The 70070-nt window shown below is 52.0% G+C and overlaps 2 protein-coding genes across 4 annotated transcripts; one reads left to right on the top strand and one right to left on the bottom strand.

Annotated features, from left to right (window-relative positions):
* The first annotated feature begins 17784 nt into the window (after positions 1–17784).
* Positions 17785–39173, top strand: TNS4 (tensin 4). Of its 3 annotated transcripts, none has more exons than XM_070483227.1 (14): positions 17839–17909; positions 18845–19071; positions 21690–22222; positions 27972–28395; positions 29555–29979; positions 32109–32195; positions 32514–32639; positions 33830–33922; positions 34034–34111; positions 34988–35059; positions 35926–36094; positions 36759–36827; positions 37083–37109; positions 37527–39173. In XM_070483227.1, the coding sequence occupies exons 3-14, from the start codon at positions 21784–21786 to the stop codon at positions 37666–37668; spliced, it is 2151 nt and encodes a 716-aa protein (XP_070339328.1). In that variant the 5' UTR covers positions 17839–17909; positions 18845–19071; positions 21690–21783; the 3' UTR covers positions 37669–39173. The 3 variants fall into 3 exon arrangements, with proteins under 3 accessions (XP_070339326.1, XP_070339328.1, XP_070339327.1); XM_070483226.1 differs by having other exon boundaries at positions 17849–17909; positions 19022–19071; XM_070483225.1 differs by lacking the exon at positions 18845–19071 and having other exon boundaries at positions 17785–17909.
* Positions 39174–49991: 10818 nt separating this feature from the next.
* On the bottom strand, positions 49992–62171 carry IGFBP4 (insulin like growth factor binding protein 4). The gene is made up of 4 exons (XM_014833768.3): positions 61152–62171; positions 54138–54295; positions 53231–53365; positions 49992–51301 (listed from the first exon to the last, which is right to left on the bottom strand). The coding sequence occupies exons 1-4, from the start codon at positions 61498–61500 to the stop codon at positions 51167–51169; spliced, it is 777 nt and encodes a 258-aa protein (XP_014689254.1). The 5' UTR covers positions 61501–62171; the 3' UTR covers positions 49992–51166.
* Positions 62172–70070: the final 7899 nt, after the last annotated feature.

The following is a 70070-nucleotide window of genomic DNA, read 5'->3' as shown; positions in this document are numbered from 1 at the left end:
ATATCGTTGTGTCTGTCTGTGTCTGAGGGGTAGCCAAGGCGACCACAAGGAGTTCCCCACAGCCATGGTCCACTTCCTAGAGCTTACAGTGTGGGAGGACATTCCACGAGGAGCCACTCATCCTGAGGAGGCTCAGGGAGAACTGTGAGGGTGCCCCCAACACTGAGGAAGCTGCCCAGAGACTCTCGCTGAGGGTCAAAGTGGGCCAGGGAACTCCTGGAGGCCAGGCTGAGAGCATAATTCATTCAGGGGATCTTGTTACAGAATATGCAGGTTCTGTCTTCAACAACGCAAGGAGTAGACAGTGCTACATCCCACTCCCACGTTCCCCTCCCCACCCAAAATGGTGCCTCACACAGGGCTTTGACGCTTCTCTTTTTTCTTTCTGGGGCCACTAAGTGACTCTGACATGGGCTCCTCGGGGCCAACCCAGGGGAACTTGTCCTGTTGGGTTTTCCTCAGGGTCTGGTAAGAGAAGGCTCTCAGTGAATGGAGGGACACAAGTGACGACAGGCAGATTGGCGTCAGGGAAGGAGCGCTGGGCAGGAGTCCATCAGGGACCACTTCCTGCTCTGACACCCAGGGCAGCCTTCCTTCACTGCCGGGGAGGGGGTGGGACTATAAGTATAGTAGAGTACAGAACTGTATATACGTCTAGAACCCTTGTGGGGGCAGAGTGCAGGAGGACAAGGCAGCTGAACATTTGGGGTGCTTACTCCTTTCCTCAGTGCCCAGCACCCTTCAAGCGGATTAGCTCTGACTTACCTGTTTTATTTGTCTACACTTACTAGCAAGCTTCTGTTTGAAGAAAGGGTCTGGCATCCTACCTTCTTTCTTAGGAACATCTTTGTACGGGGTTTGTTTGCAATCCTTCTCTGTTGTGTGTGTTTAAGTGGGATTTCCCTGTCCATTTAGGGGATGTTCTTATGTAGGGGTTAGGGATGAGCCAGGGGAGTTTTCGTACCTTCTTCTCTGCTCCTGGGTTCCTTGCTATTGATCCCAGAAGTATTGAAAATATGGCTTCTCTTTGAGGCCACCGCCACTGGACACCTCCCCTCTCAGCATCTGAACCTTCTGAACCTCCTCTTTGTTTCCCCCCCAGTGGTTCTGCCCTGCTCAATTTGCGTGCTACTCCCAAGAGTTTTTTTCTTCAGTTCTTCTAGAAAGGAGTTTGTGTGGGATATTTCTGAGGCCCTCGAAGACACAGAGCCAGCCCGGTGGTCTAGCGATAAAGAGTCAGCGCTCTCATCACCGCAGCCTGGGTTCATTTCCTGGTCAGGGAACCACACCACCTGTCTGTCAGCTGTCACACTGTGGTGACTGCATGTTGCTGCGATGCTGAAAGCAATGCCACTGCTCACCAGCAGGGTCACCCATGGTGGACGGATTTCAGTGGCGCTTCTAGTCTAAGACATATGGGAAGAAGGACCTGGTCACCTACTTCCGAAAAAATTGGCCACAAAATCCCTATGAATAGCAGTGGAATACTGTCTGATACAACGCCAGAAGGTGAGAGGAAGGCACAAAAAGGCCTGCCATTCACAGGACAACCAGGAGTTGGAATCAACTCAATGGCACTAACAATAACAAAGACATAGGCTGCCCTTGTGCCCTCTGATCTTCCCACAGCCCCTGGTGCATCCCTGGGTCACACGTGACCTTTTCGCTTTACCTGCACACGGGAGTCTGTGGAGCTGTCTCCCAGTTCCACCAGTTGTAGAAGATTCCACTTAGAATGCTTGTTGGCAATTAACTGCCTTTTCTCTTCTTTGTCACCACTGCACAGCTGTTAAACCCCACCGTCTTCTTTAAAGCCCTACGGCTCCATGATACCCCATCCAAAGACTAAGAATGCTAGGATAAAGTGGGGTGGGGGGAAACTGGTGTCCTATTCTCCCGAGCCCCCCTCTATGTGGTCTCAGGGGGTGTGGGTAGACACTCAAAGGTAGTAAGACCAGGGGCCAGCCAGGTGGCACAGCAGTTAAGTTTGCACATTCTGCTTCGGCTGCTTCGGCCGCCCAGGGTTCGCCAGTTCAGATCCCTGGTGCAGACCTATGTACTGCTTGTCAAGCCATGCTGTGGTAGGCGTACCACATAAAGTAGAGGAAGATGGGCATGCATGTTAGCTGAGGGACAGTTTTCTTCAGCAAAAACAGGAGGATTGGCAGCGGACATTAGCTCAGGGCTAATCTCCACCCCACCCCACCCTGAAAAAAAGGTAGTAAGACCGAAGCAAAAATTGGAGGCTGCTTCAGTTCACAGCTCAGGTTGGAGAGAATCCTTTCCTGGCAGGAAGGTAGGGAGCTGGATTGGGTGACCTTGAGCTCTCAGTCCTGGGGCCCAATGGTGGGGCTGGTGCTGGTCAGCAGGGTCTCTTCTCCCTCTGACCTTCCAGAAGGCAGCTCTTACCCTCCCTGTGCAGGTCTGTTACCTGATCTATGAAGCAGAAACACGAGGCCAGGCGGGAGCCAGATGCCAGGGAGGGAGCACATGCTGTCAGCGCCCCAGGGCAGATGGGAAAACCAGCCCTAAGATCAGGAGCCTGAAGTCCACACATACCCAGCAGCCCCATAAATCCCAACCCCCTTCCCAGCCACAGCAGGGAGCAGGCCTGGGGCTTTATGGACGAAATGGGCAGAGTGGGGAAGCCCCTGTTCGGCAGCCCAGGCCCCAAGCCCTGCTAGAACCACTGACAGTCAGTCAGTCAGTCGTTGGCATCAAGAGGACAGATGGGGAGGCAGCAGCTGCAGCCCCACAAACCCACCCCACCAGTCACCATCCCACACATCAAGAGGGTCTCTCAGAGCCTTTTTAGGGGCATGGGGGTCTTGGGGAGGTTACTGGCAACCAGGCCTCCGGGAGGGAAATTCCTCAAGGCCTTGCAGGAGCCCCACTTTCAAGGCAAAGAAACATCCTTGCCCTCAGCAAGCTCCCACTCCAAGGGGGAAGACCAATGCCTTCCTGGGTGGGAGTCTGGGGGAGGCTTGCTCACAGAGACACCTCAGGGCTCCTCCACAACTTCCTCCCCCAGGGAAGGGCGGCCACGAGGAGGGTGGAGACTCTGTGAGTAAGCAGGGTTACAAAAGACTGCGCTTCCAAGTAACGTGACTCAGAGGCAGGAAGAAATTGGGACCCAGCTGGACACCGCCCTCACCTGGCCTAGTGGGCTCAGCTGCCCGGGCACGTGGGGAGACCCCTGTGCCCTCTCAGACCTTCAGGCTCCACTACTCCCAGGAAAAGGGCCTTTGCGGGGCAGGCAGACCCCAGGAGGCACAGGGAAGATTCCTGGGGCCACATCCTGTAAACCAGTGGGGTGGAGGAGAAGACCTTAATGAATTCCTGCCCCAGAGCCCTGACTTCTCTGTGCCTGGAGCTCAGTGTTTGCAGTGGAGCCCCCTGCGACAGGTGCCTGCTCTCCCTCTGGGCGTGTGCCTTGGGGCACATGCCAGCTGAACCTCCCAGAGCACTTTGCCCTTGCAGCCTGGCTGATCTGCCTCCAGTTTGTCCTCCTAGAGAGACTGCGAGGCGCCCAAAGGCAGAGCCCAGCCCAGCTCTGGCTCCCCAGGGCACTTAGTGCAGAGCAGACTCTAGTGTTTAAAAGTGTTGGGTGAACAAATGACCTGCTAAGTACAGTATTTCTTCAGGCTGGTCGCGTGCCTGCATCTCCGTAACCACCCTAGAGCTGCTTCCTCTCGGAACTGCCACAGTCTCAGAACTTGTCTCCCGGCCTCCTCACCTGACCGCCACCTGCACCCTTCAGCCGCACTATAGCCAAAGATCTTTCAAAACACGCTGTCATAACGCTTCTTCAAACACTGTTGCTCCGCACTGCTCTTGGGATAAATTTAAGATCTCTAATCTGGCACATGAGGGCTGGCCGCTGGCTGGCTCTCCAGCCTCGTCACTGTAAGCCCCTTGTTCTTTGTGCACCAGCTCTGAGTTTCTTTAGCTTCAAGTGGACCACTATCCCTTCTACCTCAGGGTCTCTCCACTTGCAGTTCCCTCCACTTACCATCTCTTTCTCTCTCCTTCACCCTCTCCACCTGCCTAATTCCTCCTGTCTTCAGGTCTTGGATTAATTGTCTCCTTCTTGGGGAAGCCCTCCCTGATCCTCCAGAGGTAGGTTCCCCATTCTGTACTCTAAAGGCAACCTCAACTTTCCCTTCATAGCATCTTTCACAGTTTGTAATTATACATTGCTTGGTTCTCTCATCAATGTCTATCCCCCAGACCCATCCCCTTCTGCCTTGAAGATCATCATCAAGATATGGACCAATGAACGCTCAGCACAAGTCAAGGGATGTACCTGATCCAGAAATGCCCTGCCCCCAGGAAGCTGAGATTTGGGAAGTACTTGACCCAAGAGGTCAACCCCACCCTGTACCAAAGGTGTGGGAAGGAGGGCAGGCATACTCATCCAGAAAGGGAAAACTGAGGAATATTTGAAGAGAGAGATAAGGCGGCCAAAAAGCAGGAAATGAGCTGTGGAAGCTGTTGGCTGAGGCAGGGCAGTTTAGAATGAAGGCTGCAGATCAAAGCCACAGGAAGTGGGCTGGTTTTTTTCAGTAACGGAAGAATCTGATCAAAGCCACACTTTCCTGTCTGGGTGGGGTAGGCAGTTCATTCACTTATTCATACATATTCGTACGTTATCACACGGGTCATTCAACAAATATTGATGGAGCACATTTCTGTGCCAGGCACTGTGCTATGCCCTGCAGATACGGTGGTGAGCAAAGGTGGATACGGCCCCGACTCTCCTGAGTTTACAGGCATCTTACTGAGTGTCCAGACCAGTTTTCAAACTGGGAGGCTGCAGGCCATTTAGTGAGTCACAGCCAGCATTTTAAAAAACGAAATACAGAATGGAATGGGATGGGATGGGATGGGATGGGAGGAGATGGAATGGAAAATATCAGTGTATCCCATATAGTAAGGATAAGCACTGATTCAGTTATACTTGTATTATGTGAACTAGGTCCCAGCATAAAATGTATTTCTTACTGTGGGTCACAATCAAAAAAGTTTGAGAAATAGCAGTCTAAACATTATCTAATAATTCCATAAGCCCATAACTAAAGTCTATGCTGGGAGCATGCAAAGATACACAGAGTGCTATGGGAGAATAGAAGAGCAGGACCCCTTCTGACCTGGGCTGGAGAGGGCTGGTCAGGGAAGTCTTCCCTGGGGAGAAGCTTGATCGAGGAGGAGGGGGAGAAGAAGAGAGGATTCCTCAAGGAGAACAGGGAGAAGGAGTTAAATAGGCCTGTGTTGAGAGACCCCGGATGGGGCGAAGGAGCAGATGAGGCAGAGAGAACCACATGTGCCATCCGAGAGGAAGGAGCATGGAAAATTTAAGGGAAGGAGAGAAGAGGCCTGTAGTTCAGGGAGCAGAGGGGAGGGTGGCATGACGTGAGGATGGAAAGGTAGGAAGGAGCCTTGTGGGGATGGTTGAAGAGTTTGGTCTTGATCCTAAAAGCAGTGAGAAGCCGCTGATGTGTTTATTCATTCACATATTCAACAACAGCTTGCTGAGTAATCGCTTGACCTGGTTGACCTAGTGCTGGTGACACAGAAGTGAAAGCACCTGAAGCCACCTCCAGGCCAGCTAGGAGTCAAGACATGCAGGAAGCGGTCAGTGCAGACTCTCATCCTAATTAAGTAAACTGATGTCTTGGGTTGGGCTCCCCCAGAAGCCAGCTCTAAGACAAGAATGAGCACACGAATCGTTTACGTGGGAGGTGATCCCAGGAAACCAGCTAGGAACATGGAAAAGTGACACAGAGAAGACGAAGGCGCCAATAGGGGCAGATTGCACCTCTGGGCAACCCAGCTCCATCCTACTGCCTCTGGGAGACCCTGAGGAACACGCTCCCCTAAGGGAGAGGAGTTGTGGTTTTCATCTGTCACTGGCTGAATCTGTCCCTAGGGACACTCCTGGCGTGTCCCACTCACGGGCCAGGCCCACTCCCCCTGCAGAGAAAGTCCTCTAATGGACTTACAGGCTTGCAGTGCCGAGGGGATATGGACAGGGCATTGACCGTTTCTGCCAAAAACATCCTGCACTGCACTGCTTCCAGAGCATTCTGTGGTCACCTAACTCATGTGCATTTGATTTTCAGTGATGATCCTGAAATCTCTAACTCCAGTCCTAACTTTTCTGGACTCCAAACCCTTATATCAACCAACCTTATATCATCACCCGAACGTCTCCCTTTGGATGTCCCACAAGCACCTCAAATCATCGGTTCCTAAACTTCATTCATCTGAATCCTCATCCCCACCATCAAACCTACACCTCCAGTTTTCCTGTTGGGACGAACGGCATCCCAATCACCCAGTCACCTAAGCCAGAAACCAACTCCCTCTCCCACTGCCCACCGCCAGCTGATCACAGCCCCTCGATCCCATCACTCCTCGGGCCTCTCCATCACTCCCCAGCCTGAGGTGTCCCCTCCCCTTTCACCCAGATCACCACATTGGCTCCCTGGCTCATCGGGCCGTCCCTGATGCAGCCCAGGTGAACCTTCCAAAACACAGATCTGTTTGTGTCCGTCCCCTGATCAAAATCCTTCATTCTTCCCCACTTCATACCCTGAGGATGAAGTCCAAACATCTCTGTATGGCATAAAGCTTGCATGTCTGGCATCACTCCATAGCTAACCTAATGTCCCCACGCTGTCATTACCCCACCATCCCAACTCATACACTCCAACTGTTCTAAATTACCCCTAATTCCCTTTACATACATCCATTCCCTTGCACTTGCTGAACTCACTTTCTAAACACAAAAACCTCTGCTTTGTCTACTTGGCCAAGGACCCTGCCAGTCTCAGGTCAGCCCCCGCCTCCTCTGGAAAGCCCACTCTGATTTCCCCCACACTCCCACTGTATCTTACACATCCTCCTTCAGTGCAAAGATGTCATGAAATAGTGAAGTAGTCATTGTTTAACTGCAGATTTGCCTCCCCCACTAGCCCATGAGCTCCTTGAAGGCAGGGACATTATTTCTTCTTTGTTTTCTCAGTACCTAGCACATAGACTGCTCCCAGAAAACCCTCCATAAATATTGGCTAACCACTGAAGTGACCAGGCTCAGGAGACACTGCTGGACAGTGGTTGAGCTGAGATGGGAAGCTGAACTCTTTCCCACCCTCGTGTCAACATAGGTGACACATACTTGTTAAGACGAGACAGCATAAAGCGGTTCTTTATCTACCAGCCCAGTGCTGAACCCAGTCAACAGGACTCCATGATAGTGGGGACAGGGTGCACCGAGCCATCCACACTCTCTCAAGACCAGGCATGGGGGCCGGCCCGGTGGTGCAGCAGTTAAGTGCCCACGTTCCGCCTCAGGGGCCCAGGGTTCGCCAGTTCAGATCCCGGGTGCAGACATGGCACTGCTTGGGAAGCCACGCTGTGGTGGGTGTCCCACATATAAAGTAGAGGAAGATGGGCACAGATGTTAGCTCAGGGCCAGTCTTCCTCAGCAAAAAGAAGAGGATTGGCAGCAGATGTTAGCTCAGGGCTAATCTTCCTCAAAAAAAACAAAGACTAGGCAGGATCAGACCAACAGACAGGCTTTGAACCAGGGCAGAGCAAGGAGTTTCTGTCCCACTGGGCACTACAGACAGCCTCAGCTTCAGGGGTGCTGGGCTCTACTCATGTGGGCCAAATGACCAGTGAGCATCGGAGGATAGATCTGCTATCTGCTGGGTGACTCTGGACAAGTCGCTTCCCTTCTCTGGGCCTCAGTTTCCCCATCTTTAAAACAGCAACTTGAACCAGGTCTATTCCAGCTCAAAAATACGATGATTTCAACTGTAATCCCACCAAGAAACAAATCTGAGAGCCAAATCAGAGACCAGTGACATGGTGGAAAGAACACAGCATTTGGGAACAGCTCCCCTCTGCCAAGCCTCTGCCCTTGGTACCTGTTACTCTAGGTGAGTCTCTTCAGCTTCCTCAGTTTCCTGTAAAAGAGAATAATAGCAGCCACACCATAAGATTACCACAAGGAGAAATGCAGTGAATTATGTAAAGTGCTTGGAGCCGCGCTTGACCCATAATTAATGCCATAATGGATGTGGTTCCCTTCCCCTGAGACTAGAAGGTGCCTAGGAATGCTGGGTGCCTCTCCAGCTCAACCTGCAGAGCCCAAGACTAGAAAATTCTTCCCTCATTCACCTCCTCCCCTCCCTGACTCCCATATGTGGCTTCCATCACCGCCAAGCTCAGCTCCTCACCTGAGTCTGGCGGAGGGCCAGAGTGGCTGGGTGAGCATGGTTAGCCACAGATGTGACCACCCAAGATCCCAGACCAGAGTGGCAGAGCCTGGGTCCACACTGAGGTTGAGGGCTCCAAGTCCAGAGCTCCTGTCACAAAACAACTGCCCCCCGTGTGACAAGGCTCATGGGCTCACTGTCCAGCTACCCTCCCTCTGTCCCCAGGTGACTCCACTGCATGCCTGTGGTTTGGGGTTTGCTGGTGTGGTGGCAACCGAAGTCTTGGCACCTTCCCATCAGCAAGTGGGGAGGGGGCTCCAGGGGCCAAATTCTTTTTCAAATGAGATTCTGTGGTTTCCTTAGCTGAGGCGTCTGCGGAGCAGAGAACAAACAATGTGGAATTAAATTTCTCTGGAAAATAGGCTCCACAAGTGAAGATCTAAGCATCTCTTAGGGTGTGGAGCCGACTTTGCCCAGTTCCAGGCTGGATTCCCACTGCCCTCCAGGCTCAGCGGTTGAGCAATCCCAGCTCTTGAGGCCATGGCACCCCTTCTCCCCCCAGCAGCCTCCCCCACGCTGTGTGACCTCAGAACTGTCATCAGAGAAGGGCTCCAGCTTTTACCGGACTTGGCTGGGGCACCCTGACCGGAGATAGCTGGGAACCCCAAAACAGGGGCATCCTCCTGGGATGGGGCTACGCCAGTTGCATCTGATGCTGCCACCACCGCTGGGCGAGATTTTAGGATCAGATTGCAAAGACTAGGGTACGTGGTGAGACTGGCTGTCTCCCTGGGCCCCCAGGCCCCAGCAGCATCTTCTAGAGTGACAGACCCCAAGAAGCACAGAGGAGAAAAGACAAACAGGCAGAGCTACCAGCTGAATTTCCCAATCCCCAGCCCAACACCATCTTAGATCCTGTCAAAAAAGACCCCTCTACATGTGATGTATCCATACGATGGAATATTATTTGGCCATAAAAAGGCATGAAGTACCGATTTATGCTACAACATGGATGAACCTTGAAATCATTATGTTAAGTGAAAGAAGCCAGTCACAAAAGACCACATATTGTACGATTCCATTTATATGACATATCCAGAAGAGGTGAATCCATAGAGACAGAACACAGATTAGTGGTGTCCAGGGCCTGGGGGAGAGAGAAATGAGGAGCAACTGCTTCATGGGTATGGAGTTTCCTTTTTTCTTTTTTTTAAAAGATTTTATTTTTTCCTTTTTCTCCCCAAAGCCCCCTGGTACATAGTTGTATATTCTTCGTTGTGGGTCCTTCTAGTTGTGGTATGTGGGACACTGCCTCAGCGTGGTTTGATGAGCAGTGCCATGTCCGCGCCCAGGATTCGAACCACCGAAACACTGGGCCGCCTGCAGCGGAGCGCGCGAACTTTAACCACTCGACCACGGGGCCAGCCCCTGGAGTTTCCTTTTGAGGTGATGAAAATGTTCTGGAACTAGATAGAAGAGGTGGTTTCACAACATTGTGAATGTACCAAATGTCGCTAATGGTAAGTTTTATGGTATACGTATCTTACTACATTAAAAGGAGGAAGAAAAGGCCCTTGCCCTGGGTCCCCAGCTCTAGAAGGATCCTGTTCTGGCCACCCCCATGGGAATGCGGAATCTGAAGGACAGAGTGGATGCACCCACCAGAGCCACAGCCTCCCTTCAAGACCACACTTGGCACACAGAGGACTATTGTCTGCCCTCCCTAAAGAGCCCTGAGACTTCTCCAGTTTCCTTTCCTGAAGGTAAACCACATCCTGGGTGCAAAGAGCAGGCAAGGGACAGCTCTTTGCAAGGGAGTGAATGGAATTTAGCTTATTCAGCCTGTGCTGTCCACTCCTTCTGGTGCAGGATGGAGCCAGGAATGAGAAGAGAAGAGAGGTCAAGACTACAGACCAGGGACTGGGACCCAAGGACCAGCCATCCCTGGGCAGCTACCTGCTAGCACAGAATTCTAAGTCATCAAAGAATTATGAATTTGACCCTGGCCTTCAAGCTCATTATGAAGGTATATATGTCAAGACAGACGGATAGGATGTATTTGATCAACAGTTTGTAAGCTTGACGCACGGCTTTTGAATATTTAGACTTGTGGCATTCATCTGTATTCATCTTCTGTTGCTGTATAACAAATGACCACAGACTTAGTGGCATAAAACAGCACCTTATTAACTCATAGCTCCATGCGTCAGAAGTTCAGATAGGCTCAACTGGGTCCTCTGCTCACACAATGCCAAAATCAAGGTGTCAGACAGACTGGGCTCTTATCTAGAGATTCTGGGGAAGAATCCACTTCCAGACTCATTCAGATTGTTGGCAGAATCCAGTTCCATGTGGTTGTAGGACTGAGGTCCCCATTTCCTTACTGGCTGTCAGTCGGGAGTCACCCTTGAGTCAAATTCTTCTCATGCTTTGACTCTCTCTAACTTCCTATTCTGCGATCTGATGGGAGAAAACTCTCTCCTTATAAAGGGCTCATCTGATCAGGGCAGGCCCGTCTAATTAATCTCCATATATTAAGGCCAACTGACTCTGGACTTTAACTATATCTGCAAAATCCCTCCGTAGAGTACCAAGGTTAGTATTTGACTGAGTAGCCAGGGGATGGGATCTTGGGGTGGGGACGTCTTCAGAATTCTGCTGACCACTGCCTCCAGTTGTAATCTTTGCCTAGGCCTTGGAAATATTACGGAGCACCTGCTGCAGACAGGCATGTCCAGCTCTTCCCACCTGAGGACTTAACTCGTGGGAACTCAGCTTAACCTAGTACAACCATGACCCATCTCTGTGGTCCAAATGCTACACTTTCTCCTTCAAGGACCTGCTGAAATGCCACTTCCTCCATGAAGCCTTCAACCTGAGCCCCAGCCAGAATTCATCTCCCCCAGACAGCACTTTGCTTGCACCCCTCCTCTATGGCATCTCCCAGTCTGCCTTGGGTTACAGCTGAGAGCTCTGAGTCGGCTCCACCCACCAGACCAGGAGCAATCTGGGCAGGGGCCACTGATCATGGGACACAGTGCCAGGTGCAGAAGGGATCCAGAGAGATGAATCAAATGTCATCCCTGCCTTGGAGGACCCCGCACAGTCCAGCAGGACCAATAATTATGATAATTACCACTTAGGACTGCCTGGTGTGTGCCCATCTTCGCTCATGCCTTCCAGACACCCTGTGACATGCATACAATTACATGTGAGGAAATTGAGGTTCAGAGGCATTAATCAATTTCCCCAGGGTCACGTGGCCCATCTATGAGGGAAATTGGGAGCCCAACTCCAGGGACTAAACTTTTAACTCCTACACTATGTTGCCTCACAAAATCTTAAAGAATTCAAGCCCCCAGACTTCTCATCTGGGGTCAGACACTGTGTTAATCAGGCCTCCACTGCTGTACCCACTCCGACATTTTGGTGGCTTCACACATAGATTTCTTTCACACACAGGTGCAATGGGCATGGGCTCCGGCCTCTTCCACCCCACTGTAACGAGGGCTCCTCCATTTCCATTGGATGGTCATCGGACAGGGAAGAGAGTGGGCTTTACAGGGGCTAGACCAGGACGTGGCTTGGTTTACATCTCTTCAACCACATTCCACTGGCCAGAACTCAGTCCATGGTGCTGTCTAACTGCAGGGAAAGCTGGAAAGTGTAGTCTCACTATGTGGCCAGGAGGAAAAGAAATTTGAATCTGGGGAACAGACAGCATGAGTGCTGCCACAGATGCCACACCCTTTGGCCACACAAGGCTCCAGGGGTGCTGTGAACAAAGGGCTGCCCAACGCAGTAAGTGACAACAGAACTGAGCTCAAGACGTGAAGACAAGGGTAGGCATGCCAGCAGGGGGCCAGGGAGGTGTGAGAGAGTTCTCTTACTCACCTGCTAGGCTCAGCAGGAGGCCTTGCTCATCCAGTGAGTCACTGTGGGCCTAGGACTATGCAGGATCACACAGCACCCTCCTCCTCCCCTGAGCTGCCCAGAGACCCCCTTCCCCAGGCCAGGCCCAGGGCAGATGGTCCAGCAGCTTGGGTCATTGCTGCTCCTGGTCAGCGGGAGGGCATAGACACTGATGTCCCTAGGAGTGTCCCTACATCTCCCCTCCCCTAGTGAGAGTGAGAGGCCCAAGCAGGACAGGCCTGAACGTGGCGTTCTGAGCCCCCAGCCTGTCTGGTTTTGGATACAGGTGGTTGATTTTCTTTTCAAATTTAACTCTGAGGTGTGAGAATCAGCAAATTATGTTCCAAAGCCAAATACGTACGAATTATTTAGTCCAGAGAGGGCACACAACTTACCCCTGGTCAGAATGATCCAGGCGCTGTCATGATGGAGGAAGCAGGTGGGAAAGGAAAAAGGCATTCTAATAAGATGCTGGTCCATACCTGCTCTCAAGGCCCACCCAGTGCTGCTCCCCAGAGAGCACAGCGTAGAGGAGGTGCCGAGACCCTGTGCAGTGGGGAGGGGGGCTGCACTGAACACTCTGCATTGCCTCCGTGTGCTTCCATCAGGGTTGGGGGAGGGAACCCGGAAGGCAAGGACATAAGTTTCAGTCTGGCTCTGTCACTACTAGCCATGGGACCTTAAGGAAGGCCCCTAACCCTGTCCCTCTCTGAGCCTCAGCTGACCCATCCATCCAGTGAGATCTGACTTCCCAAGTACAGTGCACATATCCCAAGGGCGACACAGAATGATCCATTGGCACGTGGGAAGAAAACTTTAGAATTCAATGTATATGTATTTGCATATATTTCTATTTAAAAGAAAGGAATTCAGCTTTACTAATATTTAACACACAGATTGACCCTGGTCCCCCTACTCGGTCTGTTTTTGGCAAGTCGTGTCCCCCACGTTAGCCAATGTCTGGAGGGGGGTGCAGATGCTCCATCAGGCAGAGAACTTAAGGGTAGCATCCTGCTCTATTGCTTGATTTTTGACATATCGTGACATACTGCTTTTTACATATGCCCAGTGCAGTGGAATTTGCTGATTGTAATGTCTGATTCAAACTAAATTAACTCGCCTCAAGAAAAGGACAAGCAGCCTAAAAAGATGTCTGCGAAGAAACAGAAAGAAAACAGCGGCACTTCCCCCTAATCCTAGGACATGATTTCATCTGTCATTTCATAAAAGAAAAGCAAGAGTTGTCTGTTGAGTGCCCCAGTAGAGATTTCCGAAAGCGAAATCTCTTTTCTTCAGGGTAAAGGTAAAATTTAAACAGTTGTGGAAGAAGTGAGTTTTGGGAAAGAAAATAGTATGATAGAGCATTTAGAAATGAAGTTTGAAAGTGTTCCCATTGTGATATGATTTTGTTGCTGAAAATCTTATGTGTTCCCAAGATCTTTCTTATCCACCCTTAAAAAAAAAAAACAAAAAGGAATTTTTAACTTGCTCAAAAATCTTCCAAGTAAAGAATTTGAGTGGGTTTAAAATCCATTTGCTAAAAGTATTAAAATGCAACATATTCCAATTTCTTTGCAAGAACAACTGATTGACATGAGAGAAGATGGAAATTTGAAAGTCAATTTTGAACAAAACCTTTGCATAATTGGTGGATGGCATTGAAAATCAAAAAATGAATGTCATGATTTAATGAGCTGAGCCCACAATGCACCTCGTCCATCTGGATCTAGGTATCTTCATGAGGCCTCCTTTTCAACTGTGACAGCTTTTAAAACTGAATGTTGAATAAACTGAATTTAGTCCCAGACTCTTAAGTCACTGTTCCACAAAGTGTTAAACCAGGATTTTCAAAAATAAAGAAGCATATTCAAGGGCGTTGCTCTCATTGTGAGAGAAAAACAGCATTTTATATCATTATTAAATGAAATGCCATAAAAATTACTTAAAAACATTGTTTTTATTTATCACAGTTTTGTTTCTATTTATATAGTTTTATAATATATGTAACAACATATAATTTATAATATATAATGCACATAATATATTTTGTAATATACATATATTTTTGTAATGTGCATACTAATATATATTCATGTCGTTTATATACATAATTCAAAAAGTTCTATGTATATAATTTACAAATAAATAGATATTGGCGGTGCCTGCTTAACATTTTTTACCGATGAGACCTATGAACAATAAAGCTTGAATTTGAGAATGTCAGCAGTGCCCACCATCCCGCTCTGGCCTTAGAGACTGCCTGGGACCCCCCCTGTCCTGGGCAGGGGCATTCATAATAAAGATCTTCCTGGATTGGCCTCACTGGGCCTGCAGGTACCTTCAGGGATGCATACTTTGTAGCTTAAGGGGTCAGAGGTACAGAAGACTAAGACCTGAGACCTGTTCCACCCAGGGCAGCCGCATCATAAAGACCAGAATCCCCTCTGCTGGATAAGAACATCACTCCCCTCCTCCACCCCTCCCACTGCAACAAGAGAAGGAAAACAAATTCCCTCCTGCTCAGAGGGAATCCAGAGGCCCTGAGAGGGTAACTATCTTTCCTGGAACATCACAGCAAATTAGCAATGGAGACTACGTGTAAATTCAGGCATCCAGAGTGCCAGGTCTGGCCTTTTACCTGCTCTGCTCTCTCAGAACCTTGATGCAGAGCCTGGTTTTTTCGTTTTTTTGTTTTTTGGGGGAATATCAACCCTGAGCTAACATCTGCTGCCAATCCTCCTCTTTTTGCTGAGGAAGGCTGGCCCTGAGCTAACATCCGTGCCCATCTTCCCCACTTTATATGTGGGACGCCTACCACAGCATGGCTTGCCAAGCAGTGCCATGTCCGCACCCAGGATCCGAACCAGCGAACCCTGGGCCGCCGAAGCAGAACATTCGCACTTAACCGCTGCACCACCAGGCTGGCCTCAAGCCTGGTTTTTAGTAACCAAAATTCTCACCTATCGTCTTTGTTAGGAAGCTCTTCCTGCTATTAATTTCAGTTTTACATGCTGCAAATAAAGCCCAGAATGTTCAGGAGGCTAAGCACCCAGGTCAGTTCTCTGCCCCACTGTAGCCAAGAACATCCCTCTCCAATCCTTTGCATCTGTCTTAACCTCAGAGAAGAGAGAGTCTCAGGAAAAGTAAGGCCTGCACCTCTGCTGCTCTCTCAGGGGCTCAGCACCTCCCTGAATATGTTCGTCTCATTCTCTCCCTGCTCCTGCTCTGCTTAAAAGCATCCCCGGTATCTCTACTGCCCACAACAGAAAAGCCAGGCTACTTATGCCAACCCACATGCCCTTCTCCTCCGGCCCGGTCCACCCGCATCAGTCACCAGCAGGAAACAGGAACCACACTAGCTAATTTAAGCAGAAAGGAATTTCATGCAGGTAATTCCATACTCACAAAATCATGAGAAGGGACTAGAGTCACAGGCTGCAGCTGTAGAAATGGCTCCCAGAAAAACAGGGGACCCACCTTGGACCTGCCCCCCAGCACCGGCAGAAAGGTAAAGAATCAGGAGCTGCCCAGGGTCTGCTGACTTTGAGAACCATCGCCTAACGGATTCAGGGGTCAGGAAGTCATTTCAGCAACAACTTCACACCACAAAGCTAGACACTGGCTGCTAGAAGGCAGCTGCCCAAAAAAAGCCAGTGTCTCCACAACTGTGCTGACCAGCAGCAACAAGCCACGTCCCCAAGTCCATTTGATTGACAGCACCTGTTGCCTAACCAGAACTCCAGCGGCAAGGGAGTGTGAGAAACGAAGTGTTCAGCGTCCATTTCTCCAGCTCAGAAGGCTCACTAGAAGATGGGGTGGAGGCTGATGCTATACACACTGTCTCTCCAGATTCTTCTCCCAGCACTCTTCCCACACTCACCCTGGGTTCCCGCCACAGAGTCCACGCCAAGGGCCCTGGGGACACCCCAGGCTCTTCTTGCCTCTCTGCCCTTGCCCATGCTGGTCCCTGACTCTCTCCACTTTGAACATCTTTCATGAATGGGAGATGCTTGCTCGAGCTCCCTCAGGCAGGGGTTACTGTAGCCCAAAGCTGTCCAATAGAAATACAACGCAAGCAATGTATGTAATTCTAAATTTTCTAGTAGACACGTATAGTAGGTTGAATAATAGCCACCCAAAAATATCAAGTCCTAGCCTCTGGAACTTTTAAATGTTACCTTATTTGGAAAAAAAGATCTTTGCAGATGTAGTTAAGTTAAGGATGTTGAGATGAGATTACCCTGGATTATCCTGGTGGACCCTAAACGCCATCACAAGTGTCCTTATAAGAGAGAGGCAAGGAGAGAGGACACAGACAGAGGAGAAGGCAAAGGAAAGACGAGGCAGAGATTGGAGTGATGCAGCTACAAGCCCAGAAGTTCCAGCGCAGCCACCAGAAGGTGGGAGAGGCAAGGACCAGATTCTCCTCTGCAACCCAATTTCAGGCTCCTCTTAGACTGTGAAAGAATACATTTTTGTCGTTTTAAGCCACCAGCTTTGTTGTAATTTGTTACAGCAGCCTCAGGAAACTAATAAAACACTTTTCAAAAAAGTGAAAAAAACGAAGGTGAAATTAGTTTTGATAATATATTTTATTTAACCAAATATCCACAAAATAGTATCACTTCAACATGTAATCAATACAAAAATTAATGAGATATTTTATGTTATTTTTCTCATACTAAGGCTCTGAAATCTGAATAGTATTTTACACCTATAACACATTTGAATTCAGACCAGCCAATGGCTACCATATAGGACGGTGCAATGACAGCCCTTTGTAGGCCTCAAGGCTAGCCCCAGCTTGTGAGTTTGGAGGCTATGAGTCATTCTTTCCCACAGACAGTGTCCTCCTTGGGGGCAGGAACGTTGTCCCATTCATCTCGGTATCTCAGTGCCCCTTCCCCCACAGTGGCTGCATGCCCCCTCACAACACTCTGGGAGCCCTGGCTCAGAGCAGGGGGGAAGTTGGAGCCAGGAAGAGGGAATGCACGGACTTCTGGACTTCCTGCCATCACTCCCACATGGAACTTCCACCCTGGGGCACAGACCAGACCACGTAGGACAGCCTGTGAGTGAATGAATGAAATGAAGTGAGGCTATGAGCCCCTTCTCAAAGCCCTCCAGACTCTCAGAGCCTCTTCTGCTTGAGTTAGACGCCCCATTCCCAGGCTAAGAAGAAAAGACAAGATCTGCACCCAGTCTGAGTTCCACTGGGCCCCTACCCTGTACCTGCCGCAGCTTGACCCAGTTCAGACAGGACAGGAGGGGGCTCTAGGAAGTGTCTTCTGCCTACTGGCATCCTGCTTTCCTAAGGCCAAGGCCCTCACCTCTGCTGGCTCTTCCAACCCACTGTCCTCCCCTTGACTGGCACATGATGAGAGGAATGCCCACAGCACACCTTGGTCCTAACAAGCCCCTGTCCGAGTAGGGCTCCCCTGACCATGTGGTGCACAAGGTGGGGGTGGGAGGAAGGAAGTTTGGGAGCCCCACACACACCCAGCCCCAGTGCCCACCAGGCCAGGCGCCACTCAATGCTTCTCTTCCTGGCGCCTGTGCCAGCCCCATCTGAGCTGTCCAGACACGGGAGGGGTGGGGCCTGCAGGCTGTCAGGCCACGTGTAGGGCCCAGAGTGGAGGAGGGGGGGCAGGCGGGCGGGTTGCTCTTAAGGCGGGTCTGAAGGTGAGCTGTGCCTCCCCTTACTTCTCACCTAGACTCTGAGCTGTTTGGTCCCAGGAGCCAGGAGGGAACACAGCAGCCCGTGGACACCAGGTAGGTGCCTTTTTTTAAGGAGAAGAGAGGGAGACTCAGCACCTTCGCACCTGACTCCTTTAACCCGTTGTCCTCAGCTTCTCCACCTCTCCTGGGGGCTCCCAGTGAAGGTGGGGAGAAATGGGGAAGAGGCTGTGCATGAGAGGGAGGTGGTCTTGGGACTACAGACCCTGGCGTTCAGCAGAACTAAATCTGTACCCCTCAGTGTACAGATGAGAGAACAGAGATCCAGGGGTGGGAAGAGGCTAGCCCTGAGCCCCTTCCGAGGCTGCCAGGAATCCAGGGGTGGGGGCACACGGCCTTCACCAGTCCTGCAGGTCCCTGCCTGCTGTCCCAGGTGCTGCTTCACTGGGTCTGGGTGGAGGGGATAGGACAATCAGAAGCCACTCTTGAGGCTGGGGGTGGGGTAGAGGCTGGGCTATTGAGGCAAGATACTATTGGGAGACTCAGCCTTCCCCCAATCTACCCTCTCCCTTCCGTGACTCGGGTTTGTAGGAGGGAGAGAACAAGTCAGGAGAAGAGGCTGGCCATGAAGCGAAAGAGGGGATTTGCCTAGGAATCAAGATTCCCCTTGCCTCTGGAGCCCTTGGGAACGAAGAAAGAGATTTGAGTCTGAGTCTGAAGGGGAGTAGGTGGGAGGGACCTATAAATTCAGCAGAGCTGGATGGAGCCCACCCTATCCATAATACACCCCCAACACACACACACACACACACACACAGTCCTGAGCCCCAGGGACCCTCCCCTCCCCCTTAGAGCAGGAAAGAAAGAGCTAGAGAAGTGTGCTGATGAGGGCAGGAAAGAAAGGGCATCCTGGAATAAAGGAGTGAGCCTGGCCCTGTCTTGGGAGGTCCAGTGGTGATTCAGGGGGTGTTAAAAGTGCAAAGAGTTTGCAAGAGAGCCTGAGGGGCTGTCTGCCCTATGCTCCATCCCAGGCCTGTCCCACTGGCTTCCAGAATCCCAGAAGGGGCAGAGGTGGAAGGCGCCTTAAATCTATGAAGCAATGGCATAGAGCGTGGGACTGTAGAGCAGACCACCTGGACTCAGACCCCAGTTCCACCACTGGGTCCCGCAGGTTGTGTGACCTTGAGCAAATCCCTTCATCCCTCCAGCTCCACAGTGACAGTGCCTTCTCCAAAGAGCCACTGAGAAAATGAAATAAGTAAGTTTTAAGTATCTATTATTATCGTATCCCCATTATACAGATGGGAACAGTAAGACCCAGGGAGGAAAGACACTTGCCCAGGATGGCACAAAAGCAGTTTTCAAGGGGCGGGCCCGGTGGCTCAGTGGTTAAGTGTGCACGTTCCACTTCGGCAGCCCGGGGTTCGCTAGTTTGAATCCCAGGTGTGGGCATGGCACTGTTTGGCAAGCCATGCTGTGGTGGGCATCCCACATAGTAAGTAGAGGAAGATGGGCACGGATGTGAGCTCGGGGCCAGTCTTCCTCAGCAAAAAGAGGAGGATTGGAGGCAGATGTTAGCTCAGGGCTAATCTTCCTCAAAAAAAAGCAGTTTTCAAATCAGTAGTCAGGCATCCCGGGTCCTGGTCCTGGGAGAGACCCAGGCCCCCAGTGTGCCCTACAAAGTCAGTAGCCTCATCCTTCTCTTTGGGGCCCAGTGGAAAACCCTGCAGAGTGCACCAAGATCCTGCCCTGAGAAACCCAGCGTGAGGAGTGTGAGGAAAAGCTGCAGCTCCTCGTCCTTGGCTGCCCCCAGGATGAGGCTCAGAGGCCTATTCTCTTCCACTGCCATTTATAGACACACTTCCTGAGCCTGGGGTGTGCCCGCCCCCTCCAGGACCCGGCCAAGGAAGAGGCTGGCAGCAGGGCATACGGGAGCCATGGGGGAGAAGAGGGGCCTGGCTTTTCTCATTCACTTGCTGTGCGACCTTGGGCAAATCACGCTGGCTCCCTGGACCTCAGGTGTCCCTCTGCATTTGAACTCCACGTGGTAAAAGGAGTTAAGAGTCCAAAGTTCCACAGCCTGGGTTTGAACCCAAGCTCTACCCCTTTTCTGGATGTATGGCCCATGCAGATTTCTTAAACTGTATCGCGGTGTCCCCATCTGTAAAATGGGCTGGGAGTAAGGGCACCGTTCTTCCTAAGGTTGTGAGAGGATTAGAAGATTTACCACACATAAAACCAGTGCCTGGCATGTGGCGAGTGCTCAGTAAATGGCAGCTCTTATTATTTATTATCCTGAAGGTGTGATACTCTCCCTACACCCTTATTTCTAAGTAATGCTTAGAACCATCCAATTGCTCCCATAAGCAGCACCTGATTGGTTCCACATCACTCTCTGGGAAGGTGCACGGCAGGAATTCTTGTTCCCATCTCACAGGTGAGGAAACTGAGGGTCCGAGTCACACCTTCAGGAAGTGTTTGAGCTAGGATTCAAATCTGAATCTTCAGACTCCAGAGTCTGCATTCATTTCATTTGCCCCAGGCTGGTCTCAACGCCTTTTCTAGCCCTGGGTGTCCGACTCTAAAGCAGGACGCGGTGGAGGCATCTTGGAAAAAGGGTGAAGCAGAGTTGGGGAGTGCTGGGGTGCGAGCGATGAGGCACAGCACAGGCTGTGGTAGTACAAGCAGCGTGTCCTAGCTCCTTACGGTTTTCTTGGCAGCCTCAGTCCTAGAACATCTAACCTCCCACCCAGCCCCACCTATACGAAACTAGCATATAGCAATAAGGTTAGACAACAGGAAGAACTTTCCACACTAAGGAAAGTTCATCTTTCCTGGATGAGACCGCAGGGAGTGAATATCATCTGATGATGTCACTCCCCAGCTCAAAACTGTTCTGTGGCTCCCCATTGCCCTCTGGGTTGAGTTGGCACTACTGAGCCCACATGTAAGGTTCTGCAGGGTCCGGCCAGCCTACCTCCCCGAACCCCATCTTTCCCTCCAACCACCCCAGATGCTCTCTGTTTCCCAGATTCTCAATAATGCCTTATGATCTCCCTTGTCCACCAGGCTTTTGAACCTACTTGCCTCCTCACCCCTACCAGCCTTGCCCAGCTAGCTCCTGTTTTCCCTTCTTATGTCCCTTTACATGCCCCTTCCTCCTGGAAGCCCTCCCTGATCTCCTCCCATCAGTGCCTACAGAGTCCCCTCTGCTTCCCCTCCTTCCTGGTGACACTGTTTATGATTGCTTACCTGCTTCCTTGTCTGTTTCACCAACTGGCCCACAGGGAGTAGTAGCTAAGTGCAGGAGCTCTGACATCAGGCAGCCTGGAGTCTGGTCTGACACCTGTTGGCTGTACAACCCTTGGGCAAGTAGCTTACCTCTCTGTGTTCTCACACTCTAAAATGGAATAATAATAGTATCTACCTCATAGGCTGGCTATGAGGAGTTAAAAAGGCTTTACATATAACTACCAATGCCTACATGCATAGTAATTACTCAATAAATATTTGCTAGTATTTATTTAATAAATATGCCTGGGACATAGTAGCTAGTCAATAAACTTCTACTGACGTTGTTTTATTTAATGATCACTTGCATAATGCTTACTACGTGCCAGGCACAGTTCTAAGCATGTTACAAATATTAACTCATTTTACAGATAAGGAAATTGAGGCACAGAGAAGTTAATTAGCTAGCCCAACATTATACAGCTAGTAGATGGTGGAGCCAGCGTGCAAACCAGGGTGCAAACAAGTCTGCCTCCAGCATCCATGCTTTTAACTGAATGAATAAATATGCCTTTGTTTGGGGCAAGGGGAGGCAGGGTTTTCATCTACAAAAGTTACTCAGTTCCCACCCTCGGCCTCTTTCAGGTCCTGGGAGCTCCTGGTTGGCAAGTGACATCACTGGGATGTAAGTGAGGCTGGTCGGAAGCCAGAGGTAAACCGCCAGGTGACTGCCCCCACCATGTCGCAGGTGATGTCCAGCCCCCTGCTGGCAGGAGGCCATGCTGTCGGCTTGACTCCCTGTGAAGAACCCAGGAGGGCCCTGCACCCAGCACCCAGCCCCAGCCTGCCACCCCAGTGTCCTTACTACACCACAGAAGGCTGGGGAGCCCAGGCCTTAATGGACCCCATGCCCTGCAAGGGGCCCCCCAGCAGGCTCCAGCAGGCCCCACAGGCTGGAGCCAAAGCCAGCTGCCTCCTGCATTCCCCTGATGAGCAGGCTTCAGGGTCTCTGGAGGACCTTGACTCCTACGTTGACTTCTCACTGGAGAGCCTTAACCAGATGATTCTGGAACTGGACCCCACCTTCCAGTTGCTTCCCCCAGGGGCTGGTAGCACCTGGGCTGAGCCCACTCAGAGCACTACCTCAAGGAGAAAGAAGGAAGAGCCTGAAGCTGTGGGTAAGGAACTGGGGCACAGTGCAAGAAGGGGGGCTTGGGGACCAGACCTCATGAGGAAGAAGGACTTTTCTATCAAATCAGATGAACAGGGGACAATGTCCTGTTGGGAGGTGCTGTGCAGCCCTAAACAAATTACTTAACCTGTCTGTTTTCTCTGCTACATAAAAGGGATAAATACAAGTTTCCCTCACTATCCAATTCTACTTGGTTCTTGAGTTTGGAAAATGATGGATACCTATTTTATGTGACTTTTAAGAGAATTTAAATAAGTGCTTATATATGTAATAATTTTGTACAATGCCATTCACATAAATAAGAGCTCCATAATTGTGAGGTCCCTCAACCTTGCTGTTTAATGATGTCTCTCTTTAAGTCCCAACCTAGGTTCCCTGAAATGTTTGTAGGATTGCTTTCTGGGCCCCTGTCCCTGTGCAGGGGAGTATCTGTCTGGGGGGGCCCAAGGTGGAAATAGCAGAGTTGAAAAGACACAGAATTCAGTTTATTTAGGGCAAGAACCCTGCTGTGTTTAAGCAGTGGTATGCTGGTAAAAGTTTAACAACTGGCTGCCTGGGGGAGTGGGGGAGAGCCCTGATTTGAAGCATCTGCCAGTTTCCATGGTGTGAATTCTCCCTCCCTGGCCAATTTCAAGCCACCAACATGATGTCACTGAATGTGGCATTGGAAAGAGATACATAGTAGCAGGCCACTACATAGTATTTCCACCTTACCAATACAGCAGATGTAAATAACCTCCAGAGTATAGATACTAGTCAAATGTAGTAAAATAATTGGGATGTGATTAATTTTGAGTATTTATTACTTTTGTTTTTAACGTGTTATTTACTGGTAAGTTTATATAATTTAAATTTTAATAATAGCTGCTTTTAGCAACCAGCTGGACAAAATCCTGAACATTTAACAATCAGCCCTCGCCATCTGGTACAAGCCAACTCCAATATACCACCACATCCAATAGAATCAAGAAATCCCTACCTCTGGCTTCAGATTCCAGACAAAGAGTTTTAAGTATATGCCAAGAATGAGGGTCAAGGAGCAGCAGCTCCATTAGACAGGCTGGAAGACTGAGGCCTCCAGGAGCTTAAACAATCACCATGGGTCAGAGTGCAGTTAGGATTGGAGAGAGGATCATAAGAATTTCTACTTACTGAGGACTTATTACACCCAGGCACTGTGCTGAGCACTTCATAGCAGAACCTTTAATCTTCCCAATCCACCCCCATGAGATGAGTATTTTATCCCCATATTATAGATGAAAAAACGGAGGCTGATGGAGTTGAGTAAGGAGCAGTCTAGCCTAATCCCCAGAGTGGGGCACACCTCACACAAGCTGTTTACTTCACTTCGCTGTGTCTCAGATTCCTCGTTGTAAAATAGAGATGTGAGTTCTTACCTGAAAGGGTGCTGCGGGGTTAAAAGAAACAACAGTTGCTGGGTGTTTATCACAAACCCTGGCACACTGTAAGCCATTATAAATGCGGCTGTTTTTATTAAACTTTGGGGTTGCATTTAGGATCAGCCCCAGGGTAGGTTCAGGCTCTAGGGTGGAGGCAAGCCCAGAACCCAGGTCCTCTGGCACCTGGGCTCCTGCCTTCTGCTCCTCCTCCTGAGCATTGCCTTCCAGGCCTGTTAAAAAAATCACCTCCCTCCCTGAGTCTTCCTGCTTCTTGAGGCCAGTCATGGGCGCGTCTCTGCAGGAAGGTGACTTGGCCTAATTACCTAATTACCCTTGGCAGGAGCAAGCCCAGAGCTTTAATGTTATGCCCCAAGGCAGGAGTTCCACACACTCGAGGCCAGCTGGGGCGAGGCCAGTCTCTGTGAAATGACCACATGAATGGGGTGGGGGTGTTGACAACTGGGCCCTTCCTCTAAGAGGCCAATGGTCTGTGCTGTCAGATGGCCTGGGCACAGCCTGCCATCATGAGAATGTGTCCATCCAACTCTGGGCAGCAGGAGGCGCCAAGGGGGCAGCATGATCATAGGGTCCTGATGAAGCTGCCTAGCTCAGCCCTAGCCCCTTCTGATGGAATATAAAAAAAGTCCTCTCCTCTAACCTCTGCCTGGACAACTGTGATGCCTGGGAGCTCACAACCTCTGAGACAGCCAGCCAGGTCAGCTCCCCATTAGAAAGTTCTCTTCTGCCATGGCTGAGAATAGCGAGCACCTGCGTGTCACTGTCACTTTCTCGTGCATCCCAGCCTCCCAAAACACTCCTTTCAGACCACCGCTACTGGCAGCAGGGCTGTCACTGGCCCATGGCAGTGTAGCTAATTCTGGGCACCATGGTGAGTTTTCATCCAACCAAATGTATGCCATGTGGAGGACCCCCCTCTGTTTGCATCCTCATCCTTCCTACTTTGAGGGTGTTGAAGGGAAGACACGCTATCACAGCGGTGCTAGCAGCTGTTCACTGTTTCTCTTTACCCAAACTTGGCAACATTAAGCATTAAACATTGGCTATCGTATGTTGATCCCTCGCCTAAATATATGTAGAATTTTGTAGATTATGCACGATCCCAGCATCTACCCCGTGAAGGAATTAGTGGTAACCTCGTTTTACAGATGAGAAAACTGAGGTTCAGGGAGGGCAAGTGATGGCCCATGGTCACACAGCTAGAGGGAGGTAGGTCAGGTCTCGAAGCCCAGGTTTCTGGGCTCCAAAGTCCATGTTTTTGCCTTTCTCTCTTCCTCGGAGCTAGTTTCTTGTCCTCCCAGGCTTCGCAGAAGAAATGTGTTTGGAGGCAGCCTGTGTTGCGGGCTCCTCTTCTGAGGCTCCACCTCCCCAGTGCTCACAAACCTTCTCCTAGCCCCCTGGCCACTGCCTCTTGCTTACCTTCCTTCAGACTTACCCTGTGGGGGGCCCCACCCCACAGGGAACATGGCTCTTAGAAGCAAGCACCATATCCCTTTCTTTATCCTCTCTGTCACCTCTCCACATCTTTGCAGCAGGCCCCATGTTTCATTTTCCAGCAGTTTCTGCCAGGCAAGGCCATTTGCCAATCCCAAGTGAAGAGTGTTTAATAACTGTCTCTCCGCCCCCCCACCCACGGGCTCCCCCTCCACCCACCCTGCCTGGGGCTGGCGCCTGCATCCACCCAGCGCTGCTCAGACTTGCCCCACGGGCCTGTAAACAGTGGCTGCATCCAGGTGATGGCGGGACCTCTAGCTCCCCCAGCCACTTCCACCTCAGGGCAGCATCAGGAGGTGACTCACAGCTCCGGGACTTCTTCCTCACTTCCCGCCCTTCCTGCTCGCTCAGCCTCCAAGCAAGGCCTCTGGTGGTGAGTAGGAAGCCCAGAGCTTCAGCAGACCAAGAGACCCTCCTTGAAGCAGCCAAGCACCTTCTCGCAGGGCAAGGCCTTGGAAAAGTGTCCTGAGAAACCCCTCCTCTTGGAAGAGGCCCCCCAGAGAGAGCACAGGAACAGGAGTCAAGTTCCTCTGCTCCCTGGCTGTGTGGCATTAGACAGTTCACTTAACCTTTCTGAGGCTTGATTTCTCATCTGTTATATGGAATTAATAATATTTCCTACTTCAATAGAGCTGTCATGGGGGTTAAATGAGCTAATATAGGTAACATGTTTGTAACAGTGCTGGCACACAGCACTCAATAAATACCAGCCTTTATTAAAAACTATGCAATAGATGTCAGCTCCACTCTCACATTTCTCTGAGCCTCAGTTTCCTCCTCCACAAAAGCAGTGCCTACTGGCATTGGACACAAGGGCTGTTGTAAGGCTTGAGAGGATTACAAACACTATAAAGTCCTATAAAAATAGAAGTTGTGCTTGCCAAACTTCCAGAAGAATCTACCCCTTTCCAAGACCTCCTGTCTTTCAGAGCCTGCAATACATTGTGCCAAATTTTCTCCTCTTGCCCTTAGCGGTGGTTCCCCCACCTTAACCAGAGAATATTAGCCATCTGGCCAATACTGGCCCCCCAAAGCCAGCAGGTAGGAGATGCCCTTCAAAGCCCACCACGGGCCAGGCTCCAGGCTCTATTCATCAGCGTGTTTCACCCTCACCACAACCTTGGGAGGTCAGATTTAGGTCCCCACTTTGCAGATGAAGAAACTGAGGCTCAGAGCAGTTAGGAAGGTTACCTGATGCCTCTTGGCAGGAAAGTGGCAAAGCCAGGACTCACACTCAGGTTTGTCTGATGACAAAGCCAGGCCTGTCCCTCCACCTCCTGGGACAGCATGCGCAGGTCAGCCTGCCAGCCCCCTCATCTGATGTAATCCTCCACCCCCACCCCAGCCCAAGCAGGCTCAGACAGAGGCAGTAACCATGAGCAAGGCCAGAAGGTCCTACCCGGGAGCGGGCTGGGGCACGCAGGGACTCCACAGTTACCGTGGGCGGGGGGATGGTGCATGTGCCAGAGCCCAAGGGGGTGGGAGGCGGGCAGACAGGAGCTGAGTGTGCGGTTTCCTGCTGACTCTGCCCCAGTTTTCATCCTGGGAAGCCAGAGGCCAGACACACAGCCCTCCAGGAGGGAGCAGCTGGGTAACCCCCAGCTTCTGCCACCTTTGCTGGAAGAGCACCAAAGACAGCTCCCCTCCCCCAGGTCAGGAGGAGGGGTGTCCCTCCTCACTGTGGGGAGAACCACAGGGCACCCCACTCCAGGGAGGAACAAGGTCTCAGAGCGAGAGTCCTGGGTGCCCCCACTGGGGCATGGAAAGAGCAAGGGAGTGAGCAGCCCTGGGTGTGTTTAGTAACCAATCCCTGTGCACCAGCTCACAGTGCAGCCTGAGAGGACCACACTCAACAGTGTGACAAGCCCTGCCCTCAGAAGCTCCCACTCTAAAGCAGAACCTCAAACTCTAAAGTGCACCAGGTCCCCAAGAGCTCGCTAGAATGCAGGTTCTGATTCCGCAGGCCTGTAGTGGAGCCTGAGATGCTGCACATCTGACCAGCTCCCAACTGAAGGGGTGCTGCTGGGCCAGGGACCACAGTGGTGCAGCTCGATGCACAGGGCAATCACCTGGGGAACTAAACAAACTGACAGCCTGAGGCCTAGGTCCACATCAGAGATTCTGATCTAATTGGCACCAGACGTAGCCTCGACATTAGGACTTTTAAAAGCTTGTCAGGTGATTCTAATGTGCAACCAAGCTGGAGAACCCCTGCCTTCCCTGTAGGCGCAGACATAGAAACAGCCCTTACTTGCCCTGAGTAGTAGATGAGTAGCAGATAGGTGAGTAACAGATCGGAAGATGTGATTGGCGCAGTGTTAAGCAGTCATTCCAATCTGGGGAGGGAGGGCATACATGAAGGAGGGATCTCCCAGTGTAAAGGACTTACTATGTGCAGGGTATGGTGCTGTGCCACCTACTTCATTTCACCCCCACAGGGACACCAAGAGGCTGGGCAGAGTCACCACCATTTACAGGTGTGGAAGCTGAGGCTCCAGAGTGAAATCGTTTGGCCCTGCTCTCTCAGAGAGTAAGTGGCAGTGCCAGATCAGAAACCCAGGTCTGCCTGATTCCAAAGCCTGTGTTCATTCCACCAGATCTCCCCACCCAAAGGAAGATGTCATAGAGAGGGTGACTTTGGAACTGGGCCCAGAAGGTAGAACTGGGTACTAATCCTAACTTAATGAGCTTCTCCTCTCTGAGCCTCAGTTTCCTTATTTGTATAAAAGAAGCGACCACATGGTCTTGTGGACCCTTCCAGCATTCCTGTTCTGTAAGTCCAGGCTCCTGGGTCTCACTGATGCTCTGCTTCTCTCCCCAAAGATATAAAGTACATCGAGGTGACCTCTACCAGATCAAGTTGCCACGATGGCCCCCAGCACTACTCCAGCTCATCTGTCACCCCACCCTTTGGCTCCCCACGCAGTGGCGGCCTCCTACTTTCCAGAGATGTCCCCCGAGAGACTCGAAGCAGCAACGAGAGCCTCATCTTCTCTGGGAGCCAAGGCAGGGGGCACCAGCGCCCCCCTCCCCCATCTGGGGCTCCCTCCTTTCATCCCCCACCCTCTCCCAGCATCTCCATCCCTTGCATAGGGAGCAAGGCCTCAGGACCCCATAGCCTGGGCTCCCCACTGGTGGCTTCTCCGAGCTTGGAGAAGGGGCTGGGGACTCTGGCCCCTCAGCGGAGCAGCAGGGTCTCCTTGCTGTCGGCCAGCCCAGTGTCTGATGTCAGCTATGTGTTCGGAAGGTAGGTCACTCTCACTATAGCTTCTGACATTGCCTCCACAACACACACACACACACACACACACACACACACACACACACAGATCCTAAAATCATAGGGGGCACCCTGCTCAGTCTGAGCAAAATCCGGGCATGCACCAAAAATTAAAAAGTGAATGTTCTCTTTCATGCCATCACATCTATTTGGATCTCAAGCTTTCCTCAAGCATTTAGAATATGATCCAATATATAGAAATTTTGATCTATGCCTACCTCTTGGGAAAAGAATTGTTGCATTAATGAGGCTCACTCGTATCCTTTCCAGCCCTCGTACAACTTATCTCAAGGAAGGATTTTTTGAAAACCTCAAAACACAGGGATGTAAATAGAACTTGGGGGCCTGAGATGAACCATTTAAGAAAGAAAAGCCTGCTTCCTCTTTGTTGCTGGCAAAACCCAGCAGGAGGGAGGCAGACCTGCCTGGGCATTATTTACAATTGCCCCAGTCTGGTTCTCTGCAGGCCTCACAGGAGAGCTGCACACGCACATATCTTGCCAGGAAGACCAAACCACAGGACCTCGGTCCCCCATACCAACTCCAAAGCCACTGGGCCAGGGCAGTCCTGGCAAGGAGTCTGGCATTCCATAGCCATGCTCGCTGGCATGGGCCTCTGAGCTCAGGGAGAAGTCTGGCTGGATGCAGATCTGGCTTCCTCCCCTTCCTCCAGCTGAGGAATTCCCTCTGCATCAGCCATGGACATGGTCCAGCCCAGGTCCAGCTTGTGTGCTGGGCCCTTGGCAGTAAAGGTCAGGGGTGTGGGGGGCGGTGCCTGCTGTAACAGCTCAGTCAGACCTGCCTGGCTGGGAAGGCAGAGTGAATCCCGTCCAGCCTAAGTCCCTATGACCTTTGGAGAGTCAGCTCATTGGCTACTTTAAGTGACCAAAGACTATAGTGCAGGGACACTTCTGTACCCTTCAGCATCCATTAAGGACCAGGTGGGCATGCCCTTTGCTCTGGGCTATGGGGTATGGAGTATACAGTACTCTATTCAACCAAAGCTAACTGTGTTTGCCCAAAGATGGGCAACCAGATCAGTAGATTCCAGAGCCTGGCTCTGGCCCCTGAGTGTCCACCTCAATACCTTAATACCCCGTCTGTCTGATGCTCTCTCCCCCTGCAGCAGCCAGTCCCTCCTCCACTCCAGCATCTCCAGCCATCAGTCATCTTCTAGATCCTTGGAAAGTCCAGCTAGCTCTTCCTCCAGCCTCCACAGCCTTGGCCCTGTGTCCCTGTGTACAAGGGCCAGTGACTTCCAGGTCCCCAGCAACGCTACCCCAAGCATGGGCCAGCCCAGAGCAACTCACTCCCCACCACTGGCCAAGGAGCATGCCAGCAGCTGCCCCCCATCCATCACCAACTCCATGGTGGACATACCCATCGTGCTGATCAACGGCTGCCCAGAACCAGTGTCTCCCCCACCGCAGCGGATTGCAGGACACCAGGACTTTGTCCGACCTGGGGCTACTTCTTCCAGCAACCCCTGTCCAGCCACCAGGAGCCACAGCCAGACGGTACCAGATACCCCTCTCACTACATCTGCAGAGGGTACGTTGTAAACCAATACCTCAAGCATTGTAAGGTCTGGCTAAGTGGAAGAGACAAAGCACCAGAGGGTTTCTGGAACAGCCAGTCAACACATTGATTGAGTACCTATTATGTGCAAAGCACTGTGTGCCAGGTAGTGGGGACATAGAGATGGACACAGTCTAGAAAGGGAGACAAAAGCCAAGGATCACTATGGAGCAGGATAAACACAGAGATAAAGAGATGTTCTAAGTCTCACAGGGCCACAGAGGAAGAAGTGGTCCTTTTAGTCTGGAGAACTGGGAAGGCTCCTCAGAGGAGGTGACATCCTAGCTGGAGCTGGAAAGTGGATCAGAAGTTCATGGCCAGAGCAGGAGAGACAGAGGGAACAGTGTTCTCAGCAGAGGGAACAGTGAGTCCATAGTCATGAAGGTGTGGAAGCACACAGCATGTTTAGGAAATGACTAGATGTAGGGCAAGGTTATTGAGAGTAATTTAGGGCCATATTGCCAAAGGCCTTGAACACCAAGTTAAAGAGTAGATTTTACCCTTTAGGCGACAGGGGTCCATCAGAGAGTCTCAAACAGGAGAGTGGTGGTGTCAGAGACACATGCTCAATAGATCACTCTGGCAGCTGTGTGGCAGATGAATTGCAGGGTCTGACCTAGGCAGAGTGAGCAGTTTTATCTGCTTTTGTTTGGGTTTTTATCATGAAGTGGTCCTGACAAGCTGTAACAGGGCCCGAACCAGGGTGGGGCAGGGGGGCGGAGGAGAGAAGACAGAGCGAGGAGACCCTCAGGATATGGAAGCAGCAGGCTTGATGACTAACTCAAGAGAGGGAGGGGGAGTGGGAAAGTCAGTCGTAACTCTGACGTTTGTAGATGACAAGCTCGGAGAGGGGGAAGAGGGTAACAAAGACAATGCATTCCAATTCAGACAGCTAAAAACCACAAAACAGCAAACACCCTCCTTCCCGTAGTCTATGACTACAGGCGTCCAAAAAGAACAAAACCAACCAGAACCCAAAGCAGGAAACACAGAGGCGAAGATTTAGCACCCCCAGGGTGCACATCTCCCATGAGCAGAGCCCCCGCTGAGCTCCAGGCTTACTGTCCCTGCTCCCTCATCACTCAGCCAGCTCCTTTCTGGGGTTTCTCAGCCCTCACTCCGCCACAGGCATCAGGGAGACTCTGGGGGGCAGGGGGGGACCACATGCTCACGCTAACCCTTGCTCTCTCCCACTCACAAAGCCATGTCAATGCAACAAGAAAAAGTGACATGACAGGTATGCCTTTGAATCTGCTCTAATCATTTTCCTAGGACAAATCATTTGCAGATTTTGGTACATTTTTTTGTAATGAGTTACTCTCAACCGGCCACAACACACTTTTTCAAGATGCTGAAATTGGGAACCACTGCTCTCTGTCTTAGGGACCCACGAAAATGGGCATTTTGGCATCTCAGAGAGCACATTTACTTAGCCTGGTGATGGTCCCATCCTGGTTCGGTGATACCCTAGGATATCACTAATTATACCCTGGGATCTTATCAAATTCTGCAAAATATTCTTAAAACAAAATTCATTTTAATTTCCTATGCTATTAGAGTCTTAAAGAGCCTCAGAGGTTTTTTAGTTCACTCAGTCCCTCCTGGGCTTCAGGCGCTAAATAGTTGTCCCAAATCAGAGTCAAGAATCCCGTCTCCTAACTTCCAAGCACATCTTCCTCTGCCCAGATCTGATTTCCTTTTCTTTTCCAGGCTGAATATACCCCTAAGGAACTCATAGCGTTATTAAAGGGGAGGAGAGTGTGAAATCAAACAAATAATGCATCTTGGAGTCCCTTATTTATCTGTTATTTCAGTCCCCAGAAGGCAACACTAGATTTGAGAAACTGTTTCTCATTAAACTGAGATTTTATCTATTTGTTTGTGATTCATTACCAAGGATACAAAGGGAAACTCCTAAGTCTTAGATACGCCAAGCCCTGGAATCCTTCCGCTGGATTTTGCCTCCTTAGGCAGTTGGAGATACCGTGGGGTCAGGGGAGGGGAGGGTGGGTTGAATGGGACCACTGGGCCGAGGAAGGGGGAGGGGCTGTCAGCTCCGCTCTGTCCAGCCTACAAGGTTCCCCTTCTCTGTCTGTCTCCAGGTCCCACCAGGGACATGCAGCCCAACATGAAGTTTGTGATGGACACATCTAAATACTGGTTTAAGCCAAGCATCACCCGAGAGCAAGGTAAGAGGAATCAGTGTGTTTCAGGGGACAAGAGACTCAGGAATCAGGTCTGGGTCCTGCACTCTGCATCAGGTAGATGGGGCCCTGGGTCATGGTAGAGGAGGGAATGGCAAATGGCAGGTCCAGGGGAGGGGGTGTCTTGTGGACCTCATGACCCAAGGAAATAAGAACTGCAGCAGAAATGGTGGAGATTAGACAATAGAAAAGACTTCCTGGGAACTAAGTGTGATTCTGTAACATCTGCTTTATGAAGACCCAACGGGGACACAGGGTGTCCAGGTGGGGTGGTAACTGTCTCTGACTCAAGGACTGTTCCAGCAATCGAGCTGCTGAGGAAGGAGGAGCCAGGGGCTTTCATCGTGAGGGACAGTTCCTCATACCGAGGCTCCTTCGGCCTTGCCTTGAAGGTGCAAGAGGCCCCCGTACCTGCCCAGAACCAATCAGGTATGCATCTGTCTCTGTACTCACCCAAGGCCTCTTGGAAGCAACAGGGTGTGGTGGGCTTTAGTCCCAGCTCCACTGCTAGCTTACAGGGTGACCTTAGGCCAGTCCCATAATGACTCCTGGGACAAGGGTCAACCGCAGTGCTCTCCCAGCTGCCCTCCAGCACCAAGGCTCTGCCAGCTCCTTTCACAGCAAGCCTGAGCTGCCTCTGCCTCCCCAAATCCCCAAATTCCCTGCTCCACTCTCATGGTGGGAAGAGAAAGAGGAAGGTCCCAGCCTCTCTCCAGGGTGCTGTCTTCCGGGTGCCCACCTCTGTCCAGACCAGAATTATCTTGGGGGAAGCTAAAGTAGTAATCACCCATGTGTGCTAACTCATCACGTGTGTGCTGGATTATCACATGCTTTCCCATGGTCTTGCACACCCAACACACATCTATGGAGCATCCCCCCTGCATAAGGCACTGTGTAAGGCACCAGGGATACCTGTTTGGGGAGACAGATAAAAACAGATCATTATAGTACCAGCTACCTGGATCACAGCCTCTCACTAAACCCCAGGATTGTAGTGCTCAGGTAACAAATGGATGAGCTTACAGGGGCTCCAAGTGTTCCTAAGTGAGCCCCCAGAGCAAGTAAGCGAAAGAGCAAGGATGAAAACCCCAACTTCAAATGCTCTACACTATGCCTCTCTGTCTAAATAAGAAAGTGACCTCTAGGGCAGTGTTGGTTATCAAGGAAGCCTTGCCAGAGGCCACAAGCCCGAGGCTATGGGCTGGTGGTGGAGAAGAGGCAGACGGCATTGTTCACCCTTCCGGGGCCAGCCAGGCTCCAGTAGGGACCATCTGGTGGAGAATGATAGCGCCTGGGAGAGGGTGGGTAGGACAGAGAGAAACCAGGCTGAAGAGTTGCAATTTGATCTAAAAAGTCGTGGAGAACCATCCCTGACAGCTCTTGAGACCAAGAGAAAGTTCTCCTGGAGAGAGAATTAGCAGACGCAGAAGCCTTTGAGCAAGGGTATTGGCACCTCCTTTGTGGGTAGGAAGATAGGATTCCTATTTTCAGTGCCACCCAGAAGCAGGACGATGCACAAGTTAACCTCTGGATGGACCGGGAGGAGGCGGGTCAGGGAGTAAGTTGGTCAGTGTTTGGCTAACGCTCCCATCCACATGCACTCGCTCTCCTTTGTCCAGGCGAGGACAGCAGTGACCTTATCCGCCACTTCCTCATCGAGTCTTCCGCCAAAGGGGTGCATCTCAAAGGTGCAGATGAGGAGCCCTACTTTGGTGAGCCTCTCCAGCCTGCAGGCCCCTGGGTGGGTGAGTGGGCTGAGACTTCTGGACGGAGAGGGTGGTTTGGGGAAGGCTTCTCACACAGGGCTGCCTGATTCTTTGCAGGGAGCCTCTCTGCCTTTGTGTGCCAGCATTCCATCATGGCCTTGGCCCTGCCTTGCAAACTCACCATCCCGCAGAGAGGTGGGTTGGGGCACCAGATCCGTTTGTTCTTACTTAAAAGGCTCCTAATGGTCACATCTCACCTTACTTATGGATTATTTTAGTGTCACAGTTAAGAGTGCATGCTCTAGAGTCCGTCAACATCTCCGCTTCCTGTTGGCATGTACCTATTGGTACGGTGGTGTGGGGATTTAATGGGATAGCTCAGGCAAGGCTCTTAGCACAATGCCTGGCACAGAGGAGATGTTTGATAAATAGTAGCCATCTTTAAGAGGGTGAAGGGAGCATAAATCTGCCAGTTTGGCAAGGTTTGAAGTGCTGCTAGGATCCCCACTTCACAGATAAGAAAAGAAGGGTTTGAGGTGTTAAGTACCTCCCCCAAAGGCACACAGTCAGACCTCAAACTCAGATCAGGAAGCCCCATCCAGAGCTTACAGCCCAGCCACACCCCTAGATGGAGGAGGTCATCTCAGGGTGCACAGGAGGAGTAGCAAGGGGGATTCTGGGAGAGGAGTCAAGAGCAGGGGGAGCCCCTGGTGGAGAGATGGCAACAGCCTCCCTATTCTGCAAAGAAAGGCCTGGGTGTGGGGTGGGGTCTGAAAGAAGTGAGGAGGTCAGGGGCCTCTGAGGACCAGGTCACTGCAGCAGTCCAGGGGCTGGAAGAGCAAGGAGGGGAAGGAGGGATAAAAAGGCTTGCAAGCTAGGCGTTCAGGAAGCCCAAAGTGGCCCCCTTTGCCTAATTACGGTAATGACCTGGTTTCTTAGCCAAGTCACTTCCTGGAGGTGGAGGCGGAGGTGGGAGATGTTCAAAAGGATTAATGAGGCCTGTTCCTATGAGAGGGGTCCATTCACTCCACCCTCGCCCCCTCGGGGGCCTGTTCCTTTGCTTTGGCTCAGAATTAGGAGGTGGAGCCGGGGCCTCAGACCCCTCTACAGACAGCCAGGCCTCCTGTCTGAAGAAATCTGCGGGTGAGTGGTACGGGAGAGGCTCCAGGGTTGGCTGTGCCTCCCAAGGGCACCTCCCATTTCTGGGTGCGCACATGCACACACAGGTCCACACGTGTTTCCCATCACAGCTTTATTTCTTCATCTTTAACAAGGTGCCACATTCCTCCCCCCCTCGTAAACCAGAAGATGAGAGGCTGCAAGCAGTGGGCCAAGGGGAAGAGGGGCAGAAAAGGAGGGGTTTGGTGAGGCTTACACCCTTTCTGTACACACATGGGCACACATGGACATGCTAGAGTCTCTCTGGATCTGAAGTACCTGCCCTTGAGGTGGTCTCTGGGTCTGGGATCCTCTGTGGGGTATCAAGTCCGAGTCCTGGGGGTTTCTATAGGGGAATAGTCTCTCCTCCCATCCGGAGGCCAAGCACAGATCAGCACTTGTCTGAGTGACAGCTCCTACTCTGTGTCCCTGAGCACAATGACCCCCTCCCCATTCTTGTCTTCTCTCCCTTCTCTCAACAATGAGCCAGGGCCCCAGGGCAGGTGGGGGTGGAGGAGGCACCAACCAGGGGTCTGGAAAGAAGGAAGGTTTGCCTGGACACCCCTATACACAGGGCAACATCCTCTCCCTTGCCCCAGCCTTGAGGACCAGGGGCCAGGGCAAGGCAAAGCAACAGATGCTCCAAAAGTCCTCTGGGGTTGGCCCCAAATTGCAGTTACCCATACAATCCCTGCCTGCCTAGTGGCTCAAAGAGAAGCCCTACTGGATTCCTGAAGAAGGAAGGTGCCCCCGTCCCTTGGCTCTAGGCAGAAGGAGGGCTAGGGCCTAGGTGACCTCCACCCACCCTGAGGATCCTGGCAGGGCCCCAGCACAGTATCTGTATCCCACAGGCTGCCAGGCCCTGTACCTGAGCTCGGTGAGCGTGGAGACCCTGACTGGAGCCCTGGCTGTGCAGAAGGCCATCTCAACCACCTTGGAGAGGGAGGTTCTCCCCACGCCCACCGTGGTCCACTTCAAAGTCACTGAGCAGGGTATCACCCTAACTGACATCCAGAGAAAGTAAGGGGCTTCCCTTGCCCTGGGGCTATTGGGCTGGGCAGGGTGAGCTGAAGGAGATGGCAGAGACAGCTGTGGATCAGTGATGAGGGTAAAGTTCAGGATCCTGGACCCCATGGAGTCAGTGACATGCTGAGTGACTCCAGGCAAATTCTCTGCTTTCTCTGGGCTTCATTCCAATGATCTCCTGCCAAAGTTCCCCTTCACTGTGACTGATGGAGATGGAATCAACCAGTATTCACCAGACACTGATTAAATCTGCACCCATTGATAGAACATCTTCTGTAGGCTAGTCTCTGGCTGACCACTGGAACACAGTGGGCTGAGATTGGGCTTGGGGATTCACAGTCTAGCAGGAACCTGGTCCCGGGCTGGAGGAACAAGAGATGACCAAGATGTAATTTCTATCCTCAAACAGTTAAATGATGTGGTGGACAGGGAGCAGGGAAGAGCTAGGAAACCCCAATAGATAGGACACATGGCAGATGCACTCCCCTAAAGGAGGGAAGTGCAAACATGTGCCCCAGGGCCGCGTGGTGGGAAGGGTCTCTGCGGGCTGTAAGGGCTCTAACTGGGAGGTTCTTAGAGGGAACTGGAGATGATGGAGGTGGGGCATAATACTGGACGGGCTCTCACCAGTTCTCCTTCTCTCTCTGTCTCCTCCTAGGGTGTTTTTCCGGCGCCATTACCCCCTCACCACCCTCCGCTTCTGTGGGATGGACCCTGAGCAACGGAAGTAAGTTCAAGGCTGGGCCAAACTAAGAAGGCTATCCAGGGCCCAGCTGCCCACTGAAGGTCCCTGCTGACTCTGGGATTGGGATGACAGACAGAGCCTGTGAACCTCAAGGGGCCAGGAGCAGCAGAATGAGGGGAGAATGGGGCATGGCAGGGGTGGGGACACAGCTGGATGTCCTCCCCACTGCTCAGCCAGAATCCTGCAGAATGGAGCAAAGCCTCACTACTCACTACTGTCCGTGTTCCTTTCCCACAGGTGGCAGAAGTATTGCAAGCCCTCTAGGTAAGAGGCCTGATGATGGTCTTGAGGGGGGCGGCACAGGCCCTGGCCCCAGAATGGTGGGAGGAAACATGAGCCCGGGAACCCTCAATCTTATGTCGAGCCATGGGCCCTGACCTCAGGGAGGCTTAATCTGTAGGGACGCCCAGGTTTGATGGTCAAGATACATCTTTGCCCTCAGGAACCTTCCACCCTGATGAGGAATACACAAGTTCTGTCCTCAGGGAGTCCCCATTCAAAATTAGGGGAACCCAGACCTCGAACTGGGGGATCTCCCAGTCTGACAGAGGAAGGATCCTCCCCTCAGAGAGCTCTCCTTATAAGGAGGTGCTGGAGCCACTTGACTGCGGAAGGGGCCCTCCTCCCAGCCTGGTGCCTCCCTGGGTCCTACTGTTCACTCAGGCTGCCCTCTCTCACCAGGATCTTTGGGTTTGTGGCCAAGAGCCAGACTGAGTCACAAGAGAATGTGTGCCACCTCTTCGCAGAGTATGACGTAGTCCAGCCAGCCTCGCAGGTCATCAGCCTGGTGGGTGCTCTGCTGCAGGACACAGAACGAATGTAGGGGGAAGGAGCTTCCTGGGCACCTTCCCAGACATCCCAAGGGGCTTGCTCAGGAGCCCCCCTCCACCCTCCAAACAAGGGCTTGTGGCCACACTGGTGGACCAATCTATTGAGGATTGGAGGAGAATGGTACCAAGTTAAAACCCTTGAACCCACTGTGACCTTCAGCAGTGACCTTCATCCAGACCCCGCTGGATCTCTATTTCCTCAACCATAAAAAGAGGTCAACAGACAGGATCAGCTGTTCTTAGACTTTGGTGGGCATCTTAACAAGTTCCTGTGATTCTGAAGCACACCCATATCTGAGGACCCCTGACTCCATCAGCCTGGACACTACCAACACTGCAGCCTGAGCTAGAGACCTGTGACCCTGTTTCATGGCAAACAACAGGTGCCAGGTGGTGATTCATGGGGCGCTGGCCCGAGGCTGGCCTGAGAGCAGATGGTATGCAAGGATTGAGGACGAAATGATGGATGGACTGACTCTCTTTCCCTCCCTGTCTGTTCCTTTCCCCACTTCTCTAATGGCTTCTTGGGCAGCTGTTCCCAGGACAAAGCTGGATCTGCCTGCCCTGGATTCTTTAGGCTAATGTGGCTGTGGTTGTTGGGGCTTAGCAAGGAAGAACTTGCCCTCATGGTCAGAGACAACCCAGCTGTCCTTAAGTTCTTGATGTCTAATTGCCCCCATTGCAAATGAGTATCAACCCCATATTTTCTTTCAATTTTTTGGTAAGCGAGTGTCCTCCAACTGGTGTCACAGCTGCATTAGTGTTGCTTATGTAACCCACACCTGGGAGGTGGGGGCAGCAAGACTCCTGCTCTCCAGAGCAGACACAAGGGCTGGCTCTCTCTGACTGAGTCCTCCCTGCCCCTGCCAACACACACACACACACACACACACACACACACACACACACACACACAGAGCCCTCTACGGCAAAGTGGCATCAACTAGCCCCACAGCCACACGGGGGCAGCAAAGAGTTAAGAATGCAAACAGGCAGTCACTCTCAAGAGGCTTGGAAAAGCTGGGAGGTCTTTCTCATCCCACTCCCACCCCATCTGAAGCTGTAATCATTTGCCTAGCAGGCCTGGGGTCCTAAGGAAACCGCACCATGAGGGTAGAAGGGGAGCTCAAAGAAAAAGCCCACTTTTGCTCTATGAGGAACAAGTGCCTGCCCCGCTCCCAGCAGTGGGCCCTGCCAGAGCATCATTATCTTTGGCCAAAGTTGGGCCTGACCGGTTGTAATTTCAACCCAGGAAACCAAACCAGACTGAAGCGGCCCTGGGCTGGCAAGACCGGCCGAGACCAGCCCACCGTGCCTGTGGTTGGACACTGCTCCACCTCCAGAGACTGCAAAAGGCTAGACAAGGTTCTGAAGTTCATAGTACCCAAGTTTTCAAGGTCACAGCCTGAGGGCTGGCAGAGAGCACCCCCCCCCATACACCCATGGGTGCCTGTGTAGCTCCTATCATGGAAAATAAAATATCTGTCTTTGCATAACATTTGGTTCTGACGCATTCAGGGCTGTCCCCTTGGAGAAGGAGACCTGAACAGAGAAGGGGGCCTAAGTTGGCAGGTGGTGGCTTTGTCTTAGAGAAGACCACGTGTGCCACACTCCCTCCCACACCCCTGGTCACAGCAGTAAGGTCTCCATTGGCTTCCACTTCATAAACTGTCACTTAAACCATTTTGTGTCCCCCATATGTCCTACACTCCTGTTCTTCTTCTTCATGACCCCTTTCCTGCCACTCTGCCAGGATAACAGAGAGCTTGGACATGCCCTGTGTCCCAGGGCCAACAGTGAGTATGTGTGGCATCCCCAACAGGTTCCAAGGTCTCACAAGGGCTCCCTGAGGGATGAGAAGAGGCAGGTGAAACATGGGCAGCTAGGGTCCAGAAGAGTCCTTGAACTCAGATGAGCCCCGAGCTCCCAGCTCAGCCCTGGAGAACTAGACAATGGCCCCATCATCCCACCCTGGGCCTGGGGGGTTCTACCCCTGGCCTCTGTCAGCTGGCAGTCCAAGTCTTGCCAAGTGGTACAGGAGGGGGCTGCAGGGGTCTCCGCTTTCCTAAAGAGCCTTAGGAAAAGGACAGCTGCTGCTTCTGTTTGGGCTGAACTATGGGACCGAGCGCTAGGGGCTTCTCTGGAGGGCCTGTGAAGAGAACTTCCCAACGACCCAGAACCCCCACTGAGTAGCCCCTGCCCCCACTCCTACTGCCAAACTGCAGTTGCAGCCCACGCCCAGGCTCCCCTTGGCCTGGCCGTGGACAGAGTCTGTGGAGGGTCATAATGTCTGCTGCATTTGCCACAGCTCATCTCTCCTCCAGGAAGATTTAACAGAGAACTTGACTTGGACTTTTGCTGACAAGCAGAGTAGCCAGCCCAGCAAGGGTGGGAGGGCTGGAGGGCAGAGAGGAGGAAGGACAGCCACCAAGCCAGGAGCTAGGAGGGGAGAGGTCTTCATACTCATACAGGATACCCAGGAATTTTCTCTCCAGAAGGTTCCAGGCCTAGCAGCCCTTGGTCTTAAGCCTCCCTCCCCAGAACCCCCTCCAAGGTCACTTCTCCCAACTTGCCATCCCTCCGCATCCCTTTCTCCATCCTTCTCTCTATACAGATAGACACCTACCCAGCCCTCCCGCACATCCCCCTCCCAGCTTCTCTCTCCTCACCATACCTTCTCCACCCACCCACCACCAAATCCATCCTCTGCTTCTTTACAGAAAAACCTTCCCTCTTGCTCACTCTTTCCCCTTTAATTCCCTCACCCCTTTGTCCCAGGCAGCTGGACCCACAGCCAAGCCCAGGGAATGGGAAGGGCAGCCCCCTGCACTGCTGACCATTTTTCAAAACTCAGATTCCCACGCTCCCTAAGCCCTGCCTCCCCTCTAGCTATAGAGTGATCACCCCAGAAGGCTGAAGCACCCTCACCCTCATCTGACCAGCCATCTCTCCCATACTCATCTCCCACTGAGGGTCGAGGCTGCTCACCTCTTCTCTTTCATCTTCTGCCTCCAGCCCTTAACTCTCCTGCTATCCAATAGGCTGTGGGCTTGGAACGAGAGCTGGGCTGAGGCGCTAAGGGCTCCCAACCAAGAGGTTGGTTCCTTGATTCATGCAACAAATGTTTTCTGGATGCATGCTTCGTTCGTGTGAGCCAGGAAAACAGATAAATGTGGCAGCATTATAACAGAAGCTTGTAAGTGCCATGCAGGGCTGGCAGGAAGGCTAGAAACAGGGAAGAAAAACTTTACCCATTTGGAGGGAATGAGGACAATGTTACCAAGGAGGTAACATTGGAGTTGGGTCTCTAAAGATGAATAGGAGCCTAGCATGCAAAGAGGGGGAGAAATCAGCTTTTATTGGGGGTCTCCTATGTGCTAAGGGCAATGTGAGGCACGTTGTATATGTTTAATCCCATTTAAAAGATTAGAAAACTGAGGCTCACAGGGTTAACTTGTCCACATTCACCTAGCTAGTAAATGGCAGGGAAATAGGATTCCAAATCTGTGCCCATCCTACTGCCTCAGCATTCTTAGACAAGCAGATGCATGAATCTATGTGTGAAGCACACAGGTATGAAAAAGTGCCATGTTCAGCGTGGCTGGAGCATATGGTATCCAAGACAGTAGGTGAGAGAGGAAGCAAAGGAAAGATGCAGGAGCCAGATCATCAAGAACCTTGAGTGCTAAGCTGAGAATGTCTAGGGAATGAATACTTGTTGAATAATGAATGAATGGATGAGGTCGGACTCAGGACCACCCTGTACCTTTGTGCTGGTTTCACAATGCACAATTGTACGTGGCAAACTGCTTGAACTTCTCCTGTAGGTAATGGGGAGACATCAGAGGCTTTTCATCCAGGGATTAAGCAACCAGATTTGTGCTTTAGAAATATGACTATGGGGGTAGGATCTGAGGCCTAGGTAGGGGAGGAACGTGATGGGAAGAGGAAGCTGTGAGGACTTGGAGTTCAGGCCAGGAAAGGGATAAAAGCCCAAGAATAGGGGCGCTCATCCCAAGACGGGCTGGGGCAGGAGCCTACTTGATCTGGGCCTGGGTCCTGGGTTCTTTCTGAGCTGGGAAGGACCATGTGAGAAAGAGTAGGACCTGGGACTCCCATTCCCCGTTGTATTAGTCTGCTCAGGCTGCCATAACAAAACACCAGACTGGGGGGCTTAAACAACAGACTTTTATTTCCTCACAGTTCTGGAGCCTGGAAGTCTGAGATCAGAGTGGCAGCATGGTTGGGTTCTGGTGAGGGCTCTCTTCTTGCCTTGCAAGTGACCACCTTCCCACTGCCTGTTCACGTGGCCTCAGTGCATAGTTGTAGAGAAGATCTCTCTCTTCTCTTCTTATAAAGCCACCAGCTCTACGGGATTAGGACCCCACCCTTAGGACCTCAGTTAACCCTGATTACCTCCTAAAGTCCTATCTCCAAATACAGTCACACTAAGAGTCAGGGCTTCAACATGCGAATTTGGGGGGCCAAAATTCAATCCATAACACCCCTCCCTACAGAACCTTTCCCCAGCCATGTTCCTCACCCCCAAAAATCCCCCCAGTCCTGGCTAGGCTGGGGCCTTCAGCCCCAGCAAAGCAGACTTTCTCCTTCCCGATTCTGTGCCCTTGGAGCCAGCCGGGGCTTGTTTTGTAACTCTACTTCCTGGAAGGCATCTCAGCTCTTCACCTCTCCCCAGTCTAATCTTGCCAAGGGGTGCAAGTGGATGTTGGCTTGGAGCAGGCCTGGGGGCAGGGAGAAACACAAGGAGGAGAGAACCAGAAAGAGAAAATGAGGAGGGGGAGGAGAAGGGTGATGCTCACTCACTCATTCACTCGTTTACCAAATATGTGCTGAGCTCCCACGTGAACAGTGCAGAATTAGGTACACCAGGTTGGCCAGGAGCTGGGGGATAGTCTGCATGTGCCCCAGGAGAAATGTCCTCTCCTTCATAGCATTCAGATTTGACACCCCGTGAACACCAAGATGGGACATATCCTTACCCTAGTTCACCCCACTCCCACCTAAGTACACACACACACACACACACACATCCTGCTTCCCCCTTCTGCATCAAGCATTAGAAGCCTGGGTGGTCAGGCAGATCTGGGTGGCAAGTCCTCTCTGCCATTGACAAGCTGCCTGATTTAGGGGAAGTTGCTTTTCTGGGTATTGAGCCTCGGTTTCCTCAACTGTAATATCCACCTCACTAAATTAGGGTTGTAGGAAGCCTAAAGACACAGTGGACATGAATGCACTTTGTTGCCCATGGAGTCCAAACGTTCATTACAAGAAGGAAAGCACTCCCATAGCTCTCACTGACCACCTACTATATGCCAAGGACCCCTGAATGTAGTGAATATTTGTTGGAAGCTTTGCTGTATTTTATCTCATTTAACCCTAACAACAACACTACATAACTACTGTTATTTACCCTCATTTGATGGATATGGAACTGTAGATTAGGAAATTAAGTCAGTTTCCCAGGGCCCAACCATAAGTGGCAGAGTGCGATTTGAACCCAATCAATCTGGACCCAAACCCGTGGTGATGATGATAATGACCACATTTGGAGTTTATTGAACCAGAGGTCGTCAAGTCCAACCCCTGCCTCCACCTACGCTAGGGTAGGGTTGTCTGTCCCTCCTTCTGGTGTCTCTGCCAAACCCCTCTTCTCCCATCAGGGACTAGGTCCCCACCCCAATCCCTAGCCCCAGGCTACTCAGGGTGTTGAGAGAGTCACCCATCCCTCTTTCAGCCTAGAAAGTGGCGTATTTCCCCATGTAATCTTCCACCCAGAATCTTCCATCAGACTTCCTTCCTTCCTCTCAAATGATAGCCCTTATTTAGCTTCCCCTTTCTGGAGACTGAAGAGTCTCTTCCTATTTGGGTGCCCAACCACCTCCCCACCCTGGCTCCATTGAGAGATGGTGTGAAAAGAACATTGCCCTGAGTTCTAATCTGTTTCTGCCACCAGCTCAGTTATGCCTTCAGACCCGTAAGTCACAGAGCCATCTAGGCCTCAGTTTTCCACCTGTGTAATCGGTAAGCTGGAGAAGAACTTGAAAGCTGCCTCCAGCCCTGGTCTTCTTAGGAGTGGCCTTTCTCAGCTACCAGGCTAGAGCCACCCCCTCTCTCCCAACACATACACCCCTCTCCAGCCCAAATACTGCCCTGCAGTCCCCAAAGCTTCCTGTGTGGTCTTCCCTTCTCCTACCTCCCACCCCAGAATTTATCTTCCTCCTGGCAGCCTCTGCTCTCGCCCCACTCTGGGCATGCCCTCTACTTTGGATTGTGCTGACCCTCCCTTCCTCTGCCAGTGCCCAGAGTCCCCCACAAGGCCACTAGAGTCCCCCACAAGGCCACCATCTGCAGACCGCACAACTGGAGGCTGGCCCCTCCCCAAGCCTGCAGGGCCCTCTACCCTCATTAGATCCCCCAGCAAGGGTTAACAAGGTCCATTTGCATTTTAAAGGCAACCTCCTCCACCCCAGCCCCCAAAAAGAAAACTTTTCAAAACTTTTAAGGTCTCAGTTTACATTTTAATATAAACTCCTCTGGGCTTGTTGCCTGGGATTTAGAACACACCCGCCCCTAAACTCGAAAGCTCTTTGGGGGAGGGTTTTTGTTTTTACCACAGCACCTCCCTCATTGCAGGAGGCTGGGCCTGCCCAGGGCTTTTGGAAGTGGAGGTAGTCACGGTTCAGGCTGGCCTGGCCTGACCCCTCCAGCTGAGATCAGGCCAGGGTCACCAAACAGTCACATGTCACTTTGAATGAGAAGCCTTGAACTGAGGCTGAGAAATGAAGTTGGGAGATAGCTTAGCCAAAGGCAATTTGGACTTCTTTTTTTTCTTATGTTTTTTGGGGGAAAAAAACCTCTATTGTCCAACTAACCTTCCATGATACTGGAAAATTGAATTTATTTCCTGAGCAGTCTGGTCCAATTTCCCCTGGGTGGTGACGAGGCTGGGCTCCCCTCCCTGCTGCTCCAACTTAGAAGCTTCTGACTCTGCTCAGAGATCAGGACCAGAAAGGGAGGCAAGGACCTGAGCCATGGTTGCCAGGCAGTACCCCACCCCGAGTGCCATGCTTCCTCAGGAAGCCCCCACTCCAATGTGTGTGTGTTGGGGAAGCTTTCTCCAAAGCTTCAGATTTCCTTGTCCCCACTCTCTCAGCAACCTGGGTTTGCTTGGCAGCTGTCTTGGCCTGTCCCCTACCCACTCTGGCTCTCCATGTGTGCCCTCTGAGTCCCCCAGGCTCCCCGCCTCTGTCTCTAGACTCTCAGGAGCAAGCCAGTAGAGGTACAGCTGTAACGCATTTGTGCTGGCCGCCAGGCTGGCAGGGCAGCCATCTGCAGCAGGGTAGCTGCCAGACCTGCAATGACGGGAACCCTGGGTCTCAGCCTGGCCCTTCCACTTCAACCCCAGTGCAGGAACCTCTCTGCCTACCAAGGACAAGGAGGCCAGGGGTGAAGGGAATGACCTTGAGGCCACTCCAGGAGACAAAGGACATGCGCTGTCATCCCCTCCTAGGCAATCTGCAGCTGAGCTTCACTTCAGGGATGGGGAGGAGGTACTGCTCCCAGAGGAGGCTGTCATAAGGTCAAAGACGGCCCACCAAACCTCAGTGAGAGACTTGTACTCCGCTGACCACCACCCCACCACCACCCTCCCTGGACTAATAGAAAAGTTTCCAGGCCACTAGCCTGGAGAGTAGAGAGAAGGGAAAAGACCCTCTCTCCCAGCCCCAGTGAAGAGGACCCCGCCATACCTCCACTTCCCCTTAGTCTATGCCCCCCACCCCTCCTAGGGGAGGACATTGAGTGAGTGGACTTCTAAGACAGGCTTCCAGCCACAGAAGACCCATCTGGTTCCAATCAGGAGAGCAGGTTCCCAGATCCTAGAGGGCACATTGGGGAGGGAGGCCACAACCTCACTGCACACCCCGCAGCACCTCTCATCAGAGTGTAGTCCCCATCCCAATTGGTCTCCTTTCACCTCCCAGATAGGCCTCACACACAGCCACTGGAAGAGTAGGTGAGGCAGGGAAACCTCAGGAGGCATGGGCCTGCCTGTTCCTACCCAGCAATCTAACCACAGACCCCAGGCCTCTGTCCATAGTTAGACAAACACACAATAGAGGAGAGATGGGAAACTGAAGGAATGAAGGAGCCTAAAGAGAGGAGAAAGGGCCACAAACAGAGAGGATCGGAGCAAGCAAAGGCCCTAGAAACCACCAGGTCCCAGCTGGATCTTATTACAAATGCGGAATCAGAGGTCCTGAGAAGGAAGTTTAATAGAACCACTTACTGAACTTGGCCCTGAGCCCTGTCCACACATTCTGCCCACTAGTCTTCACAGGAACACTATAGATAGGAATTTCCACCTCCATTTGACAGATGGGAAAACTGAGGCTCACAGGAGTGAAAGGTCTTACTTGCCCAACCTCACCCAGGTGGTAAGAAACCAGGTCTGCCTAATTCCAGAGTCTGGGCACCAGGCTGCCCTCCAGGAAGTTAAGGCTGCCTCAGCAGCCCATGCTCCAGAGCCACCACTTTGCCTTCCCTGCTGTCTCCAGACTTGGACCAGACCGGAGCCCAGCTCCAGAGGAATCTACCCTCCCCGACCAGAGTCTACTCTGGTTCCCCAACACTCACCCATCTAGCCCCCAAGTTCTGTCTCCAGGCCTCGGGTGAAAGGACACAAGCCTGAAAAAACAGCCTCCCTGGCCATGGCTTGGGCAAGTGTTCGAATCCTGGCTCTGGAAGACCTTGGTACCTGGGCCTCAGCTTCCCCATTGGTAAAAGGGACCAGGTTGTCAAAAACTGGGTTAGACAGTGACTCTGTGATTCCCCAACCCTCCATTCCCATCATCCTGAACAAACCTACAGGCTTCCCTTTGGCTTGGGTGGTCTTTAGGAAGAAGGCTCTGACCCCAGTTTCAGAATTTAGAGCTGGCAAGGGGGCCAAGAGAATGAGAATGAGGGGAACCAGCCAGCCAAGGAAGCCACTAATCTCCGTCTCTCCCTGGGGAGACTTCAAGCCACCTCCACTGAAAGCAATTTGTCACGCCCTGAATTAAATGATTCCAACAAGGGTTTAATTTCAGTTTAATGGCTCTGTTTTTATATGTAATTAAATACCAATGCATGGTGAAAATATGTTGTTTGCACTTTAGAGACCGTGTCAGGGCCAGGAAGCCAATCTCCCCTGGTTGCTACTCCCAGGCTCCACCAGCCCCTCCCCTAGTCTGGCTGGAATGGTCCAGGTTGTGGGGAAGGGGATTGGGTACCTGGGGAAGAGAGGAGGGTGGTGGTGGGGGGGGGGTGGTCCTGGTGGCGCCTGCTGACTCAGTAGAGCATGTTTCTAATTATCTGCAGCACTCCCCCCTTCTACTCCCTGACCTCAACCCTCCCCAGCCCCTGGGGCCTCAGACATAGAAGGGACAGGTCACTCTGACAGTGAGGATCTAATTAGACCCTTGGCTGGCTGGAGCGGTGTCTGCTCCAAAAAACAAGGTCTGTCTCATTGTCTCTCCTCCACTTATTGTTCCCATTAACTCCCTCTTTCCCCTTGAATATGCTTACTTATTGATCCTCCCCCTGACTCACAAACCACCCCTTCCTCCCCTCTTCCCCATTAGGACCCAAGATCCCAGCTGCCAGCCTGCCTCCCAGCTCTATCCAACCACATCATCTTGACTTTCTCTTTCTAGGTCAGAGGTGAAATTGCCATAGGGGTCTGGAATGCAGGGGGAGTTTCTCTGGCTGGGAATATTTCAGGGTCATTTACCACACAGTCATATCCGCCCGCTCCCCGCCCCCCAAAGAAGGAGGGCCGAGCAGACTCCCCAAGTCCTGCAAGCCTCATAACATTCCTGGAGCAGCTCAGGGGCGGAATCCGGCCCAGAGGGCAGAGCGGTTGCAACAAGCGGCCTTTTCCTGGAAGGAGTTGAAGGGATGGCAATGGCTGGAACCTCAGGGCCCTGATAGGAGGAGGGGTCAGGAGGCTTGGCCAGCTCTCCAGAGATCCCCCCAACCTGAATCCAAAACTGGAGTCAGTCCAAGTCTCGGTTTTTTTCTCCCTACTCCCTCCCTGCCTTCTTGCCAATTTAAAACCCAGCCCCCAACCCTCAGCAGACATCAGGGCTTGATCTCCACTAATGAGCTGGGAAATGGAAACCAAATGCCTGATGCAGCTCGGCACCACTGGGCTAGGGGAGCCTGGTGAGGTGCCTCCCATCTTCTGCTCCAAGCCACAGTATGGGGGAATGACATTTCTTGGAGACGCAGGGCAGAGCTCTCAAGGACTTCAAGGACTTCAGTTTTAGGTTCATCCAGGTATGGTGGCCCAACTAGGACATAAGATTTTGGTCCTTACCACCTCCTCCCTTCCATGGCTGCCAGAGATGCTGATGCCCCTGTGGCAACTAGAGTGACCATTCAAGGGTCTTTGGAGGCCATGGTGGGAGGGCCTAGGTGCAAACTAGACCAGCAGTTCCTCTCTGGAGCCCAGTTCTCCACACTGTGACACTGCCCAAGACAGTGCACTTCCTCTGACCTGGCAGTGGTAGAGCGTGTCCACATTGACATACAGATGCTTTTATGTCCTTCTTTGACATCTAGGACCTGGCTCCCAGATCACGGGAGCAAGCGCCAGAGGTGGGGGGTGGTTTCTGTGGGATGTGGAATTCCCCCTCCCAAAGTGCACATCCCCTGTTCTCTGGTGCTAGATAGCTCCCCACAAAACCTGCAGTAGGGACACCTAATGAGCGATGGTCACGCACTCACAGCTGGGAGGGAAGGACATACATACTTTGTGTATTTCTCCTTTCCTCTCTCGCAGCACACACATCCATACTCAGATCCACACAGCCCACATAGACACACCACACAAATGTGCTTCTTGTCTACGTGCACTCAGATCAGGTATACATGCCCTGTAAAAGCCCATACACTCACTCACATCCAAAGTATCACTTTGCTATATTCACACGTGTGCACACGCACACACACCACAAATATATGTGTATAACAAAGGTACATCCTAGGCCACACATGCAGCTTCTTCCCAAGCAGACCCTGCTTTTTCTGGAGGCCCATGAACAAAAAAGAACCTCCTACCACCCACTGCCAAGGATGCAAGGGTAGAATATTGGGAAGGGGACTGGAGACAAAGGGGAGTTTAAAGAGATGCTTTAGAGAAAGAGATACTCTCTCTACACGTGGTACAGGGACCTAAAAATTAATCATCAGCCTTTGCCCACCTTCTACCCCAACATGACTTGGCCTCAGCCCCAGAAGAAGGGTGGTCTGTGAAGAGTGGCCAGGAGACCGAGGGAGCAACCCTCACCGTCACTTTGTTCTTTATCTCCTGCTGCTGGCAGTGGCCTGTGGTGCCTCAGGGAAATCAGATGGCTACAGGATGCCACCACTGAGACAGAGCTAGAGAGACAAGGATTGCAGCCACCGACTCAAGATGCAGACAGCACAGATGCCAGTGCATCAGGGGCCAGGGAAATCGAGAGGCCTGGGAGCGCCTCCGCAGCTAGGGAGGGTCCAGGAATCCAGGAGACAACCAGATAGGAGGGAGTTCCCCCAGAGTGCAGCAGACTCAGCGCACTGGGTCTCAGGGCTGCGGGTGACCTCCCGGGAGGGGGCCCCCACCCAAGAGATCAATGCCACACACACACACACACACACACACACACACACACACACACACACACACAGCAGAGAGGTGGAGGGTGAGGCACTGGCAGATGACCAGGAATCTAGTCATACCACAGAAGCACAAATTTGGGGGCTGGCACCAGGAGCCCACAGCCTGGTGAACCCAGGACAGCAAGATCAAAGATGCCCCCACTTCCAACCCCTCAGAATCAAATTTCAGCACACCCCTCAGGCAGGAATCTAGGCAGTCAGAGCTGTGGAATGCACTGGAGAGTTTATCCCCTTTCCCCAACTTCAGGGCAGTGCCTCCCCCTACTAAATTAATAAATCAAATCCAGTTGCAAACCCAATCTGCCTGATATCCTAGGAAATGCCCCAGCTTCACACACAGGCTGATCCCAGAAATAGCTCTGGCCCAGCAGGGCTGTCCTTGCTTGCTCCCTCCATTCAGAAGCCATTATTTGCCCACCAGGAGTCTGAACACAGACAGCACAGACTCTGGGGACAGGGAGGCCCCCTAGGAAGAGGCTGCAGGGAAGAGGAGGGTGAATTGGCTGACCCTTTGCAGTCCTTTTACCATGTAAGGCAGGTCTCCCCACCCTGGTACATCTCTGTCTCTAATTTGAAATAAATCAACCAAACACAATTGTCTAGATTTTTGTTTTGTTTTGTAAAAAAAAAAAAAAAAAACAAAAGAAAAAGAAAAGACACTATGGCCAACTGGTAGGTCCCTAAGTCTCCTTCTATCCTGTCAAGCCAGAAAATGCCCAGGGGGTAGGGCAGTGTGGGGGAGGGGGGTGCAGGGGAAAGAGATGTGGGGAGGGAGGCAGAGCCACAGAGTGTGAGCCACTGAAGGATGGAGTCATCCTGGTGACCTCATGGCTGTAACCACAAATGAGGAAGGAAGCAAGACCCAAGGCAAGTCCCTCACCCCCGGAATGTGGGTCCTCTTCTCCATCAGGCACACACAGTCTGACCATGCATTCTTTCCTCCAATCTTGACTGCTCAGAGATGGGCCCCACCTCCCCAGCCCTCTGTCCTGCAGACCTTTCTCTGACCTTCTTCCCTCCCCCATAGTGGGGTCTGGGCTACCAGGCAACCAAGCAGATGGCACCACACTCGACCCAAAAGCTGAGATGGATCTTGGCTTGTCTTTGTAGGTCCTTCCCCCTGGAGGGACCTGGAAGAAAGAAAAGGGGAGCCTGGCAGGCCTCAGCTTTGGAAATGGGTCTGGGTCTCCTGACCTTTGAGCCATCTGCCACCCTACACCTTCCCTATGACCTCTACCCTCTGACTAGAATGAGAGGAGGGACAATTGTCAAGGTACATGTCTACTTTCCTCCTCTGATTCTGGAAATGGGACTTCTCTTCTTCCACAGGCTTGTGCTCATCTTATAGGAGGTGGCCCCACATCCCTAAATCAGAGGAAGGCAGAATAAGAGGCCCCAGGGCTGAAAACTAGAAGTGGCATGTAGTACGTGGTCAATAAATGTTTTTAGATGGCTGGGTGGCTAGATGGCTGAATGAATGAATGAATCCAGGATCAATTTGGAAACACACCAGGGCTCCCCCATTGCCACTCTCAGACCTCTTGGGCTATCTAAACCCAAAGAGGACACCCCTAGGCTCCAGCTCATCCCAAGGGCACACCCATGCTCATACTCATACACACACACACACACACACACACACACACACACCCGAGGGAAACTTCTGGGCCAGAGGCAGAGCCAGGACTCAGACCCAGGCTCCAGGTCAGTTCTCAGCCTCCAGGGGAGAGAGTAGCAGGGGGCACTGAGTCCCCTGCCTGCTGGCAGGGCTCACTCGCGGAAGCTATCAGCCAGCTGGTGGCAGTCCAGCTCCCCCTTCGGCTCAAGGCCCCCCGGCAGCTTCACTCCTGTCTTCCGGTCCACACACCAGCATTTGCCGCGTTGCCCATCCAGGGCGGGGTGGCACTACCAAGACAAGGGGGTATGAGAGGTCAGTTCTCAGGCATCTCACCCCAATCCCAGCCCAGGCCCCAAGTCAGACAGTTGCTCCAAGATGGCCTTTGAGGGTGGAGGTTCTTTCATGAGCATGGGTCCTCTGAGCTCACAGAGTAGAGAGAACTTGGCCAAAAAGGAAAGGTCCAGAGAGTTTTGGAAAACAGGTTCTCCAGCCCAGCTGGAGGGGAGACTGGATGCATGGAGTTTAAAGGTGCAGCTGGGTTTGAAAGGCTAGAGTTTAGGTTGGATAGGTGTTAAGTGTGTGTTCTGATTGGGTTGGGACTTTAGAAATGGGATGTGTTAAGAGTAGTTGAAGTTAAGGTAGCATCAGGATAAGAGTTGTAGTAGAATTGGGAATTATGACTAAAACTTGAGTTGGGTGAGGCTTACAGCCCAGGTCAAAAATGGAATTGGGATAAAGATAGAAGTTCAGGTCAGAACAACTAAAGGAGTTGGACTAAAGTTTGGGTAAAGATTAGACAGCAGGAGGAGGGAGGGCAGGGGGCAAAGGTGTATTTCAGAGTCAGAATTAGAGTTGGAGTGAAGGTTGTCTCAAGGGTCAGAATTGGTCTGGGGATAAAGAGGCAAGTGTCAGAACTTTCAGTGGGATAAAAATTGGGGGAAGAAAACACATAGAATTATACAATACAAAGAGTGAACCCTAACATAAACTATGGACTTTAGTTAATAATAATGTATCAATATTAGTTCTTCAATCATAACAAATTTACCACACTAATGCAAGATGTTAATAGGGGAAACTGGGGGTGGGAGAGTAGATGGGAACTCTGTACTTCCTGCTCAATTTTCTGTAAACCTAAAAGTGCTCTAAAAAACAAAGTCTATTAATTTTTTTTTAATTAGGGGAAAAGTTTCTAAAAATTGAGACAAAGGTAAAATTGGTGTTGGGATAAACATTGGAGATAGGTTTGGCATTGGTTTTAGAGGTGCCCTCTCTGGGCCACTCATTGTACATCACCTCATAACCTCCTTGAGCCGTCCTGAGATGTGCAGACCCAGGGGGCAGCCTTCCTCCTAGCTAGGCCTCTGCTGGCCAAGTGGCAGCCTACTTTGTGGGTACGCGTGGAGTGGAGTGTGTGCCTCTGCCCACAAAGAGCTGGCGAAGGAGATCTAGGTCAGGGCTCCCGAGGCCACACCCAGCATGAGGCACCACAGTGCCCTGCCCACACATGCCACCTTCCAAGTGGGTCCAACTCTGACTGGCCAGAGAAGAGGCTGGAGCAGGCCAACCCTGCTGAACATCCCAGCCTCCTGGTGGCTCATCAGAGGAACCTGTTTTCCAAGGGCATGAGGGAGCAGGAGCACGGAGGTTACTGCATTCATGTTTTCTCTCCTGCCCTCTTCCTTCCTCTGCTTCAACCCAAAGCTCCTGTCTCAGGCTGTCAGATCTGGCTGAACCCCAGATGGTCTGGCTGCTCAGCTTGCGGGAAGGGGCAGTCTGAGTTTCCACCTCAGCTCCTCATGATCTAGCCCCTTCATTCCCAGATGAAACCTCAGAGAGTCCATGACAGAAAAGCACTACTCAGAGGAATGGAGTAGTGGGGAGTGAGAGTGTCAGGAGGCATAGGTTGCTAGGAGTACTAGGTCTACATCAGATGGTGAATCCAGAGGTCATGGAAATTGCAGGATAACCCATCTGCCATTAACTCATTCTGTGACTTTGGGCTGGTCTTTACCCCTCCATGGGCCTCAGTCTCATCTGCAAAATGAGTGAATGGGCAAAATGAGCTGAGATTCTGAGGCTGGGGGAGGGCTTAGGGAGGGCCCAAGGGGTTAGGTTGGGGAGCCTCCCCCTTCCTGAGATCACCATTCTGTGGAAAGTCCGGGAATGCCCCTGAAGCCGAAGCCAGGGCTGAGCTGGTGGAGAGGGAGACCCACCTGCTTGGGGTGGAAGTTGCCATTGCGGTCGCAGTTGGGGATGGGGATGATGTAGAGGTCCTCATGGGTGCGGCTCTGTGAGGCGGCCAGCCGTTCCAGGGCCCGGTGCAGCTCGCTCTGGCAGGAGCCCTGGGGCTGGAGGAGGGGAAGGATGAAACTGCTCAGCAGAAGGCAGAACAGCAGGAGGACCAGGGCGGGGGGTCAGAGCATGACTGAAGGCCCTGAAAGGAAGGTCAAGGCCTGGAGGCTGGGCAGGGCCAATGAGGTGAAGGGAGGGGCCTGGGTTCAGGGGACACTGTTGGGCACAGCTAAGGACATTGAAGAGAGGATCTTGAGCCAAAGAGCTTTGAAAAAGGAGGGGTGCAAAGTGAAGGACCTTGTGGGGAAAGGGGCTGTGGAAATTCATGCAGAAGGACAGGAAGCGGGTGATTTCTAAGCAGGAAGGATGGATGAAATGGTACAATTAACAACTTGTAAGACCCAGGCACAGATCCATCAGAACTACCCATCAGGAAGGACATTAGCCAGACCCTAAAGCAAGCTCCCAAGGCCCCCAGCTACGGCCAGCATTAACCCTTTTAGTTACTGAGAAACTCTGGGACAGGAAATCCATGAGAAGGGCCAAGAAACATCAGGAAGCTTGGGGCAACGGCTATCTACTAATGTGTACAGAAGTATTTCAGTATTTAACAATCCCTTCAGCTGTACCAATGTACAGAACTGATGAACGGGAAAGAAATTTCAAGGAAAGGAATGAGGACTCTTTGGGTCCTGATGACACATACTAGACTCATCTTGCACACAGTGGGCATCCAAAGAATGCTGAATGAATATAGTCCAGATCTGGTGTGGTGGCAGTGGTGTTGTTGCCTATGCACATGCACATTTGTAGGTCAGAGCTCCTTACCACAGGCCGGGCTTCCTCCCGGGGCACTCCAACGACCTTCATCTTGCCCCCGCTGGTGCTCCGGTCTCGAATTTTGGCAAAGTGCTTCTGCAGGCACCTGCGGTCATGGGCACTACAGGGGCTGAAGCTGTTGTTGGGGTGGTCACCCTCATCCTTGTCTGCAGTCAGGCCAAGATGGAGAGAGGTCAGCACTGGGAAAGGACAAGGCGCACACCAACCCAACCTCCCACCTGCTTTCTTCTTGGAGATTCACCAGGCTGGTGCTGGGGAAGAGCAGGGAGCCTGGGGGGTGGGGTGAGGGGAAGAAATGAAAGCAGCCAGTCTCCTCCCCACTCCCCTGGATCTCCTCAGGAGAATATTCCTCTTGAAGTCCTTGACTTGTCCCTCACCCCACCCAGTCTGGCCCTCAGATGAGTCACCAGCTGCAGGTGTCCAAATGGCATGAGGGTCCATCTCCTGGGCCCTGCAGGGAGGTCTAAGGCGGGCAGGGGGGCCCCCCCACTGGATCGTGTCCCCCTTCCATTCAGCTCCTCCTACCATCCCCCTCTCCATCTGCTCTCTCTTCTCGTCTCTTTTCCTGCTCTTTTCAGCGTTTGGCTGAGCCAGCCAGGGGATCCCCAGGGCTGTTGGCTCTGCTGACCCTCTTCCAAATGGCCAGAATCAAAGTTTCCAAGAGTGGTGAGAAATCTGGCCCAAAAAGCTCTCCCTATTGGCTGGACAGGAGAGAAGTGGGAGTGGGTGTGTATGCCTGCATGTGAAATTGTGTGTGTGTGTGTGACACTCTGTGTGGCCCCAGGACCAAGAGAACACCCTCAGATATCCCTTCAGTACCCCACCCCAGTCTCCCATCCTTAGACTTCGGACCCCATCCAAAGTCCATGTCTGTTGCCCAGAGCCAGGGCACTGAGGATCTGGAGACAGGGTGGTGAGGTTGGACCCCCAAGCTCTCCCTTGGATCTCCTAAAGACTATCTGAACTCAAGAAAAATCCCATCCAGAAGTCCCAGAATTGAAACCACTGCTCCTCCATCCAGGCAGCTAGAAAACCAGAACATAGGGCTGAGCAAGAGAATGAGGCTACAAGACCTCTCCACACATCAGAGCCACCTCTGAAATGCTCGGGCTTGGCAGCTTGCTACCGGCCTGAGTGCAAAGTCCCTGCCAGCATTCCAGATGTTGGCAGCCAGACAGAAGGTTACATCTGGTTTGCGTCAGGATTTTTTTTCCTGGGGAGTTAGCAGGTTCCTCCATGCATGGCAGCAGTCCCAGAGCTGCCTCTGGGTCAAATGGTATTTTTCCGCCTAGCCAAAGTCAGCTGGGGGTTTAGTTCTCCTTTTATTCTCCTAGTTCTGGGGGGTATGGGAGAAAGCATGTGGATAAAGGGAAACCAAGCAAGGACGAATATAGACCCTCAGAAAGACTTTGTCAAGATTCCACACTAAAGGTTATTTATAAAATTGAGTTACCAAGGATGGGAAGAATTGTCATGGGTACAGGGCTGCCTTAGAAAAAAGAATCAAAGGGAAGGAATAAATGGAGCAGATAGATATAACCCATCCTTCTGTATATTTACCATCCCAAAAAGGACAGTCCAGAGAGGACTTCTGTCCCAGAGATGACATCAACTTCTTGAGGATCAGCCAAAGAGAAGACACTATAGCAAGGTCTCCTATAGCTGGTGTGAGCAGCAAAAGAAGGGGCAGATAAATTTCAGAAGACCAGGATTGTGCCAAGGGGGCCATAAGAAGATACACCCTGAGCCCTCAGTTAGGAACCAGGAGAAAGATCTGGGATCCAGGCTCTTGCCTGAAAACACTCCCAAGGAAGCTATCTGGCTAAAAAGGCCCAGGCTGGCCAGTGACACCCCAACACACACATCAAGTCCACCTTGCACAAAGCCATGAGACTTGTGGATGGGGTCACAGTGTTTCAGGGGTGTAGGCTGGAGGTGGGGAATGGAAAGAAAGAAGAAATGAAAGACCTAAAGGAATTAGAGCCAAATCTTGGAACGACAGAGGCTGAGCTGGAATGTGAAGAAAGGCACCACCATTTTACTCATTTACCACAGCCCACGACACTAACGCAGGGACACCCTTTGAACTTCAAAAGGTTTCATTGTCTTTCCTTTGAGTTTGCTTTCTTTTCTTGACCATAAAGGAAAGGATTACTTTGCACAGTGACACTAGGTCCTCTTGGACAACATGCAGAATGTTCATAGGTTTCAAGAGTAAGGAAGAGTTTTCTAATGAATGGGGCTGCCTCAGCAGATAGAGAGCTCCACACCCTGGAGGTGTGGAGCATCGGGTGGTTGAGGCCTCAAGAATCTAGAGATCTGGAGTGGAAGTTTGATTGGAACCATGCTTTCCATTGCTGAGTTTCTATGAAGAAAAGTTCACAAATGACTAGCACTCAAGGGATTATTAATGGATATTTGGAATGTTTATCCCTTTACTTAAGAGGTACCACTAAGGAGGACAACTGGGTCCACTCACTGAAATCTAGGGCTGCATGGAGCACAGGGCAAGCCTGGAAGCATAGCTTATGTTCCTGTGTTGGTGTGGCCCCACGTCACACAGAGGGGGTTATGTGGGGAAAGCAGAGCAGGCAGTGCGCCTGGCCTCCCCCTTCTTGGTTTCCCCACTACCCAGCACACTTATCCCTAGCTCATGTGCAAGCTTAGAGTAGAACACATCAGACAGGGAGAGTATCTCCTTACTTACTCTCATGGGGACATACGTACACAGACAATGTCCATATCTGCCCACTCAGACACAGACAGGCTGGGACTCAAGAATCACAAATACATACAAACAATCACATGTCCAGGCACACACTCATCCACGCGTGCACACTGCGCTCTGACCCTGCCCTGGGCAGAGACACAGACCCAGGGCAGGCCACGCTGACTGCATCATGGCTTGTTGACTTTCCATTTAATCTGTAACTTTTCCTTGCCTGGCCTTGCTTAACCGGCGGACTGAGGGCTCACAGCAGAACCCATCCATAGGCACTTGGTTTGGGAGGGTGAGGTCGTAGCCTTGGGTCTCTGGAAAATGTTAACTTCTCATCTCCAAAACTGGCTAAATACTTGCTACTTCCCTGCTAGTGCAGGAGTTCCAGCTACCTGGTGCTGCTCACCCAAGTGGCTCCCTCTGGAAAAATCCCATCCCCGTGGGTTCCCCTCTGAGCAGGAGGCACAGGCAGACCTAGCCCCCTGAAAGTTCTGACCTCCTGACCTCTGAAAGGCTTGTTTGGGAGGTGGGGCTTCCAAGATAGGCAAGGTTATCTTCTCCCGCCCCTCCTTGGAACTAGGCCAACAACATCCAACCACAGGGGAAACCTTGGTCTTTGCTCCAGCAACAGAGGAAGGGAAGGCACCCAGACAGAGAAGAGGCTTCACAGCTCTGGCACCACTGACTGCAAAGTTCATAGCCAAAGCTAGAAGATTTCCTCTTTCTTGCTGCCTGATTTCACCCCCATGATTTCTCCTTAACTCCAGCCCCTGCCCTCCTCAAGATACCTAGAGTGAGGCTGTGAGGTGGGTGGGCCCAGCCACCCAGACACAGAAGTTTCAGGCATGATCTGGAGGGTCATCCATCTGCCTTGCAAGAAAGGCCTTTTCCTTCTTCCCCTGGACTCTGACTAGAGAAGCCAAGACCACCTGTGCTGGGTACCAGGCCCTTTCTTTGAGGTCTGGCTCAAGGGGTGTCCGCCTCACTGTCGTGCCATGCTGCCGGCCTCAGACTAAAGAGCCAGGGAAGAAAAGCTGACCTGTCCTCCCCATGTTTACAGCAGCAAAAGCTACCAAAGTCCTCTCTACCCCTTTCAACTCCCCTGAATGTCCCCCCAGCTTCGCTCACTTGCCCTACTGTCTCCCAAAGTCCCAGAATCAGAGGAGAATTTAAGCTTCAACTTAAATCTATTCAGCTTCCTCTTCATCACCATCCTCATCATCACTCCAATTTACTGAGCTCTTACTCCATGCCAGACATCCCAACCCTGTGAGGCAGGTCATATTGCAATCCCATTTTACAGATGAGGAAATGAAGTAGACTGGGTGGGGAGGAAGGAGGAGAGACTTATATCTGCAGCTCCTATGTCTTTAAATGGAAAGACTCCTGATACTTGAGACATCAATAATTCTTGCTTTGCCAATACTAAAGAAAAAATGTTAAGCAGCCATGCTCCTCCTCCCCCTCCCCCCTCCCCAAGGCACAGAATTTCTGGGAAGGCCCTGTTCCCATGACATGACTAGATTCCCAGTACTGAAGTAAAGGGGACAATATCTGCTGCGTTGACTAAAAATTAACCCAGCCTGCATGTTCCCTAACCCTGTCCCAGAGGGACCCAGAGCACAGTTTAGGAACTCCCCAATCCAAACACTGATCTTCCCACTGTCCCCTCCTCCAAATTCCAAGAGTCGAGGGTCAGTACACTGATGCAGAATTGTGGACTTCTGACGCACACATCCCACCCCACCCCCACCTCTGGTGACCTGAGTGGTGTTAATCCACAGCATTTTTGGCTCAGAAAGCTGGGACATGAGGGCTATTGTCGGGGGGAGGGGTGGAGATGGAAGTAGGAGACCTGTCCCAGGACAAAGAGTAGGCAGCTAGACCACAGCAGGCCAAGGGAAGGGGTCTGCTAAGTGGCTGCCTTTCCCCAGTCACCTGCTGAAGATCAGCCCCAAGAGGAAAAGGCAGAAAGAAGACCCTGATACCCTCTGCCAAAGTATTGCCCAGGCCAGAGGGCCCAAGCCTTGGGACCTAGGAGGGACAGTGGCCTATTGACAGTGGAAGGCTAAAGAGAATAGAGGGGCTAGGGACCGAGCCCTGGCCATCTTGGCTCAACAGAGACCCTGCAGGGCTGCTATACAACTCCAGGGGACGCCTTTCACACAGAGTAATGTGGCCCAGGCCATGGCAGGGGGTACTTCTGTGATGACCAGGAGGTGAGAGGCCGTGGACACTGTTTGCCGAGCTGCTACCTAGTTTCCTCAGGGTCCTCCAGGCTTCCCCTTTCCCTCTCCAGATATCTGCATGCACTTCACGGGTGGAAGACAGACAAGGAGCGAAGGGTGAGGGGTATTGAGATCTGGGCCCTGAAATCCAAAGGAGACCCAAAGCCACCTTTTGAGGCTGGTTTGCAAGATGTCATCAGGACAATCATAAACTGTTCATGCCATGTCCCCTAAAGGCTCCAGAGGATCAGATGCTTCCTCCACTACAGGATGGGATATTCCTACCCCGCTGGGGACGAAGGAGTGCCCAAGACCCTCTGAGGACTCTTCTACCCCATGTTCAAATTGGTGAGAGAGGAGGAGGCTACCAGCCATTCTAATTTGGTGCCAGATACCTGCTGGCCAGTGGAGGACAGCGATACAAAGGGAAAGTGGTCCCGTTATACCCAGAGAGTGCAAGGGCTCAGCCCTCACTCCCAGTCTGATCAGTACCAGTACCTTCCTCTCCCACTGGCACTGGCATCTCTGCCTCCAGAGCAGCAACTTAGTCCCCCAGGACCCCCCCTTCTCAGATGTGCTGGAAGCCAGGCTGGCATTTCTCCTAGAATGTTTTCTGCTGACCCATCCCTCACTACCCAGGGGCAGGAAGGGCAGAGAGGCCTGAGGCCCAGACCCCTGGGGTCCACCTCCTTCCTGTTTTCCCTGCATCCTGCTCTCCTCTGGTTCACAAGCTGCAGAGGATTGAGGAAGTGGAGCGGTCTGGGACCCAGAGCAGGAAGCTCGGGGCTGGAGTCCCAGCATCCGGACTGCAACAATGGAAGCTTCAAGCACCAGGAAAAGAGACAGACCCAGACAGAGGCACTGGGAGAGCAGAGTCAGAGAGGGAACAAGAAACAGAGGCAGAGACAGAAAGGCAGTCAGAGAGAGAGATTCCAAAAGTAACAGAGAAAGACAGAAACAAAGAGGAACACTGACAGGGACACAGAGAGAAACAGCAACAGAAAGAGACTGAGATCAAAGTGAGAGAAGCGGGACAACAGAAACAGAAAAAAGGAATAAGACAGAGGAAGAGAAAGAAACTGATAATGGGCAGAAGATATCAAGGAAAGGAGAACTCTAGAATGTTAGTGAAACTAGAGGTTGAGAGACGCAGCAGGAAAGAACAAAAGAATAAGAGAACGGAAAGACACTGAGAAAGATTATAAGGAGAAACTGAGAGGCTCACTGAAAAATGGAAACAGAGAAAGTGTAAGAATGAGTTTAGGGCAAAGGGCCTTCTAAAGCTCTTTTCTCTTTCCCTCTCTCTCTCCCCTCTTCTCTACTCCCTATCCCACACCTGGTAGGTTTCTGCAGCTCTGGGCTGGGAGCCAAGACTTGCTTCTCTTCTGCCACCTCAAATGGCACCTGCCGGGAAGAAGCAGGGTGCCTGTGTACCAGGGCAGGAGGAGGTGCCCAGGCCTCGCAGAGAGACCCCTGTCTTCCCAATACCTCTCAAACAGTTAGGTGAGCTGGCCTGGGGCTTTGGGGAAAGGCAACTCCGATGACCCTCACCACCAAAGCCCCACTAATTTGCATGTCTCACTCCACCCCACCTCAAGGTCAAAAGTCCAAGCCCTGGCTTCTCAGACCCCTGGGGTTTCACTTCTGGGCAGGGTGAGGGGAGCTCCCTGGATCAGGAACAGAAAGCCCCAACCGCCATCATCCCCATCCTCCCCCAGACCGTTCACTTGCAGGATGCAGGCTGGACCAGGTCACTTAATTTACCACTCTTGCACCAGAAGCCAGGACTATCATTGAGACCTCTCTTCCCAACTAGGCACCCTTGGGAGGTTTGAGATGGATGGATGGGACAGAGTCCTCCTTGATGGTGGCAACAGGCTGCTAGAGACTTGATAGCAGTTTCCTTGGCTGAGCTTGTCCCATGCCAGTCGGGCCCTGCCTTCTCCTCAACTCACAGGGGATTTTCAAGGGCCTTCCAGACTAGCCTGAATGAGAAAAGGGCTTCTGGGAGGGGAGACCATCAGGGAGGGTGTGCAAGGGTAGGGGCAACCTTACCAGAGGGCTGCAGGTTTTCCTGGATAGCCTCGATCTCCGCCAGCTCCATGCACACGCCTTGACCGTGCATCAGCGTGTGCAGGGGCTTCTCCACCCCCCGGGGCGGGTAACAGCGCAGGCCCGAGCCGCAGCGCGGGGTGTACACCCCGCAGGGCATCCCCTTGCCCAGGGCACAAGTGGCGCAACAGCCGCAGCCGGGCTCCCGCACCAGCTCCTCGCAGCCCACGGGGGGGCGGCAGCGCGCCAGCTTCTCCTCGGAGCAGGGCGGGCAGTGGATGGCTTCGTCCTCCAGGCTCGGCCCGGGCCCGGAGGCCAGGAGCAGGGCGGCCACGAGGCAGAGGGGCAGCATGACCAGGCGACGACGGGGCGCGGGCGCGAGGCGCGGGCGGGGGGCGCGGGCGCGCAGGCTGGCAGCAGGGGGCACACGGCGGCAGCGCCCGGCGCGCCTGGAGGACCCGACCCAGAGAGCGCGAGGAGACGGGGCGGCCCGCTGACGGACAGGGACGGAGCCAGGGAAGTTAGCAAGCGGGCTGGAGGGAAGCGAGCCTGGCCGCCGAGGCGCTGCGCCGCATCCTCGGCCCGGCCCAGGCGGCGGGCGGCGGGGGGCAGGGGGCTGAGCGGCTGCCCGGGACCGGCTCCCCGGGACTTTATACCGGCCCCTGGCCACACCCCCAGCGCCTTCCCAGAGGTGGGGGAGCGGGAGGGTGGGGGCGAGGGGGAGAGAGCGAGGCGGCCGTTAGGGGGAGGGGGCGCTGTCCTGAGTCGCTGCCGCTACAACGTCTGAAAGTCCTTTTCTGCCCAAGAAGGAAGCGGCGCAGTTTGGAAGCCGCGGCGGGCGCCGAGAGCGCCTCTGAACCGGAGCCTGGGAGCGGAGAGAAGGGAGAGGAGAAGCGAAGGGGCTGCTCCTTGGCCCCCCTTCCCTGACCTTGGAGGATTCTTCCCCAAGCACACCAAGGCGGCCTGCAGCCCCCGCACTGAGAAGGCGACCTTCTAGCCCCGACTCCGAGCTCCGCGGATTCATCTCCCTGCCAGAGTCCTTTCCCACCCTAGCGCTTTCGGTCTCAACCACTGGAGACCTAGTCGGGTGAGGTGGGGAAAGGGGTGCAGGCACCCAACGAGGCGCCCAGAAGGGTCTGATGGCCCCAAGACGTTAGTAGGCCCTCTTCCCACTTGCCCTTTACAACCTCCCCCTGCCCTTGTCTCCCCAGAGCCCATTTGAGTCCTGGTCCGCTCTGTCTTCCCCAGGACGGAATCAACCGACCTCAGAGGGAGGGAGGTGCCAAGCCTCTTCTTCCTTCCTGGATGATGGCTTCTTCTGCCCAGACCCACTCCCAGAGGGAGACTGGCTGGGGAGATTGCCACTCTCAGTGTGCAAAGTGTGCATTGCACAACTCCAGGGGGCACCATTTCTCTTGTAGTCATCATAGATTTGTATAGCTGTCGTGACAGTTTTCCAGTAGATGGCAGTCAAGGGTTTTGAGGAAGGGGTGCCTTTTTCTAATTCACCCAGTGTTGCTATCTGGCCTAGTGTAGGGGCTGGCAAGGCCCTCTGTGAGATCCTATTGGTACCTGTATCCCCCACCCTGCCTCAGTCCTGCTAGGATTGGAAGCAGCCCTACAGTAGCATTTGAAGCAGGGACCTGTCTCCTAGGTTCTCTCTCAGGTCCCCCTAGTACTCACCCATCCTCCCCCACAAAAGTTTCTGCTATCCTGGAGCTGGTTTCAGGGTAAGGGCGCCTGTCCAGGCATAATCGGTGACCCACTGTGGATTTTTTTGGCCTGGCCTAGCAAGCTGCAGGGCAGCCAAGCTGAGTGCAGGTCAGAGACCCTCTTCCTGCTTCCTCTCCTAGGACAGGGCTCTTTCAGTCTCACAGGGATTGGGCCCCTCTCCTGCTTTCTGCAAGTGCAGACTGTTCAGGTGACAGGAGGAAGAGAGGGATGGAAGCTGGACCTGTAGGGACAGAACCAAAAGTTGCAAACTGACGGCACCTACTGGCAACCATCAAGACTGCAGAAGGGCTGGAGACTTATGGCCAGGGACAAGATTCTTGGATTCCCTCCATGCCATCTCACAGATGAAATGGGGTCTCTTCTGCCCCATCTGCCTTGGAGAAGGACAAGCAGAGCCAGGTTCCTCAAGTCCCTGGGGGAATCCCAGCCTGTCCCTAATTCAGAAAACTGCCCCCAGCCCTCTCCCCCTCCTTCATCATCATGGACCCAACTTATTGTGTGAACTCAGACACTACCTCTTGGAGCTTGAATGTCCCTAACTGAAAAAGGAAGGTAGGTCATCTCCAACTATCCTACCTCTTGGAGATCTTGTGAGAATAAAATGGGACCAGGAAGGATGGTTCTGATCCCAATGCCAGACTTGTCCCCTAGAAAGCAAACCTGGGAGGGATAAAGGTGCTGGGACATGAAGGAAGGAGTGCAGGACAGGCCAGACTGAAGCCAAAAGAAGTATCTGAATGATGCATGGGTGAAGCATGAGTGCAGGTGAGTGTGGGAAATCTGGAAAGATTTCCAGGTGGGACAGATGCTCGCACCTCTACCCCAGCATCCCCCCACAATGTGTGTGGAGAGAGCATCCTCTGGTATCCCCCCCCCCACACACACACACATCACTGTCTGGGATAATTCCTAGGAGACAGGAAAATGGTCATGAGAAGGCCTTCCAAATACCTCCCCACCACTCACTCAACACACGCTTACTGAACACCTGTTGTGCACAGGCTTTGTGCTACACACAGGGGATACAGGGATGGCCAAGACCACTCTCTGCCCTCAAGGACTCACTGCCTAGTGAGGAGAGACAGGCATATAAATTAAATAAGTCTAACAAATGTGCAGGTGCCCTGGGGACGTTTATATAGGGGAACAGTGGGGACCCAGAGACACAAGAAGTCAGTACTACATTCAGGGCCTAGAAAGACTTCATGGAGGAGATGACCCTTGCACCAATGGTCTCCCATGCTAGCGGAAAAAGCACAAGTGTTAGCAACAGGCTAACCTGGATTCTAATCCCAGCTTTGCCACTGGACTCACTGGAGAACCTGAGATAAGTTACTCCCTGAGCTTCACTGTCCTTACCTGGAAAATGGGACTTTGTGGTAAGAAAGAAAGGTGGGGAGGGGAGAGAAAGAGTGGCCTGTGCAAATTGCTCAGCACATAGTAGGCACCAAGTGTTTGCTCCCTGATATCCCTCCCTGCTAGAAACTGTAACTTGTGCACAAGGCTGGAGATCCTCTGGTGGCAGGACCTGTCTCCTCCACCGGACTGGAGGCTCTCGGAAGACTGGGTTTAGTGTCCCCTGCTGGTGTCTGGGAGAGGCTCTATACAAAGGAGATGGGATTTGGAGTCAGAGGACCTGAGGTCAAGTTGCAGCACAGTCACTTGAGAGCTGTGTGACCTTGGACATGCCACTTAACATTTTGAAGGGTCATTTTCATCCTCTGTAAAAAAGGAAAAGACAATAATTGGGCTTTCCCCACAGAATTGTTCCAAGAAAAAAAATGGGATAATAGGCAAGAAAGGGCTTTGGAACCCGAGCAATGAGCTGCAGATGCTGCTTATTGGTTTTCTCCACCTGACTGTGGCTGCCTCGAGGACTGCGAGCACCAACTGGAACTCCTTCCCTGCCATCTTTTCCAGCCCAGGGCTCCACCAGAAAAAGAACCTCCTCCTCAGCATCCTTGTCTGTCCTCTCACCTCCTGGGCAACCGGAGGAAGATGTCCCTAGATGGAGGGTTGAAAAGCCCTACTCCCTCCCAGCCTCTTCCACTCCACACCCTTGTTGGTTTGGTGCTTAGAAAGAGTCTCACTAGCTCCTTTGTTCGTTCAGTTTCAAAATTCTGCTGGGCTCAGCCTGGGATTCTTAGAAAGTCGATAGGAGGAAAGAGAGCTTGAGTCCCTGGGGAAAGACACAGTCCTGCCCTCAGAGAATCCCCAGTCTGATGGGCTTACCCTAGGGAGCATCTTGTCTGATGGAGTAGGCAAAATACATGTTAATGAGCGTGGACCATATGCTGGACATCGTTCTAAGGGCTTCACTCATGTGTGCTTCACAACAGCCTCATGAAATAGGTACTATCATTATCCCCTTTTTATTTTTATTTTTTAAGATTTTATTTTTTACTTTTTCTCCCCAAAGCCCCCCAGTACATAGTTGTATATTCTTTGTTGTGAGTCCTTCTAGTTGTGGCATGTGGGACGCTGCCTCAGCGTGGTTTAATGAGCAGTGCCATGTCCGCACCCAGGATTCGAACCAACGAAACACTGGGCCGCCTGCAGCGGAGCACACGAACTTAACCACTCGGCCATGGGGCCAGCCCCTCATTATCCCCTTTTTAGAAGAGAGAAACTGAGGCACAGAGAGGTATGTAATTTACTCAAGGTCACACAGCAAGTAAGTGCAAGAACAGACATTCTGGCTCCAGAGTCTGTACGATTAATCCTTTGTTTTACTGCTTTCCAAAATAGCTGTCAGAAATGTTCTAAACAAATACCAAGGGCAAAAGACTATGGTATAGAGTGCAAACTAGATGTAGGGGATCAGAGCAGAGGTGGCATTAGCATGGGACTGGGCCCCAAGCCTCCCCATAACTTTGGCTTCCCAGCCACTCTCTGGCTGACCTGGACTGCCCACTGTGCCCACACTGAGTAAGGAGGTCACCTCGCCTCCACCTCCATTGATGTCCAGGGCCAGGTACAGCATCCTCCACAGTGCCCCAAGTGTAGGCTGAGCAATGGCACATCAGGGCATCTGCCTCCTTGCCCACCAGGACCCCACACTTGGAGAAACCAGATCAAGAGAGTGAGGATCTCCATAGAGACACCACAGTGCAGAGGGAGGGCTGGTCCAGAGGACAGAGCCTATGTCCTTTCCTCAGGACATGCAGCTCCAGAAGGGACAGGGACAGGGAGGGTCTGAGGAGAGTCTATCTGCAGTTGGGCTGGCCAGGATCTAGCTCCAGTCCAGCCAGCTCCTCTACTTGCCAGCTTTGTAGCCACATCCCCTTCCTCAGCTTCAGTTTTACCATCTGTAAAATGAGGGAGGAGAACTCATTGAATTGTCAAGCCCCTCTAGCTCTGGCAGTCTAGGAATCTAGGATCTCTGGAGTCCTTTTGCATAGTCCTAGTCCCCATGCTGGCTTGGCTCTCAACCCTTCAGAGTTTGCCCTGTTTCCAGGCCGACTGGCACTGACAGAACATCATTGGCCAAAGCCAGCACAGGAGACAAGCCAAGTGAATGATGTTGAGCCATGTAAGGGCTCTGTCACCTCCCAGAGAGGTAATGAGGCTCACCCAAGGGCACACTGCTAGTAAGTAATCAAGGCAAGACTTAAGCCAAATATATTTACTACCTGCTATGGATTGAGCCCCCTGTGCTATGCTGCCTCTGCTGCCAGAGCATCGCCTGAGCCACGGGCTCAGGACTCAAGGAAGGTAGGGGTGGAGGGAGAAGAAGGTGCAACCTGGGAGAATCTATGCAGAGGACATTTGCAAAAGTAGAGACACAGAGGGGACTCTGGGCAGAGAAAGACACATGTTAGGGTGGGGAAATTGTTTGCCCAGCCTCCCCTGACACTTGTTGAGTCAAAGAACAGGGTGCCTGCTTGCCAGGTTCCTGTTGGCCTGACAGCTCAGAAGCCCAGAATCAGAGCAAATCCCATGCCCTTCCCCCACATTCCTTGGAGGGCCTCCTGGCCCTGCCTCCTACTCCCCTGGCCCTTAGAAAACCCCAAAGAGACTCTACCAAGGGGCCTCTGAGCCTAGAAAGACCACCCAAAAGGGTTCTTTACTTAGAGAGATCCCACAGGGGAGTCTTCAGACTCAGTAAAACCCCAGAGAGAGGGCCTAGGATCCAGAGAGATCCCTAACACACACACTGGCAGGTGCACATCTGCACACCTCCCTCTCCCCAGAAGCACTAGGAGTTTACAGATAGCAGCAGCCATGCTTTCTACATGTTTCCAGACCTCTCTTCTGGCCCCATCATCCCATGCCCAGGGCCAGGATCTCTGGTCCCTCACACCAGCCTTTATGCTTCATCCTTTCTCTCCTTCCCACTCCTGCCCACTTCACCCCAGACTTCTTCTTCCCCCTGCCCAGAACATCCTGGCTTGAGAGACCTCCCAAGCTTGGGAGTGACCAGACATCCCAACCCCACTGGGAAAAAGTGGGGAGGGGGCCCCCAGGAAAGGTGAGTGATTGTAAGAAAGGAAGGGGAAAGGAAGTAACTACGGCCTCCATTTCCTCATTTGCAAAATGGGGATGATAACCATGTCTACCTCATAGGATTATTACAAGAAGCTGTACAGAGCAGGTATTAAGAGTGCTTGCTTCTTGTTATAGCTCATTTAATAAATACATATGGAAAAACATAATGGGATACCACTACATATCCACCAGATTGGTAAAAAATTTGAAATACTGATAGTACCAGGATATGGAGTAAAGGGACCCTCATATAATACTGGTAAGAAAACAAAAGTGTGCAAACACTTGGAAGCAACCAACAATTCAATTTATTCCAATTCCATATATTCCTGATATACACCCAGTAGAAATGTGTGTGCATATATATATTCCAACACACATGTGTAAAAGTGTTCCTAGCAGCATTATTCAGAATAGCTGAACATTGCGATCAATAGTAGAATAGATAAATCTATCATTGAATAAACTATTGCTACATCCACCAACATGGATGGATCACATATTGAACAAAAGATTGCTACTGTATGATTCTATTTATATAAAATTCAAAAACAGGCAAAACTAATCTATGGCTTTAGAAATCAGAGGTTACTTTTGGGGACAAAGGTAGGAGTAGTAACTGGAAGGGTCTTATAGGGTTCAGGTAATGCTTATTATTCAGTTACGCAGTGTATTCACTATATGAACATTCATTGAGCTAAACGTTTCTCATTTCTGCACTTTTCTGTATTATATTTTAATTTTTTTAATTTAAAAATTTTTAAGTACCCAGTGAGTGTTAGTTATTAGACATGACCAGCCAAGTGAGTGAGATTAAGAGCCTGGAGCCAAAACGCCTGCACTGCATTCTGGATTTGCCATTTACTAGCTTTGCGACTTTGGCCAAGTGACATCCTCCCTCTTATCCTTAAATGCCCTCAGTTGTAAAGGAGGGATAATGCCAGCCCAGCCAGACGGGGCTGTGCAAGAACCTACAGAGACAATGCATGTAAAGCACTCAGCACACTGCCTGGCACGGAGGAAGGCTCAATACATATTAGCCATTATGTTTATTGGTCACCATGGTAACCCTATAAACCCATTTTATAGATGGGCCTCTGGGTAATAAAAAGATCGGCTTAAGATCACATGCAACTAAGTGTGATTGAAACCCATTTATGGGATGACAGAGCCTGTGCCCAGGCTCCAAGTGGCACTGCCACCGCACCCTAGAGGCATTACAGCCTTGGAGAGTTTTGCCCAAACCCACACAGCACCTCTTCCTCCTGCCAGGCTGCCCCTGTCAGGGTGCAGTGTGCCCAGAGGCTGTTGTGCCTTCCCCGCCTGCCTAGCTCTAGCACCAACCTGACAGTTGTGGTGCCCTCAGTCAGGGTGCTGGGGATGAAGCCCAGAGCCCATATCTAGCCCCAGCTGTGAGAAGAGAGGATCTCAGAGATAAGCCACGTGCCCACCAAGCTTGCCGTGCCAGGGGCCTCTTCTGCTGCAGTCTCCAATTGTCCTTGCCCTGAGAGGTAAAGCTAGTCCTAAAGTTGGCTGGTAGGGGCTGAAGGGAACTTGAGGGCAAGGGAAAGGGCTGAGAGGGCCCCAAAACAAGGCTCATCCTGCCCAGAGCCCCTAATCCACATAGCCCCCACTCTAGTCTCTCCTGAAGCCTGGATTCCTCTCACTCCCACCCCCTCAGCCCTCACTGTTTCCAGAGGCTGATGTTTGGAGCCAGTAATCTTCAAGATCTGTACAGTTTGTTCCTCACCCCCACCCAGCTAGGATGATCTAAAGAGCAGCAGAAGCTGGGCCTCAAGCCAGGGGAAAGCCAGCCAGCCAGCCAGCAATGGAGAAGAGTTTTGCCCTCAGGTTGAGGTGCACAGGCTGTGGGGCAGAGAGCTCTGGCCTTGCAGTCAGAGCCGAGGGTTGAAATCCCAGCTCTGCCCTGATTAGCTGTGCACTGTGGGCTTGTCTCTTCAACATGATGGACCTCAGTTTCCTCCTCTGTGAAATGGGGATACCAGCCCCTACTTCACTCTGCAGGGCTGTTAAGGAGGATCAAATGAGGCTATCCATATAAGGGAAAGGACATATATCTCAAAAAACAGCTTACCAATTAGTGGCATCATTATTATGACCTTTCTTGATTCTAAGATTCTATGATGCCTTGAGGTGGAAGGATAGAGAGGAGCAGGGGTACTAGCAAGAGGAAGGCCAAGAGAGGGAGAGACTGAAATATGGAGTAGGACAGAGAGATGGAAAAGCAGAGATGACAGATATGATGAGATGAAGAACGTGGAGACATGGGAGAGATTTAGAGACAGATATGAAACCAAAGATCCCAGTCCAGACTCCCACTCTCCATTCAGTCAATCATTCATTCCTCAGAGAAAGGAATAAGGCGATAGCTACCAAGCTGAACCATGTCTCAGAGCCCACATCTACCCACCAAGTCTGCTCCCTGAAGCACCCAAGGACCCTCTGAGGGCAATAGACTGGAGGATGGGTTTCTACAGTTCCAGGTATCCTCTTCCTCAGATCAGACCCCTGGGGTCACAGTCCAAAGTCAGAGATGGGGGGGCAGATAGCTACCAAGAATGTCAGTCCCCTCCCCGGTACCCTGATTCTCATTAAAGAATGGGAGCGCCCCCCATGCCAGACTACACTGTCAGATTACACTGACATTCAGCCTCTACTCAGGCTCTCCCCATCAGCAAA

This window comes from Equus asinus, chromosome 13 (assembly GCF_041296235.1).
Source record: "Equus asinus isolate D_3611 breed Donkey chromosome 13, EquAss-T2T_v2, whole genome shotgun sequence".
Taxonomy (NCBI): domain Eukaryota; kingdom Metazoa; phylum Chordata; class Mammalia; order Perissodactyla; family Equidae; genus Equus; species Equus asinus.
This window is presented reverse-complemented; position numbering and strand designations above follow the sequence as displayed.

Excerpts from the sequence above, each read along its gene's own strand:
- TNS4 (XM_070483225.1), top strand. The coding sequence starts at position 21,784 with ATGTCGCAGGTGATGTCCAGCCCCCTGCTGGCAGGAGGCCATGCTGTC. Across the intron at positions 36,828-37,082 it reads ATGGACCCTGAGCAACGGAA|GTGGCAGAAGTATTGCAAGC; the intron begins GTAAGTTCAAGG and ends CCTTTCCCACAG. Across the intron at positions 37,110-37,526 it reads AAGTATTGCAAGCCCTCTAG|GATCTTTGGGTTTGTGGCCA; the intron begins GTAAGAGGCCTG and ends CTCTCTCACCAG.
- IGFBP4 (XM_014833768.3), bottom strand. The coding sequence starts at position 61,500 with ATGCTGCCCCTCTGCCTCGTGGCCGCCCTGCTCCTGGCCTCCGGGCCC. Across the intron at positions 53,366-54,137 it reads GGGAGGAAGCCCGGCCTGTG|CCCCAGGGCTCCTGCCAGAG; the intron begins GTAAGGAGCTCT and ends CCCCTCCTCCAG. Across the intron at positions 51,302-53,230 it reads GCAACTTCCACCCCAAGCAG|TGCCACCCCGCCCTGGATGG; the intron begins GTGGGTCTCCCT and ends TTGTCTTGGTAG.